We start from the raw sequence: 72089 nt of genomic DNA, 5'->3' as shown, positions 1-72089 counted from the left end.
CAGCATGTCACTCTACTGAATATTGTATGCAATTGTAACATTGTGGTATTTCATGTATCTAAATATAGAAAAGATACAGTCAAAATATGGTATTAGATTGGCCCAAAAGTAACTGTGGTTTCAGACCATGAATTTTAAATCATTATAACTAGGCTCAAACACATCTTTATTAATCAAACTAGGAACCATTATAATCAACACATTTTTGCCAACGATAAATAAGTATGTTAATTTCTGTAGTGTAAAAATCCATGATTCAGGATTCGATTAACTCTTGGAGAGCATTTTCTGCATGCTGCTGGTTGTGGAAGCATTTTCCCTGCTAAAAACTGTCGAGATGCTTGAAGAAGTGGTAGCTGGTTGGTGGGACATCAGGTGAATATGGTGCATGAGGCGAACTTTGTAGCCCAATTCATTCAACTTCTGAAGCATTTGTTGTGCGAGGTAAGGTTGGGCATTGTTGGGAAGAATTGGTCCCTTTCTGTTGACCAATGCTGGCTGCAGGCATTGCAGTTTTCAATGCATCTCATCAATTTGCTGTGCATACTTCTCAGATGTAGTGGTTTCAGCAGGATTCAGAAAGCTGCAGTGGATCAGACCGGCAGCAGACCACCAAACAGTGACCATGACTTTTTTTGGTGCAAGTTTGGCTTTGGGAAGTGCTTTGGAGCTTCTTCTGGTTCCAGCCACTGACTTAGTCTTTGCTGATTGTTGTACAAAATCCACTTTTCGTCGCCCATCACAAACCAATTGAAAAATGGTTCATTGTTGTTGCCTACAATACGAGAAGATGACACTTCAAAACGATGACTTTTTTGATTTTCACTCAGCTCTTGTGGCACCCACTTATCGAGCTTTTTCACCTTTTCAATTTGCTTCAAGTGCCGCATGACTGCAGAATGGTTGACGTTGAGTTCTTCGGCAACTTCTTGTGTACTTCTAAGAGGATCAGCTTCAATGATTACTCTCAATTGGTTGTTGTCAACTTCTGATGGCCTTCCACTACGCTCCTCATCTTCAAGGCTCTCGTCTCCTTTGCAAAACTTCTTGAACCACCACTGCACTGTATGTTCATTAGCAGTTCCTGGGCCAAATGCGTTGTTGATGTTGCAAGTTGTCTCCACTGCTTTACAACCTATTTTGAACTTGAATAAGAAAATCGTTTGAATTTGCTTTCTGTAGAACATCATTTTCATATTCTAAAATAAATATAAAATAAACATCAAGTAATAAGTCATTAGCAAAAATACATAAAGGGAGAAATGTGCGTGAAAACGATGTATAACAAAACCACATTTATTTAAGAATGTATTCCAATATCAAACAGCAAATTTCCACAATGCAAAAACTGCAATTACATTTGCACCAAGCTAATATAAAAGATAAAAAATGGTATAGTTTTTTTTTGTTTTGAGACACTTTCACTCATTGCCCAGGCTGGAGTCCAGTGGCACAATCTCACCTCACTGCAGCCTCCACCTCCCATGCTCAAGTGATCCTTCTGCCTCAGCCTCCCAAGTATCTGGGACTACAGGCACACACTACCACACCTGGCTAATTTTTCTATTTCTTTGTAGAGACAGGTTTTTTCCACATTGCGCAGGCTAGTCTTGAATTCCTGGGCTCAAGTGATCTGCCCGTCATGGCCTCCCAAAGTGAAAAAATGGTATACCTGTGTAGGGCAGTTCCATTATAATCTTATGGGACCACTGTTGTATATGCAGTCCATTGTTAAACAAAATGTCAGTATGCTGTGCATGACTGTAATACCGTGATGTTACAATTGCCTAGAGTATTTAGTACAGTAACATGCTGTATAGGTTTGTAACCTAGGAGCAATAGTCTATACCATATAGCTTAGGTGTATAGCAGGCTATACCATCTAGGTCTGTGTAAGTACATTCTATGATGTTCACACAATGACAAAATTGCCTAATGATGTATTTCTCAAAACGTATCCTAGTTGTTAAGCGATGCATAACTGTATTTAGATCACCTACAAAAGAAACTCTATCTATTAGCAATCACTCCCAATCCCCCCACCCTACCCCTAGGCAACAATTAATCTACTTTCTATCTCTATAGATTTGCCTGTTTTAGACATACATATGTGGTTTTCTTTAACTTAGTACAATGTTCTCAAGGTTCATCCATGTGATAGCATGTATTGATACTTTATTCCTCCTTATTTTCAAGTAATGTTCCATTGTATGGATATACCCTTTTATTTACATTAATAAGTTGATAGATACTTGAGTTGTTTCCATTTTTTCTTGGTCAATGCAGCTAAATCCTTGTCAATATTGTTAACCTTTTCAAATACCAACTTTTGGATTCTTGGTTATTGTTTTTCTAACCTCTATTTTATTTCTTTTCATTATATCTTTACTATTTTCTTCTTTAGGTTCAGTTTGCTGTTCTTTAGTTTTTAAAGTGGAATGTTAATTATTAATTTGAGAGCTTTCTTCTCTTTTAATATAGGCAACTATAGCCATGAATTTCCCTGTAAGTGCTGCTTTTACCTGAATCTGATAAGTTTTAGTTGTGTTTTTGTTTTCATTCATCTCAAAGTATTTTTTGACTTCCTTTGTGATTCGTTATTTAACCCAATGGTATTTAAGATTGTGTTTTTAAAGTTCTATATTTTTGTGAATTTCCTAAATTTCTTTCACAAATTCTAGTGTTTTTAGCAAATGTACTTTACATTATTTCAGTCACTTAAAATCTATCAAGGCTTGTTTAATGGCCTAGCATGTGATCTATTATGGAGAATACTCCATCTGCATTTGAGAATAATATATATTCTGCTGGTTTTGGGTAGAGTATTCAATAGATGTCTATTAGGTCTAACTATTTTATAGTGTTGTCTAAATCTTCTATAACCTAGACATTTTCTGCCTATTTTTTAAAGCTATTATTGAATGTGAGGAACTGAAGTCTCCAACTACTGTTTTTGAATTGTCTATATCTTCTCTTCTATCACTTCTGTCAGTTTTTGCTTTATATACTTTGGTGTTAGGTGCATATATGTTTATAATTGCTATATTTTCCTCATAGGTTGACCCATTTATCATTATACAATGTCCTTCTACATTTTTAGTAACAATTTTTTTTTTTTTTTGAGATAGAGTTTCACTCTGTCGCCCAGGCTGGAGTGCAGTGGCGTGATCTTGGCTCACCACAACTTCTGCCTCCCGGGTTCAAGCGATTCTCCTGCCTCAGACTCCCGAGTAGCTGGGATTACAGGTGCATACCACCAGACCTGGCTAATTTTTTTGTATTTTTTTTTTTGAGACGGAGTCCGCTCTGTTACCCAGGCTGGAGTGCAGTGGTGTGATCTCGGCTCACTGCAACCTCTGTCTCCTGGGTTCAAGTGATTCTCCTGCCTCAGCCTCCCAAGTAGCTGGGATTACAGTCATGTGCCAGCATGCCACCTAATTTTTATATTTTTAGTAGAGATGGGGTTTCACTATGTTGGTCAGGCTGGTCTTGAACTCCTGACCTCATTATCTGCCTGCCTCTGCCTCCCAAAGTGCTGAGATTACAGGCATGAGCCACTGTGCCCGGCCCAAATGTCATTCCTTTTTAAGACTTAATAATATCCCATCATATGTACATACTATACTTCGTTTATCCATCCATTTGTTGATTGACAGTTGGAGTACAAGTATGTGCTTAGATCCCTGCCATTAATTTATCTGGATATATACCTTCAGCTCTCGATATTTGACTTTGATGTGTCTACACGTGGCTCTTCTTTGATTTATCCTTCTTAGAATTCATTGAGCTTCTTGGATGTGTGAATAAATGTTTTTCATCAAATGTGGGAAGTTTTCAGTCACTACATATTCACTATATACAGAATTCTAGGTGGTCATTCTGGTGGTTTTCTTTTTTTTGAGATGGAGTTTTGCTCTGTTACCCAGGCTGGAGTGCAATGGCACGATCTTGGCTAACTGCAACCTCTGCCTCCCAGGTTCAAGTGATTCTCCTGCCTTAGCCTTCTGAGTAGCTGGGATTGCAGGCTCCTGCCACCACACCTGGCTAATTTTGTATTTTTATTAGAGACAGGATTTCTCCATGTTGGTCAGGCTGGTCTTGAACTCTGGACCTCAGGTGATCTGCCCACCTCAGCCTCCCAAAGTGCTGGGATTACAGGTGTAAACCACTGCGCCCAGGCTTTTTTTTTTTTTCCAGTACTTTAAAGATGTTGCTACAGTGTCTTCTGGTTTTCATTCATTTCAAGACGTCTATAACATGTTAGCTTGAGAATAGAAAAAAAGAAACAAAAGCCTGCTGCCATTCTTATCTGTGTTCCTCTGTAAATGTTTTTTTTTTTTTTTATTTTTTGGCTGCTTTAAAATTGTTTCTTTACCACTGATTTTAGGCACTATAATTATGATGTGCTACTGTAGACTAAAGTATTGTGTTCCCCCCCAAATTCATATGTTGAAATCCTAATCCTCAATATGATGTTGTTAGGAGGCGGGGCCTTTGGGAGGTCATAATGTCATGAGGGTGAAGATCTCATGGATACGATTAGTGCCCTTATAAAAAAGACTGCAGGGAGCTTAGTGCCCTTTTGAAAGAGATCACGGGGAGCTCTCCAGCCTTCTTTCTGCCAACAAGAAGTCAGCTGTCTGCAACCTGGAAGAGATCCCTCACCAGAACCCGATTATGGTGGCATCCTGGTCCTGGACTTCCAGCATCCAGAACTGTGGAAAACAGATATTTGTTGCTTATACTACCTAGTCTACGATAATTTGTGTATTGGCCCAAGTTAACAAAGACATGTGCCTTGGAATAGTTTTTAAAATTTCACCTGCTTGGGGTTCATTGATCTGCTTGGAAATGTAGGCTTATAATTGTCATTAAATTTGGAAAAAGCCTTTATTTCTTGTATTTTTTTTTGTTTCATTCTTGCTCCACAATTTTTGGGAATTCGTTGACACCTGTACTAGGCCACTTGATGTTATTCCACTGCTCAGTGATGTTACGTTTTTTTTTTTCCAGTCTTTCCTCTGTTTCATTTTAGATGATTTATGTTGTTGTCCCCAAGTTTATTAATTATTTTTTCTACAGTGTTTAACCTGCTGATGATCTTTTTCAGACTATTTTTCTTCTCAGACATCGTATTTTTCATCTCTACATGTCTACTTGTAGGTTTGTTTTTGTCTTTTAATTAGCAAATGTGTTCTTTTTATTATGGTAAAAACATGTCACATAAAAGTTGTCATCTTAAACTTCTTTTTTTTTGAGATGGAGTATCGCTCTGTCACCAGGTTGGAGTGCAGTGGCATGATCTCAGCTCACTGCAATCTCTGCCTCCTGGGTTCAAGTGATTCTTCTGCCTCAGCCTCCCGAGTAGCTGGGATTACAGGTGTGTGTTGCCACACTCAGCTAATTTTTGTATTTTTACTAGAGACGGGGTTTCACCATGTTGGCCAGGATGGTCTCAATTTCCTGACCTCATGATCTGCCTGCCTTGGCCTCCCAAAGTGCTGGGATCACAGGTGTAAGCCACCGCACCTGACCAAACATTTTTAAGTATACAGTTCCGTAGTGTTAAGTATATTCACATTGTCATGAATCTTAAAACATTTTTTTATATCTCTCCTTAAAGTGCTCATCCTTCTACCTTCTTGAACACATGACCCATATATTAACTGTTTTAACTTTCTTGACAACTATTTCTATCGCTTCTGCCATTTCTGGGTCTGTTTATATTGAGTGATTTTTTTTTTTCATCATAGATTTTATTTTCCTGCCTGATCATAAGTGGCAATTTTTTACTAACTGACAGATACTGTAAATTTTACTTTGTTGATTAATGAAGTTTTTGTATTTTTTTCTGATTTGGGGGCTTTGTTTTTGGATACAATTAAGTCACTTAAAATCAACTTCGTTCTTTTGAGGCTTGCTTTTTTGCTTTGTTAGGTGGGCCCACTACAGCCTTTAGTGTAGGACTAATTTGGTCTCAGTATTGGTAAAACACCCTTGTGATAATACCCCTTCTGTTAGATCTTTTGATTTGGCTGATGGGAACATCAAGTTTTCCCAACCTTGTGTGAGTTCTGAGACTGGCTCTGCCAGAATCTTTCTGGTGGGCTTTTACTAGCCTTGGTAGTTTCCTCACACACGTGCTGATCAATTCTCCTTTGAAACTCTCTCTGTACAGCTGGAGTGCAGTGGCACTATCTCAGCTCACTGCAAGCTCTGCCTCCTGGGTTCCTGCCATTCTCCTACCTCAGCCTCCCAAGTAGCTGGGACTACAGGCGCCCACCACCACGCCTGGCTAATTTTTTTGTATTTTTAGTAGAGATGGGTTTTCACTCTGTTAGCCAGGATGGTCTCAGTCTCCTGACCTCGTGATCCGCCCACCTCAGCCTCCCAAAGTGTTGGGATTACAGGTGTGAGCCACTGCGCCTGGCCAAATCTCATTTTTTCAAAAAAGAAAATCTAGCTGTACTAAAAGCAAAAATCTGGGTGGGTGCAGTGGCTCATGCCTGTAATCCCAGCACTTTGGGAGGCTGAAGCAGGTGGATCACTCGAGGTCAGGAGTTGGAGACAAGCCAGGCCAACATGGTGAAACCCCATCTCTACTAAAAATATAAAAAAAATAGCCAGGTGTGGTGGCACATGCCTATAATCCCAGTTATGGGGAGGCTGAGGCAGGAAAATAGCAATAGCTTGAAACCAGGAGGCAGAGGTTGCAGTGAGCCAAGATTGCGCTACTGCACTCCAGCCTAGGTGAAAAATGAGATTCCGTCTCAAAATACGTAAATAAATAAAAGCAAAAATCTGAAAAATATATTGTTAATGGATATATATATATATATATACACATATAATAAAGGTATGAAGAAATGCATGGGAAAGATAAATTCCAAATTCAGAATGTTGGTTACTTCTGGGGAAGCTGTGAGGAAGAGGAATGTGATAAGATGTGAAAAATGGCCTATAATTGTATATGTAGTATTTTATTTCATAAGCTGGGTGGTGGGCACACAGATATTCAGTTTACTATTAGTTATATTTAATATCAGACATCAGACTGAAAATATCTTACAATAAATAGATTCCCAAAAGAACAAAGGATTAAGTTATTAAAAAGACAAAGACACTCTAACAACACTGGAAGAAAAAAGTGTATGTCTTAGGAGCATCTATGACCTTGACTGAACCTTTTATTTTCTCCTTCAAATGTGTGTGTAGGCTGGGTGTGGTGGCTCACGCCTGTAATCCCAGCACTTTGGGAGGCTGAGGTGGGTGGGTCACATGAGGTCAGGAGTTTGAGACCAGGCTGACCAATGTGGTGAAACCCTGTCTTTCGGAAAAATACAAAAATTAGCAGGGTGTGATGGCACATGCTTATAATCCCAGCTACTCGGGAGGCTGAGGCAGGAGAATTGCTTGAACCCAGGAAGTGGAGGCTGCAGTGAGCCAAGATCCCGCCATTGCACTCCAGCCTGGGTGACAGAATGAGACTCTATCTCAAACAACAACAATAACAACAAAAAACAAATGTGTGTGTAATATATAAGAAATAGTCTTAAAATTACAATGATCAGGCTGGGTGTGGTGGCTCATGCCTGTAATCCGAGCACTTTGGGAGGCCCAGGCAGGCAGATCACTTGAGGTCAGGAGTTCGAGACCCGACTGGCCAAAATGGCGAAACACTATCTCTACCAAAAAATACAAAAATTACCTGGGCGTGGTGGTGCACAACTGTAATCCCAGCTACTCCAGAGGCTGAGGCAAGAGAATCACTTGAACCCAGGAGGTGGAGGTTGCAGTGAGCCAAGATTGTGCCACTGCACTCCAGCCTAGGCAACAGTGTGAGACTCCATCTTAAAAAAAAAATTACAATGATCAACCATTTATGAAATAATTGGGCCAATCTTGTGCCCATTTCTTTGATTTTTGCTCTGTGAAGCTGGTATGGAGAATATACATGTCTCCAGACTATTCTTTACTTTTAGAGAATTTTAAGGCCGTGTGGCTGAAACTCAGGAAACTGAAATCATTAGTAGGGAGAAGGAGGTAACAGTTTAAGGGCTCTTTCTTGCAGCTCTGTAAAATAGTAGGAAACCATTTCCTCAATTTTAGAGGAGTGAAATAGCAGAAAGACTTGGGGAAGCTCACCAGATCACCTTCTGTCTTGTGCCTGCCAGAAGGACCAGACCTAGCAATACTGATGCCCTTGTACAGTTAATAGAACTCTTGCCACTGTCAAGCATGTATCTATGTCTTTCCCTCTCTCCCTTTTTTTTTTTTTTTTTTTTGGCAAGGGAGTTTCACTGTTGTTACCCAGGCTGGAGTGCAATGGTCCAATCTCAGCTCACTGCAAACTCTGCCTCCCATGTTCAAGTGATTCTCCTGTCTCAGCCTCCCAAGTAGCTGGGATTACAGGCATGTGCCACCACTCCTGGCTAATTTTGTATTTTTAGTAGGATGGGGTTTCACCATGTTGGTCAGGCTGGTCTGGAACTCCTGATCTCAGGTGATCCACTCGCCTTGGCCTCCCAAAGTGTTGGGATTACAGGCATGAGGCATGGTGCCCCGCTTTCCCTCTTATTTTTTCTCTTGGTTTGAAGGATTGTGGTAGTCATTAATCATGTTTTCTAAATATTCCTGATTCTCTGTTTTCCAGGACATGGTAGGATTGCATTTCCCAGGCTTGATTTGGGTGAAGCCATGTGAGTAGTTCTGGTCAGTGAGTTTTAAGTGAAAGAGACAAGCATCACTTCCAGACCAGAGCTTTTCTTTCGTTTTTTATTTTCATTTCATTTCATTTCATTTTTTTGAGACCAAGTTTCACTCTTGTTGCCCAGGCTAGAGTGCAACGGTGCGGTCTCGGCTCACTGCAACCTCCGCCTCCTGGGTTATAGTGATTCTCCTCCCTCAGCCTCCCAAGTAGCAGGGATTACAGGCACCTACCACCATGCCCAGCTAACTTTTCTATTTTTAGTAAAGATGGGGTTTCACCACGTTGGCCAGGCTGGTTTCAAACTCCTGATCACAGGTGATCTGCCCGCCTTGGCTTCCTGAAGTGCTGGGATTACAGGCATGAGCCACTGCATCTGGCTGAGAGCTTTTCATTGTTGGTGTGAGATCCTCCAGATTCTCTTTTCATCTGTCACAACAACATGCAAGTTTCAAGCGGGTGCCTGCTCGCTCAGCTTGAGTCTTAATTAGACAGATAAGGAGCAGTGCCCCCAGCTGATCCTTCATGGGATTACTGTGTAATTCCAAAATAAACCTTTGCTTAGAAAGCGCTAAAAGTTCCTTTGTATCATTCAGCTTAAATGACCCTTTGGAAAGGCAATCCTTGACCACTCAAGATAAAAGTCCTCAAGGATATCGGTTACTTTTTTTAACACATTCCCATGTTTAATTGTCTTCATGGTACTCCTTACTCCCTGAAATAGTTTATTTATTAGTACTTGGGGTGTGTGTGTGTGTGTGTGTGTGTGTGCCTCCCCTCTTTAAAACAGAAAATTTGCTGCTTATTTCATTCACAGAAGTCTCCCTAATGCTTTGAGCATAGAGACAAGTAGGGACCAGATCAGCCAGATACTTACAGGCCATGGCAAGAAGTTTGCATTTAATTTTTTTTTCTTTTATTTGTGAGACAGGGTCTCTCTCTGTCGCCCAGATTGTAGTGCAATGGTGCCATCTAGGCTCACTGCAATCTCCGCCTCCCGGGTTCAAGTGATTCTCTTGCCTCAGCCTCCCAGGTAGCTGAGATTACAGGCACGCACCACTACACCTGGCTAACGTTTGTATTTTTAATAGAGATGGGGTTTCACCATGTTGGTTAGGCTGGTCTAGAACTCCTGGCCTCAAGTGATCCACCTGCCTCAGCCTCCCAAAGTGCTGGGATTACAGGTGTGAGCCACTGCGCCTGGCCCCTAAGTTTGCATTTAATTCTAAGTGCAACGTGAAGCCACTGAAGGACAATGAGGCTCTGACTACTTTCAGAGAATGGCCATGGGAATGGGGCAACAGTGACAGTGAAAATAGATCAGTCAGCAGACTGTTGCATTATCCTAGGCAAGATGATGGTGGCTTGAACTAGGGTGGTGTCTGTGGACCAAAGATATAGGTCTTGCTGATGTGGGAAATGGGGAAAATGAGGAAACAAGAATGACTCCCAAATTTCTCTCTTTAATAACTAGGTAAACAGGGGTTCCATTGTTGAGATGGGAATAGTAAGGGAAGAACAGTTTGGGGGAAGGTTGTGGCAAAGGGCTGGAAATCTAGAATTCCCTTTTGAGTATATTAAGAAGACATTCTGATTTATATATATCAATTTGGGGTAGCAGATATAAATCTGAGAATTTTTAAGTCATTTATGATCACTTTTGGAGAATATCTGTATACTGAAATAATTTTTAACATTAGGGCTGGGCACGGTGGCTCAAGCCTGTAATCCCAGCAATCTGGGAGGCCAAGGCAGGCAGATCACCTGAGGTCAGGAGTTCAAGACCAGCCTGGCCCACATGGTAAAACCCTGTTTCTACTAAAAAAAACAAAAACAAAAACAAAAATTAGCTGGGTGTGGTGGCAGGCGCCTGTAATCCCAGTTACTTGGAGGCTGAGGCAGGAGAATCGCTTCAACCTGTGAGGCAGAGGTTGCAGTGAGCCAAGATCATGCCATTGCACTCCAGCCTAGGTGACAAGAGCAAAATTCGATCTCAAAAAAATAAAAACATTTAAAGGTCAGACAGGTGTGGAGGAGCCCCCAAAAGTAACGGAGAAAGATCAATTAGGGATGGAAGAAGAAAACCAGAAATGTGGGCAATCCCAGAAACTAAACAAGGGAAATATTTCAAGGATAGAGTGGTCAAGTGCTTTGAATGCTGCTAAGAACTAAGGTAAGACAACAGAAATGTTTTTTTCTTTTTTTTTGGAGACAGAATCTTGCTCTGTTGCCCAGGCTGGAGTGCAACGGTGAAATCTCGGCTCACTGCAACCTCCGCCTCCTGGGTTCAAGCAATTCTCCTGCTTTAGCCTCCCAAGTAGCTGGGGCTACAGGTGTGCACCACCACACCCAGCTAATTTTTGTATTTTTAGTAGAGACTGGGTTTCGCCATGTTGGTCAGGCTGATCTTGAACTCCTGGCCTCAAATGATCCACCACTTCAGCCTTTCAAACTGCTGGGATTACAGGCATAAGCCACCACGCCCAGCCAGGTATGTAACTTTTTAATCTTAGCAGCCATTTTTTAGGAATAGAATGGAAGGCAGGTTTGCCCTAAGCAGTTCCCAGCTTGACTTTTTTCTTTGGCTTAGTGATTTTGGGGTCCCAAGATTTATATTCCTTTCCCACTGTGAAAGCAAGCAGAGAAATGGGCACAGCTAGAGGGATACAGAGTTGGTGGGGATAAGAAAAGTGTTATTTTGGTTTTACTTTTTGTTTTTTTTTTTGAGACTGAGTCTTGCTCTGTTGCCCAGGCTGGAGTGCAGTGGCATGCTCCTGGCTCACTGCAACCTCTGCCTCCCTGGTTCAAGCAATTCTCCTGCCTCAGCCTCCCAAGTAGCTGGGATTTATGGGCACATGCCACCATGCCCAGCTATTTTGTTTGTATTTTTAGTAGAGATGGGGTTTCACCATGTTGGCCAGGCTTGTCTCGAACTCCTGACCTCGTGGTCCACCTGCCTCGGCCTCCCAAAATGCTGGGATTACAGATGTTTTTACTTTTTAAAGATGAATCATATTAGAACAAGCATGTATTACAGCATTTTTGTACACTGATGAGACCATCCAGCATGAAGAGAGATTGGATAATTCAGGCGAGAGAAGGAATCAGCAAAACAACAAAATCTTGGCAGGTGCAGTGGTTCACACCTGTAATGTCAGCACTTTGGGAGGCTGAGGTGGGCAGATGACTTGAGATCAGGAGTTCAAGACCAGCCTGGCCAACATGGTGAAACCCCATCTCTACTAAAAATACAAAAATTAGCTGGATGTGGTGGCGGGCACCTGTAATCTCAGCTACTTGGGATGCTGAGGCAGAATAATGGATTAACTTGGGAGATGGATGTTATAGGGAACTGAAATCTTGCCACTGAACTCTGGCCTGGTGACAGATCAAGACCCCATCTCAAAAAACAAAGCAAAATAAAACAAAAGAATAAGGAAAAGTCAGGCTGGTTGTAGTCGCTCACTCCTGTAATCCCAGCACTTTGGGAGGCCAAAGCTGGAGGATAGTTTGAGCCCAGGAGTTCAAGACTATCCTGGGCAACTTAGTGAGATCCCATTTTGATTAAACAAATAAATAAATAAAAGAATAAGAAAAAAATTATTAACTGAAGGAGAGAGGATACAAAATAGTCATCTTGGAGAGTGAAAATACAAAGTTTTTTGAACACTGGAATAGGATGACCAATTTGAGACTCCTAATCACGAACTTAAAGCTTATCAGGCCTGGTGCAGTGGCTCACACCTGTAATCCCAGTACTATGGGAGGCTGAGGCAGGAGGATCGCTTGAGCCCAGGAGTTCAAGATCAGACTGGACAACATGGTGAAACCCCATCTCTACAAAAAATAAAAAGTTAGCTGGGCGTGGTGGTGCACGCCTATAATCCCAGCTATTCAGGAGGCTGAGGTGGGAGGATTGCTTGACCCTGGGAGTCAGATGAAGCTGAGATCACACCATTGCACTTCAGCCTGGGCAACAGAGCAAGACCCTTTTTCAAAAAATTATATATATATATATATATATATATATATATATATATATATAAAATAAAGTAAGCCTAACAGACTGAAAGCCAGTTGTTTTAGCTGGTTAAGAGGGAACCACTGAAAATTGCCCTAGAGAGAGCAAATATGGCAATTGTTGTAGCTCATTTACACTAAATAATCATTTAAAGTATATAGTTATAATATAATACATGGCAATGTTAAAGAAAGATACAGCTAACACAAATTGGAAAGTAGGAGTGAAGAAGTATGAGAGGTTGGGGTGTGAATATCTTTATCTGACCCAGAGTGAGGAGTTAATGTATATTTTTGAAGGTTGAAAATCCAAGAATTAAATGTTTAAAGTACTTAGATTACATAATTTAAATTACAAAGTTTACCATGAGAGAAGAAAAATTTTAGGAAGAAATAGCTTAAATTACCTAAATCTTCATTCATCATAAGACAAGTGAATATACAATGCTAAAAATTGATAAACAGCTGGGTGTGGTGGCTCATTCATGTAATCCCAGCACTTTGGGAGGCCGAGGCAGGAGGACTGCTTGAGCCCAGGAATTCAAGACCAGCTTGGGCAATAGGGCAAAAACCCGTCTCTACAAAAATTAGTTGGGCATGGTGGAGGATACCTGTAGCCCCAGCTACTCAGGTGGCTAAGGTGGGAGGATCACTTGAGCCCAGGAGTTCAAGGTCACTGCACTCCAGCCTGGATGACAGGGCGAAACTTGTCGTCTCAAGGAAAAAAAATGAGCCAGGCTCAGTGGCTCACGCCTGTAATCCCAACACTTTGGGAGGTCAAGGCAGGTGGATCACCTGAGCTTAGGAGTTCGAGACCAGCCTGGCTAACAAGGTGAAACCCCATCTCTACTAAAAGTACAAAAATTAGCTAGGCATGGTGGCAGGTGCCTGTAATCCCAGCTACATGGGAGGCTGAGGCAGGAGAATCACTTGAACCCAAGAGGCGCAGGTTGCAGTGAGTCGAGATTGTGCCATTGGACTCCAGCCTGGATGACAAGAGCAAAACTCCATCTCAAAAAAAAAAAAAGGAAAAGAAAAGAAATGACAAAAAAATTAGTGAAGTAGACATTTTATTAATTTGTAAACAAGGAGGCAATCATTAGAAGAAACAAAAACAACATTAAAAGTGATTGTTTATGGGAGTGAAACTACAAATGGAATAGGAAACAACTACTTCTCATTATAAGCCCTTCTGTACTATCTGATTTTTTCAACATATGTAGGCATTACAATACTTTAATAAAATTAAAACCTATTTAGGTGTGAATAAAGACCTTTAGGTTGGAACCAAGTTTTATCAAGGCAAAATTAGTTAAGTTTTATTAAGGGGACATTTATTTCCAGCCCCTTTCCATGCCCTCTTCATAGCCTTCTCTCAATATTAGTTTTCTCCCAATATCAAAGGTATTCATTGTTCTCCTGCCTCTGGCTTTCTCCCACCTTCACTCAGGAATATTGCTTCTCCAGTTGTTTTCTGCTCAACTTATTTTTTTTGAGAGGAGTCTTGCCCTGTTGCCCAGGCTGGAGTACAGTGGCACAATCTCAGCTCACTGCGACCTCCTCCTGAGTTCTAGTGATTCTCTTGCCTCAGCCTCCTGAGTAGCTGGGACTACAGATACCTGTCACCATGCCCAGCTAATGTTTGTATTTTTTGTAGAGACGGGTTTCACCATGTTGGCCAGGCTTGTCTCAAACTCCTGACCTCAAGTGTTCCACCCGCCTGGGCCTCCCAAATTCCTGGGATTACTGGGATTACAGGTATGAGCCCCTGTGTCCAGCCTATTCCCTTTTATTTTCATTTCCCAGTCCCGTTCTCTGCTAATGCTGAATTTTTTTTTTTTTTGAGATGGAGTTTCGCTCCGTTGCCCAGGCTGATCTTGGCTCACTGCAACCTCTGCCTCCTGGTATTTCAAGCGATTCTCCTGTCTCATCCCTGAGTAGCTGGGACTACAGGCTCATGCCACCATGCCCGGTTAATTTTTGTATTTTTAGTAGAGACAGGGTTTCACTATGTTGGTCACACTGTTCTCGAACTCCTGATCTCGTGATCCGCTCACCTTGGCCTCCCAAAGAGCTGGGATTACAGGCATGAGCCACTGCGCCTGGCCAAAAAAATTTTTTTTAGAAAAATAATTAACTCAAAGGAATTAATCTATGTTAACACACTGTCAGTTGCTGATATATATAGATTGGGGAAGATTTCGTGGCAGTGTGTGAAGTCTTCCAAAGCAGTTCAAATTGTATCATCTTTATACAGTTCATTTCATTCTTTTTTTTTTTTTCAGATGGAGTTTTGCTCTTGTGGCCCAGGCTGGAGTGCAATGGCGCAATCTTGGCTCACCACAACCTCTGCCTCCAGGGTTCAAGCGATTCTCCTGCCTCAGCCTCCTGAGTAGCTGGGATTACAGGCATGCACTACCACTCCCAGCTAATTTTTATTTTTATTAGAGATGGGGTTTCTCCATGTTGGTCCGGCTGGTCTCAAACTCCCAACCTCAGGTGATCCGCCTGCCTTAGCTTTCCAAAGTGCTGGGACTAAAGGCGTGAGCCACTGCGCCCGGCTTCATTGTTATTATGTAATGATTCAGCAGTTATTATCAACTGGGGTTGGAATCAGGATGCACCTTAAATAGTTGTTGAGATATTAATGTTTTTATTACAAGTTCTTGTTAACTTGATTTAAACAGGATTTAGCACCTCCCAAGCATGTAGGTGGGTAATAAATATCAATTGTGCAATTATGAGGATGACATAAAACTACTATATACTTAAGGTAAAAATTGTTGACTTATTGACCACACACCCTTAATTTACATTCTTACAACACAAACGAAACTCATCAAATTATTTTGACAGTTTTATATGCTTAATCAACATGTTGGATATCGGATAAACAAACACGTAGCCTACAATTAACTGTCAACAATTGTTATTCCCATTATTACTAACTGATGTCCACCAATAACATTGTATAACCCATACAACTTCTACTTCCAAGAAGTGCAGCATATTTCTTGTATTTTATTTATTCAATAAAAAAATTTTCCATGGTAAAAAACATTACTGGCATTAACACTCAATCAAGAAGTTCATTACTTAATGCAAACAATGATTTTTTGGGGATTGAAAATAATTGTGCATTTTTCTGTAGATTAGGGTACAGTTTGCAATTATATTTTGCAATTTTCTTCCCAAAGGTAGGAAAGTTTAATAAAAACATAATGAAAACTACTGAATTAAAAATCACTAAAGGCAGGCTGGGCTCAGTGGCTCACACCTGTAATCCCAGCACTTTGGGAGGCCAAGGCAGGTGGATCATTTGAGGTTAGGAGTTTCAGACAAGCCTGGCCAACGTGGTGAAACCCAGTCTCTCTACTAAAAACCCAACCAAACAAACAAAGTAAAAAAGCTGTACGTGGTGCTGCACGCCTGTAATCTCAGCTACTGGGGAGGCTGAGGCAGGAGAATCGCTTGAACCTGGGAGGGGAGGCTGCAGTGAGCCGAGATGGCGCCACTGCACTCCAGCCTGGGCGACATAGTGAGATTCCATCTCAAACAAACAAACAAACAAACAAACCAACCAACCAAAAATCACTAAAGGCAGAAAATAGGTTCTATTTCCCCCCACGCCCCATTCTATTTCTTTTGTGCTTCTAAATAGAGTCTAGACTTTACCTTCATATCATTTTATCGAACTCATATATTTTATTGTTTTTGCTAATTCGTCTACAAGAGGCCTACTTTTATCTTTAACTTTTAAAAAACATTCATGGGCCGGGCGCGGTGGCTCACGCCTGTAATCCCAGCACTTCGGGATGCCGAGGCAGGGGGATCACCTGAGGCCAGGAGTTGGAGATCAGCCTAGCCAACATGGCGAAAACCCGTCTCTAATAAAAATACAAAAAAAATTAGCCGGGTGTGCTGATGAATGCCTGTAATCCCAACTACTCGGGAGGCGAAGGCGGAAGAATTGCTTGAACCAGAGAGGCGGAGGTTGCAGTAAGCCGAGATTGCACCATTGCACTCCAGCCTAAGCAACAGAGCGAGACTCTGTCTCAAAATAATAATAATAATAATAATAAATAATAATAATTCACTTTTGGAAACTGTTCCCTACTAGATTTCAACTTGGGAATGAAATCCTATTTGAGTTCATCCATGTGTATTTCCAACAAGTTCAGTGTCTTACTTATAAATAGTACTTGAAGGAATGAATACAACTTTTTCTTTATGTAGTTATTTTACACTTGATTTAAAGGAGCTTAAAAAACACGCAGTTAAACCTAGAGACACATGCCCTCCAAAAATTGTCTTACCTTCATTATTTGTGATTACTAGTTAGAGCTAGCAGAAAAAACGCCCCAGCAAGTGAAATGTCAAACCATTACTAAAAGAAAGAAAAAGAAATAACTCACTTGAGAGAAAAAAGAAGAGCTGGTATTTTTCGAGTAATAATGTTCGTATTTTGTGATGCAGATACTCAATTCTACATTCTAAAAATACTACTTTTATAGTAGGAAGCAGTGTACGTTTGAATCCTGGCTCTGCCGCTTGTTCCAAGAAGTTGGTCAAGCTATCGGACCTTGCTAAGCCTTCCCTGTTGTAACTGTAAAATGTAGTAACACCATTTACCTCTAGAATGGCTGTAAATCGAGTAAGGCTTATTTAATACAGCGTCTGGCATACACCAGGCATTCAGTATGGCGCCAGTCATTAACAGTAGGTGGTTAGTAACTGCGATTCACTCAAAACAATACAGATGCACACGGATGAGAGTTCACACTTTGAGTCTTATTCAAAGATTGGTATTAGCCAGGCATTTTGATAGGTGCACTCTGAGTTTTATTTTCGTACCTCACGGTGTATAATTACGCAAGCTCAAAAGCTAATAATTGACAGCTCACTTTGCTTTACTCTGGGGTCTGCATTGACCGCAGAGAAGACACAGCGTAGACAAACAGGCAAGGCCAAACGCTAACTCAAAAAAGATCCTTTATTTAACGCAGTGTTTTTAGTGCATGCTCTTGTTTGGCGAAAGAGAAGGTTTTAAGTTCAGAATATTAAAAGGGACCCCGAGGACAAAGCAGGATCTCGGAAAATAAGATCACATCCCCAAAGAACTAAAAGGACAACCGAGACAAACTTGCATACTCCCACGACTCTGCCCGAATCCCGGGCTTGCGCGCGCGGCTGTAGCGCGACAGGGGCGGGGCCACGGCCACAAAGCAGCCCCCGAGACCACGTGGCCTCCGAGCAGCTCAGAGCGCCCTTGAAAGTTCTTGGATCTGCCGAGTTATGGCCGGTCCCTTGCAGGCCGGTGGGGCCCGGGCCATGGACCTACTCCGGGGCCTGCCGCGTGTGAGCCTGGCCAACTTAAAGCCGAATCCCGGCTCCAAGAAACCGGTAAATGGGTGGTGGCGGTGCGGGGAAGCGCTGGGGACCCAGGCGATGAAAGCGGCCCTTCTCTCCCTGTCATTAGGAGAACTGCCCTTTCTGGGAGGGTGTTGGGATGAAAGTAGGATTGCCTCGTGCCTGTTCTCCCTTACCGCCCAGAGGGAAATCTTTCCACGTGTACCCAGTTCTTTTTTTTTTTTTTTTTTTTTTTCCCTTGACGGAGTCTTGCTCTGTCGCCCAGAAGCAATTCTCCTGCCTCAGCCTCCCGAGTAGCTGGGATTACAGGCTCCCGCCACCACGCCCGGCTAATTTTTGTATTTTTAGTAGAGACGTGGTTTCATCGTGTTGGCCAGGCTGGTTTTGAACTCCTGACCTCGTGATCCGCCTGCCTCGGCCTCCCAAAGTGCTGGGATTACAGGCGTGAGCTGCCGCTCCCGGCCGCACCCAGTTCTTAATAAGGTTATGTTTAAAAGTGTAAAGGTACCAGGCGGAGAAGCCGATTCGCTGAAACTACAAAGTCATTGTGTCATTCAAAATTGGATTTAAAATGAAATGTTTTCCCCGTGTATCTTTATGTTCATTGGAAAGCTCTGAATTGCAGCTGTCCCTTCTGCAGTTCACTAAATACAGCTAGAAAAGCTGTTAGTTGACAATGTACTGTCATTTTAACAGTCAGTTCATTGCTTTCATGAAATGACAGGAAATTAAGGAAAATATTTTCTTCAACAAATCAGTTTTCAAATAAAATTACAGGTTTATGAATAACATTTGCATATTTACAATTAATTGCAAAATACATTCTTGGCTATCATTTAAAATGTTGTGAATATTTAATTCTAGGATTTTTTTCAATTTCAACCTATTATAAAAACCTTATCCCCATCCCAACCTTTACTTTTTGCTTTTGAAACACGCTTGGACTTTGGTTACAAGAATTAGCTATGTCTTTAGAGGCAAAGATGCTAACAGAGTGTGTGGACCTTTGAGCAACTAGGACATGCTTGACACAGTAGTGTTAGCTAGCACTGGTGGGTTGGATGAATGAACAGCATAACAAAAAGTGAAGAGCTGAAATGCAGTTTTTAGAAATGCATCTGAAATTCATAAAATTCTCTTCTTTCCTTGTAGGAGAGAAGACCAAGAGGTCGGAGAAGAGGTAGAAAATGTGGCAGAGGCCATAAAGGAGAAAGGCAAAGAGGAACCCGGCCCCGCCTGGGCTTTGAGGGAGGCCAGACTCCATTTTACATCCGAATCCCAAAATACGGGTTTAATGAAGGACATAGGTAAGATTGCTTTGCTTTTTAAAGTACAGGTCCCCAATTTCCATTAAAAAGTACCTAAAAATAGTTTGGTAGAAATTTTGGTGGAAATTTTAAATTTACTTTGAAGCAAACTTTTGCCACTGTTCCCCTGAACCATTTTTTGGTAATGAAATTTTGCCTGGATTATTAAAAGGAAAAAAAGCCCAGACATTGCCCTCAGACCTGCAAAATGGAGATTCTAATGCCCGCTCTAATGGTTATTAAAAGAATGAGCAATAATAGACAGTATACATAAAAATCTGGCCCACTGTAGTCACCTAATGATAACTACCATTATTAATTTGAGCTCCATAGTAAGTTAAATTTTCCACAGATTTATTTGTGTAAATAAGTGAAGTAAATGCTTAGAGAGGGAAATAATTTTTAATGGAACAAAGGTGGTTTCTTTTTTTTTTTTTTTTTGAGACAGAGTCTTGCTCTGTCCCCCAGGGTGGAGTGCAGTGGCGCGATCTCAGCTCACTGCAAGCTCCACCTCCCGGGTTCACGCCATTCTCCTGCCTCAGCCTCCCGAGTAGCTGGGACTACAGGCGCCCACCAACACGCCCGGCTAATTTTTTGTATTTTTAGTAGAGACGGGGTTTCACCGTGTTAGCCTGGATGGTCTCGATCTCCTGACCTCGTGATCCGCCCGCCTCGGCCTCCCAAAGTGCTGGGATTACAGGCTTGAGCCACCGCGCCCGGCCGGTGGTTTCTTTTCATTACCCAAAACCAAGCAATATTACATGTTTGTATTACACTCAAGAGGGTTTTGTTTAGTTAATAATTAAAATTGGTGGAGGAAAACACAAGACAAAGCTTTGAGTTGATTTCGAGAAGTTACAGGAAGATGAGAGTTTTCCAACTCTTACGTTCTTGTTTTACAGTTTCAGACGCCAGTATAAGCCTTTGAGTCTCAATAGACTGCAGTATCTTATTGATTTGGGTCGTGTTGATCCTAGTCAACCTATTGACTTAACCCAGCTTGTCAATGGGAGAGGTGTGACTATCCAGCCACTTAAAAGGGATTATGGTGTCCAGCTGGTCGAGGAGGTAAGTCTTGATTAGATCTTTTGGTGTTATATACGAGAATTTTTTTTTTTTTTAGACGGAGTCTTGCTCTCTGTTGCCTGAGCTGGAGTACAGAGGCGCAGTCTCGGCTCCTGCAACGTCCACCTCACAAGTTCAAGTGATTCTCCTGCCTCAGCCTCCTGAATAGCTGGGATTACAGGCACCCACCACCATGCCCAGCTAATTTTATTTATTTTTAGTAGAGACAGGGTTTCACTATGTTGGCCAGGCTGATCTTGAACTCCTGACCTCAAGTGATCTGCTCACCTCGGCCTCCCAAAGTGCTGGAATTACAGGCTTGAGCCACCATGCCTGGCCCGTAGGAGGATATTTTTGATTTCTAGATAATCAGTACCCCCTTTATTTTTATCCCATTTGTGTTTATAACTGTTATGTAGTGGTGATCGCTGTGGTTTTGGAAAGCTGTCATGCTATCATCGCAGGGCTCTGTCCCTTGGTCCTAGAATGCTCTTCTGCCTATCTGTAAAGCTTGCCCCCTTCCTTTTTTTTTTTTTTTTGAGATGGATCTCGCTCTGTTGCCCAGGCTAGAGTGCAGTGGCACGATCTCGGCTCACTGCAACCTCTGCCTCCTGGGTTCAAGAGATTCTCCTGCCTCAGCCTCCTGAGTAGCTGGGACTACAGGCGTGTGCCACCACACCCGGCTAATTTTTTATATTTTTAGTAGAGATGGGGTTTCACCATATTGGCCAGGCTGGTCTTGAACTCCTGACCTCGTGATCCACCCACCTCGGCCTCCCAAAGTGCTGGGATTACAGGCGTGAGCCACCGCACATGGCACCCCCTTAATTCTTTTGGTTCTCTGCTTGAATGTCAACATATCAGGAAGATCTTTTTTAAATTTTTTTAATAGAGATGGAGTCTCACTCTGTCTCCCAGGCTGGAGTACAATGGCACGATCTTAGCTCACTGCCAACCTCTGCTGCCTGAGTTCAAGCTATTCTCGTGCCTCAGCCTCCCGAGTAGGTGGGACTACAGGTTCGTGCCACCATGTCTGGCTAATTTTTTTTTATTTTTAGTAGAGATGGGGTTTTGCTATGTTGGCCAGGCTGTTCTTGAACTCCTGACCTCAGGCGATCTGCCTGCCTCAGCTTCCCAAAGTGCTGGGATTACAAATGTGAGCCACCCCGCCTGGCCAGGAAGGTCTTTTTTGAGAGTCTTTTTAAAAGAGCACTTGCCCTGCTTCAGGAGTCACACTGTTTCCTTTACTCTGCCCAAAGTATTTTTCTTTGAATATATATGAGCACTTGACATTTATTACCAAGTTATGCATTTGTTTTCATTGTCTTCCTTACTAGAATATAAGCTCCCTTGAGGGCAGGTGCTTTGATTCATTGCTTTACTTTCTTCTTTATTTTTTTTGAGACAGTATCTCACTCTGTGGCCCAGGCTGGAGTACAGTGGTGTCAGCTCACTGCAACCTTTGTCTCCTGAATTCAAGCGATTCTCCTGCCTTAGCTTCCCAAGTAGCTGGGATTACAGGCACCTGCCACCAGGCCCAGCTAATTTTCTGCCTTTTTTTTTTTGGAGATGGAGTCTCACTGTGATCTCCACCTCCCAGGTTCAAGCGATTCTCTTGCCTCAGCCTTCCAAGTAGCTGGGATTACAGGCATGTGCCACCATGCCAGGCTAATTTTGTATTTTTAGTAGAGGCAGGGTTTCACCATGTTGGTCAGGCTGGTCTTGAACTCCTGACCTCAGGTGATCTGCCTGCCTTGGCCTCCCAAAGTGCTGGGATTACAGACATGAGCCACCCGTCGGCCAAATTTTTTGTACATTGTTAATCAACTACTGTTTGCCAATAATATAGTCGTATAGGTAAGTTAGTGTCCACTAGAGGGAAGCATATATTTATGAAAAAACCTTTCAGATTCCTTTGAAAAAGTGAACTGTATGGATAAAAACTTTCCAAATAAAGTAATTTGAAAAGAGAATACCAAATACAAGATTAAGCCTCAGTATTCTACCCTGAGTGTGTATAAAGAAATACACATGTAACTTAACATATGGAAATCCATGACCTCATCAGCCCTTAAACTGCACATCCCAACATCCTTAGGTGTTGTCTATTAGATTAGCAAAAATAACCCTGAAAACTTTACCCCAGGGCACTGGTCAAGTAATTGCAATGACACATTATTTATAGCTCTGTTAACTGATTTACTTCTGTGATTTCAGATTTGCAGTAAATAGTGAATAATAAGACAGTTTTGATCCTTTAGCACAAAATTATCAATTTGGAAACATACGTTCTCAAGGAAAAGCAAAATGAAAGAAACCTGATATAAAGATAGTCCTACAAATGCTATTTATACTACTGAAAATACTGGAGCTGACACCAATGCCCCCAAATAGGGAGATAGTTAAGCAAACTATGGATTGCTTAAAAATCACAAATGATACAGCAAGACCCTGTTTTACTGAATCAAAGGTACTGTTGATTTTAAACGTATACCAGTATTAGATGTAAAAAAAGTGTGAAAATGCATCTTAGAATTGATGGAATATTTTTGAAATACATGAAAAATTAATAATAGAAGGAGCTAAACTGGGAGCCACTTTGTTTCAGCTTCATGAAAACTTTCTATTGCCATAGAGTGGTATAATGTTGCCATCTTTTTGCTTTTATCAGAATCTCCTTTGAAATTAGAGAAAAATATAGCACATCCTGACTGTGACCAAAAATTTAACTTTTTAGAGTTCAGAGCTAGTTTTCTTTTTTTTTTTCTGTCTTTTTAATTTTTTTGAGATGGAGTCTTGCCCTGTTGCCCAGGCTGCAGTGCAATGGCGCAATCTCCACTCACTGCAACCTTCACCTCCACCTGGGGTTTAAGCCATTCTCCTGCCTCAGCCTCCGGAGTAGCTGGGATTACAGGCACATGCCACCATGCCCGGCTACTTTTTGTATTTTTTAGTACAGATGGGGTTTTACCATGTTGGCCAGGCTGGTTTCAAACTCCAGACATCAAGTACTCCACCCTCCTTGGCCTCCCAAAGTGCTAGGATTACAGGCGTGAGTCACTGCGCCCGGTCTAGAACTACATTTTCTTTCTTTTTTTTTTTTTTTTTGTGAGATGGAGTCTCGCTCTGTCGCCCAGGCTGGAGTGCAGTGGCGCGATCTCGGCTCACTGCAAGCTCCGCCCCCCGGGTTCACGCCATTCTCCTGCCTCAGCATCCTGAGTAGCTGGGACTGCAGGCACCCGCCACCATGCCCGGCTAATTTATTTTTTTTTTGTATTTTTAGTAGAGACAGGGTTTCACCATGTTAGCCAGGATGGTCTCGATCTCCTGACCTCGTGATCCGCCCACCTCGTCCTCCCAAAATGCTGGGATTACAGGCGTGAGCCACTGTGCCTGGCCTAGAACTACATTTTCTAGTGTTGATTATTCTAGGAAAAATTGGAGGTTTTTTTTTTTTCAGCTTAGAGGCGATAATAAAGTCAATAGTGAATGCAAAGTGAAATTTCTTTTCTTTTTTTCCCTAGTGAGGCCAACTTCTCCAAAGCTCAGATTTTGTCAGATTTTCTGTTCTTCCCCCTGCTCCAGCCTGCATATTCCCTTGTTTAACCTCCTGCTGGCCTCTTGCTTACTTAGGGATAAGGAAGATTAGTTTTTAATCTGTTTGACAGCATAATGTTGTGGTTAAGAATACAGATGCTGTGATTAAACTCCCTGGATTAGAATACTTGCTTTGTGACCTTGGGCAACACAACCTCTGTGCGTTGGTATTTCCATCTATGAAGTCGGTATTTCCATCTATGAAGTCGGGATAGCAATAATCCTATCATAAGGTTGTTATGAGGATTAAGCAGCCTACTATTAATGAAGTCAGGAATGAATGCTTAGTAGGTGTACATAAAATGGAAATGTAGTCAGTCTTACTTACACGGATTGAAAATTGGTAAAACAAGTAGCCTAAATAAAATGTTAAAAAAAAAGTGATAGGACCTCAAAACAGAGATATTTAAAATAGGAATTATAGTCGTCTCTTAGGATTGGTTCCACGACCGCCTCCTCTCACTATAATCCAGATGATCAAGTCTCTAAGATGGCCTAGTATTTGCATATAACCTGCCACATCCTCCCATATACTTTAAATCATCTCTAGGTTACTTATAATACCTAGTATTAGGTTGGTGCACAAGTAATTGTGGCTTTTGCCATTGAAAGTAATGTAAATACTATATAAATAGTTGTTATACTGTATTTAAAGAAGAATTGTTTTCTTATTGTTGTATTGATTGATTTTTTTTTTTTTTTTTTTGAGATGGAGTCTTGCTCTGTCGCCCAGACTGGAGTGCAGTGGTGCGATCTCAGCTCACTGCAGCCTCTGCCTCCCGGGTTCAAGTGATTCTCCTGCCTCATTCTCGAAATAGCTGGGATTACTGGTGTCCGGCAACATGCCCGGCTAATTTTTGTATTTTAAGAGATGGGGTTTCACCATGTTGGCCAGGCTGGTCTCAAACTCCTGACCTCAGGTGATCTTCCTGCCTTGGCCTCCCAAAGTGCTGGGATTACAGGCATGAGCCACCGTGCCTGGCCTTATTTTATTTTTATTTTTATTTGAGACGGAGTTTCACTCTTGTAGCCCAGGCTGGAGTGCAATGGCACAATCTCGGCTCACTGCAACCTCCCCCTCCTGGGTTCAGGCGATTCTCCCGCCTCAGCCTCCTGAGTAGCTGGGACTACAGGTGAGTGCCACCACACCCAGCTAATTTTTTGTATTTTTAGTAGAGACGGGGTTTCTCCATGTTGGGCAGGCTGGTCTCGAACTCCTGACCTCAGGTGATCCACCTACCTTGGCCTCCCAAAGGGCTGGGATTACAGGCATCAACCACTGTGCCCAGCCTTATTTTTTATTATTACTTTTTTTCCGAAAATTATCCATTCAAGTTGGTTGACTTGCAGATGTGGAACCCACAGATATGGAGGACTAACTGTATTGTTACGTTATAGGCACTTTGGAGGGAAAAACACTGTTTAAAAAGGAAGCTTGACATAATTAATTTACTTTTAGCCAAGCTGTTTACCAACAGACTGTTTTGACAAATTTCAGGGTGCTGACACCTTTACGGCAAAAGTTAATATTGAAGTACAGTTGGCTTCAGAACTAGCTATTGCTGCCATTGAAAAAAATGGTGGTGTTGTTACTACAGCCTTCTATGATCCAAGAAGTCTGGGTAAGTTTGTTCCACGGTCATTTTCATCTTTCTCTCTTTGTCTCATGTTGACTACTACTTTTAAATTACTTAGTGAATGGCAAATGTTGGTACTAGTCTGGATGTAGTATTTGATCTACATCTACCATATGGATTATTATGATTTAAAGAATACAGCATGTTGCTGACACATACACCAAGGGCAAAAAAGGCTCTCAGCCCCTCCCCTGAACTGTAGACCTGCATCTGCCTGCCTGGCCAATTCTCTTGAATATCTAGCAGGGACCTCAAATATAGCATGTCTGAAATGTCTCTTTTTTCTCTTTTTTTTTAAGACAGAGTCTTGCTCTGTTGCCCAGGCTGGAGTGCAGCGGCTCAATCTCTGCTCACTGCAACTTCTGCCTCCCAGGTTCAAGCGATTCTCCTGTCTCAGTCACCGGAGTAGCTGGGGTTACAGGTGCCCGCCACCACACCCAGCCAATTTTTGTATTTTGGCTAGAGGCGGGTTTCAGCATGTTGTCAAGGCTGGTCTTGAACTCTTGACCTCAAATGATCCGCCCTTCTCAGCTTCTCAAAGTGCTGGGATTACAGGTGTGAGCCACCACGCCCAGCCCCTCTTTTCTGTTTTACTTCAGCCTGGCTCTTCTTGTAGTCTTCCCTATGTAAGTAAATGACAAGTCCATCCAAAATTTGGAGTCCTAAACTTTTTCTTTTATGCCCTAATAAGTCTTTTGAGTTGTTTCTTCAAACTGTGTCCACATTTGACCACTTCTCCAGCTACTACTGCCAGTCTGTCCTAGCCACTGTCCTCTTGCCTGGATGACTGGGCCTTCAGGTTGCCTCTGTTTTGATTCCATCTGCAGGGGAGTGACGTGGCACGAGGTTCCTTTTAAAGCATGGACTATCACTCCTTTGCACAAAACCTGCAGTGGTATCCACGCTGCTCCTGCAAGGCTGGCTGTGATCTGCACTAGCTCTTGTCCCTCCTGGTGTTCCCCTGCTCCCTCCATTCCCTTCCTGGCCACCTGGTTTGGCATTCCTCCATACACCGAACCCTGTGTACGGTGTACTTCAGCCTCGGCCTCTGCTGTTCCCCCTGCCTGGAGCTTCCCCCACTTGGAATATTCGTGGCTTTGGGCCCCACTGTTCCAGGTCTCTGCTTATTAGGAGATCTTTCTCACCTGTACTAAATAAAAGAGCATATGTACACACATGCACATGCATGGTGTGCACACGCACACACAGCACGTGCACACACACACACGCACAGTCACATCCCGTCCCCTTGCCCTGCATTGTGTTTGCCCTTGGCAGCTATCACCAGCTGACAAAGTATAAGTTCACTTCTCTTTCTCTGTTCATTCTTTTTTCCCATCTCTCAGGATGATGGAGACCCTTTGCTACCTGCTGTATCTCCTGCACATAGAGTGATGCCTAGTATCTAGAAGAGGCTCACTTAAATTTTGTTGAATAAATTAATTGGATTTTTCAAGTTGCAGAGATGACAACCAAATGTAACTTGTTGACTAAATGCTTTACAAAGGATTCTTTGGTGCTTTTACATTCAAATGGGAGTTAAACATTTCCTGGCCAAATTGCATGATTAGAAGAAAATTCTTTGAAAATTAATATATAAAAGGGAAAAAGGGAAGGATTTGTGTCGTCTGTATGTAGAGTTTGAAACAAATAACTACCATTTCCTTTTTCCCATAATTGAAAGCTTTTTAAAAATATTCATCAAAGGCCGGGTGCAGTGGCTCATGCCTGTAATCCCAGCACTTTGGGAAGCCGAGGTGGACGGATCACATGAGGTCAGGAATTCTAGACCAGCCTGGCCAACATGATGAAACCTCATCTGTACTAAACATACAAAAATTAGCGGGGTGTGGTGGTGGGCGCATGCAATCCCAACTACTTGGGAGGCTAAGGCAGGAGAATCCCTTGAACCTGGGAGCAGAGGTTGTAGTGAGCTGAGATCGCGCCACTGCACTCCAGGCTGGGTGACAGAGTGAGACTGTCTCAAAAACAAAAAAAATTTGCCGACATGATGATTCCGTTTTCCCTCTAGTTTATTATAGATGAGCATCTTTTCTTATTTTGGTCTATCACTCAGTTTTTAGGGTGAGCTGCCTCAAATATGAAAACCAGCATTTTTAAAAGAGTCACAGACATTTTGGAAGGACTTTTGCGTTAGTGTGTTTTTCAGTGATTGTTACCATAGAATATGGCGGTAGAGTTTGTTCTCTAGCCAGATGCCCTCTGCCACCCTGAGCTGGCATCTTCGGAGGCACCCTCAGCCTTGATGCTCTTGTGCGTGGCTCTCTGCAGCAGCTCTGCAAGTTGTTCCAGGAGCTTTTTGTTAAAAAAGTAATAAAACAAATCCAATCACAGGTTTATCACTTAGTAGTAATTTTGCCTCTGAATAATTTACTTTGTTGTACTTTAGTTTTCCAAGTTATAGAAAATTTTTTGCACCTTGGTCTCACTCTGTCACCCAGGCTGGAATGTAGCGGTGTAATCAAGGCTGACTGCAACCTCCAACTCCTGGGCTCAAGTGATCCTCCCACCTCAGCCTCATGAGTAGCTGGGACTACAGGTGTGTACCACCATGCCTGGCTAATTTGATTTTTATAAAGATAGGGGTCTCACTGTGTTGCCCATGCTGGTCTCAAACTCCTGGTTTCAAGTGATCCTTGGTGTGAGCCACCATGCTGGGCCAGAAATTTTTTTCTTTTCGTTTGAGGTGGTCTTGCTCTCTCAGGCTAGAGTGCAGTTCTACTCACTGCAATCTGAAACTCCTGGGCTCAAGAAATCCTCCCACCTAGGCCCCCTGAGTAACTGGGACTACAGGTGCGTGTCACCATGCTAACTTTTTTTTGTTTTATGTTTTGTAGAGATGAGGTCTCACTATGTTGCTCAGGCTGGTCTTGAACTCCTGGGCTCAAGCAATTCTCCTGCCTCCCAAGGTGCTGGCATTAAAAGCATGAGCCATTGTGCCTGGTCTACAAACTTCTTTCTTAAATATATTTTGAAGATACTTTCTTGATGATTCAAGAACATCCACTATTTACTTACCCTCTGTTGTAGGTGAAGTAGGTACGATGGTTTGTCCAGAGCATGACCTGGCTTTAGGTGGCTCTGCTTTCTAATTCTTGGTCTTGACCCTTAGCAGATAGCTTCCAGTTCTCATTTCTGTGAGTGGCCTGCCTGGAGTACCTCCTAATCACCATTTCTCATTTGCCCTGTGTGGAGATACTGCTAGGTAATGCAGTATATTAGAGCTGTATAAAACAGCTGTCAGATTCTTGCATTCAGCAAACAGCCAGAGGCTAGTGTTTGCTAGATACTGTTCCAGCTGATGGAGAGACGATAGTGCAAGAGTCAAAAGTCCCTTCCTGGCCGGGCGCAATGGCCTCACGCCTGTAATCCCAGCACTTTGGGAGGCCAAGTCAGGTGGATCACCTGAGTTCAGGAGTTCGAGACCAGCCTGGCCAACATGGCAAAACCCCATCTCTACTAAAAATACAAAAATTAGCTGAGCATGGTGGTGCATGCCTGTAATCCCAGCTACTTGGGAGGTTGAGGCATGAGAATCACTCGAGTCTGGGAGGCAGAGGGTGCAGTGAGCCAAGATCATGCCACTGTACTCTAGCCTGGGCAACAGAGTGAGACTTTGTCTCAAAAAAAAAAAAAGTCCCTTCCTTCACAGAGCTTATGCCCTGGTGGGTGATAGTTAACATCTGTCTCATTGTATACCAAATACTATACATGTGTGAATGGATTCCATGGATTACATCAGGTAAACTTTGTAACTGCTCTGTGACATATGTACTATTATTTTGAGGTTCTCAATAATTTCCTTAGTACTGTTTTGATTTCTGTAACCAGCTTCGGTTAAGGTTGCATTGCTAACACATGATGAGTACAGTGTCAGTTGTATTCATACAGTTATCTATTTGTGTAATTGCTTTCTAAGCTATCTAAAGGCCCTGTGGCATCTGTGATATCTTGTGCGTAGGCCTTTTTTTCACTATCTCACTTTCAGAACACATGTCTCGGGTCCTTTAAAATGTTTGAAAACAAAACTGGGGTCATGCAGCATTCCATGTTTCGTTTCACATAAGATTTCTTTGCCTGCTCTTTAGTTAAGATAACTCATTTTAGTAAAATTGGTTTTCCAGATACAGGTATGGTTGCTCATGCCTGTAATCCCAGCACTTTGAGAGGCCCAGGTGGGTGGATCACCTGAGGTCAAGAGTTCTAGACTAGCCTGACCAATGTGGTCAAACCCCGTCTCTACTAAAAATACAAAATGATCCGGGCGTGGTGGCACTTGCCTGTAATCCCAGCTACTTGGGAGGCTGAGGCAGGAGAATTGCTTGAACCCATGAGGCAGAGGTTGCAGTGAGCTGAGATGATGGTCTGGGCCACAAGAGTGAAACTGCGTCTCAAAAAAAAAAAAAATTATAGGAATTAATAATCAAGAGAAACTCTGTAACATCTCTATGGTACAGAGTTACATCTCTATGTTAGAGTTACATCTCTAGATATGTCTACGAGCTAATATTTGCATCTCACTTTTTAAATTTAAATTTTCTTTTAGACATTGTATGCAAACCTGTTCCATTCTTTCTTCGTGGACAACCCATTCCAAAAAGAATGCTTCCACCAGAAGAACTGGTACCATATTACACGGATGCAAAGAACCGTGGGTACCTGGCAGATCCTGCCAAATTTCCTGAAGCACGACTTGAACTCGCCAGGAAGTACGGTTATATCTTACCTGATATCACTAAAGATGAACTCTTCAAAATGCTCTGTACTAGGAAGGATCCAAGGCAGATTTTCTTTGGTCTTGCTCCAGGATGGGTGGTGAATATGGCCGATAAGAAAATCCTAAAACCTACAGATGAAAATCTCCTTAAGTATTATACCTCATAAATTCCCGTCCAAGAAAGCAGAGTTGTTAAAGAGTACTAGAATAGGGGCTGAAGGATCTATATTCCCTCATTGCATTTTCCTTATGTATAATTTTCCAGATGGTGATGTTACTTTTCAGTGTACTCATATGTCTCATTTTCATCTAAAATTAAATGGCAGGAAACAAGGACTGCATAGAGAAACTGAGTCTGTGTGGGTTCTGTCTCAAAGATACAAACTCCCTGATAGTCTATGGAAGGAAAATGACAACTATTTTCGAATATTTCTAGTTTGGTTTTTTCAATGATCTTTTCATCCAGGCCTTGTTACTGTTACAGATCAGAATGCACAAGTGGAATGGGATTGACCTGTAGGCCTGCTCTGCCAAGATGAGAGCAGATGGAATGAGTTGGTGACCCCTCTTAATCTGTAGCCTCAGGGAAACACGGCTACCCAATGTCAAGATGGTAAACCCTCAACTCGAAGAGTAAGATCAGGACGTATGCTTAAGGTGTAAGGCTGAGGAGTAGCTGGTAGGCAGTATGTTTGCCAGTGACACTGAAGGTGAGAGAAACAAAAATTACAAGTGAATTTATTTTCTCAATTCTGTGGTAAAAGTGTTATGGGCAGGCCTTTGTTCTTAGAGCTCCCAAGGGAGCAGTTAGTATGATTATTTAGCTTCTGAAAGATACTTTATATCCAAATCATATGAAGGTTTAATTTACATTGAGCAATTAAAGATTGACCTTGAATAATTCATAATTCTTCCACAGTATAAATAAAATGATTCCTGGCTAGTTATTTTCTTAAAAATAAAAAAATTTGAAAACCTCAACAATGCAATATTTATTTTGTTTGCTTATTGATCTCATATATTGCTCTTCTGAGATTCTATTTACAAAATAACTTATGTACCAAGATTATCTTTCAATTTTTTTTTTGTTTTTTTGAGACGGAGTTTCACTCCCAAGATGATGGCGGCCACTCCCAAGATGGCAGCAAGCCTTTTGTTCTCCGACCTGGGGTTCTTGGCCTCACGGATTCCAAAGAATGGAACCTTGGGCCATGCGGTCAGTGTTAATAGCTCTATTAGAAGTCAGGGGTCACGGAAGAGAACTGTGGAACCCAGTGACTAGTGTTCAGCTCGATTAGGATGAACCCTGGTCCCTTAGCCATGCAGGAACAATGGGGTGAGCCTCTAGCCTGATTGGGAGCGGCATTGGACACCTCGCTGGATCAGAAGCACAGTGGACACCCTGCTGGATCCAGAGGGGTGGAAGTCAACGGTGGGTCTGGGATGGCGGTGAACAGCAGTGGTGGACAGTGAGCGAAAGCTCAGCTCGAGCTGTAACAAACACAGACCAGAAGAGTATGCAGTTGCAAGACTTAATAGAATGAAAACAGCTCCCATACAATGGGAGGGGACCCAAAGGGGGTTGCCAACTTCCTGCTCAAATGCCTGGGTTTATATCCCGATCATTGTCCCTCTCCCTGTACTCTCAGGCGATATATGATTTGACTATTTCTTTACCTTCTGCTTTTAGCCTAGTTTGTATTTTAGTGAGCCCTCTTTGCTACCTGACTGGTTGGGTGTGAGCTGAGTTACAAGCCTTGTGTTTAAGGGTAGGTGTGGTCACCTTCCCCAGCTAGGCTTAGGAATTCCTAGTCTGCCTAGGAAATCCAGCGAGTCCTGTCTCTCAAAAGTAGACAATCATGATTAAGCCATTAACATTTTTCTTGAAGAAGGTAAGTGTTCTAGTATTAATTGATACACTTTTACCTATCTCAGACATAGGAGACCTTCATCTTTCAGTCATTACAAATGATTTTGAAAAAATGGTTCAAATATTATATGAGCAATGCAAACAATTGATAATGTGAGAATTAAGCTTAGTTAATGTAAAAGATTCAGCAGTTAGTAAGGATTTTTTTTTTTTTTTTTTTTTTTTTTTTTTTTTTTTTTTTGAGGCAGTCTCCCTCTGTTGCCCAGGGTGGAGTGCAGTGGTGCAATCTCAGCTCACTGCAACCTCTGCATCTGGGCCTCAAGAGAGCAGTTAGTATGATTATTTAGCTTCTGAAAGATACTTTGTATCCAAATCATATGAAGGTTTAATTTACATTGGGCAATTAAAGATTGATCTTGAATAATTCATAATTCTTCCACAGTATAAATAAAATGATTCCTGGCTAGTTATTTTCTTAAAAATAAAAAAATTTGAAAACCTCAACAATGCAATATTTATTTTGTTTGCTTATTGATCTCATATATTGCTCTTCTGAGATTCTATTTACAAAATAACTTATGTACCAAGATTATCTTTCAATTTTTTTTTTGTTTTTTTGAGACGGAGTTTCTCTGTTGTTGCCCAGGCTGGAGAGTAATGGCACGATCTCAGCTCACTGCAGCCTCTGCCTCCTGGGTTCAAGTGATTCTCCTGCCTCAGCCTCCTGAGTAGCTGGGATTATGGGCATGTGCCACCATGCCCAGCTAATTTTTGTATTTTTAGTAGAGACGGTGTTTTGCCGTGTTGGCCAGGCTGGTCTCGAACTCCTGACCTCAGCCTCGGCCTCTCAAAGTGCTGGAATTACAGGTGTGAGCCACAGTGTCTGGCCTCTTTCAAATTTTTATCCAGGATTATATAATTGACTTGTTATTAAATGATTCCTTAGAACCTAGGATTTGTAAAGAATCATGACTGGGACCATCTTTTTTTTTTGGGGGGGGTGGTGGTGCGGGACAGAGTTTTATTCTTTTTGCCCAGGCTAGAGTGCACTGGTGTGATCTCAGCTACTGCAACCTCTGCCTCCCGGGTTCAAATGATTCTCCTGCCTCAGCCTCCTGAGTAGCTGGGATTACAGGTGCCCGTCACCACACCTGGCTAATGTTTTGTATTTTTAGTAGAGACGGGGTTTCACTCTGTTGGCCAGGCTGGTCTTGAACTCTTCACCTCAGGTGATCCGCCTCGGCCTCCCAAAGTGCTAGGATTGCAGGCGTGAGCCACTGCGCCCAGCCAACCATCTTCTATAATAACACGAAATCCTGTGAATTTCAAAGGACAGGCAAAAATTTTAAACATGCTTTTATTTTTCGGAGACCCAAGTGACGGAGCTGGTGCGTTAGCATTCATTTTGGCTCCATTGATAGGATCCCCAAATCACAGTGCTTGAATGAGATAGTTTTTCTCTTGTGCATGAAGAGCTGTGATCAGTTGAGGGCTGGTTGCTGGATCTGCTCCACAAAGTCTCATCCCGAGGCACCCTCATTCCTAGAGTGAGATGCCCATTTTCATGATCCAAGTAGGCAAAGAGCAAGCCTGCTTTTCCTAAGGACGTTTCCACACAAAACTCTTGTTTATATACCATTGGCCAGAACTTGGATGCAGTCCCATTATTTCGAAGGGGGTTGAAGCCTTTACTTTGGCCGCTTCTGAGCTGAACTGAAAAATTCTATTACAATGGGTGCATAAGAGAGTAGACGTATTAGACAACCAGCAAGGTAACTGTCACCTGTGTTGGTATTGAAACCTCAACTCTGAAGTTAATTGACTTAACATAGACAAACACAGGAAAAGTACAGAATTATTTAATTCTATACCATCTGGAATGCTAGGTTCAGTAAGTTATATAATAGCCAATAGGTTGATTATTAATCTTGATTTACAAAGTACTTTTGAAGAGTGATGATGTCAGAGGCATTTGAACCACAGGACTCCATCTTGAACAGGGGCTGGGTAAAAGACCTACTAGGCTGCATTCCCAGGTGGTTAGGCATTCTGAGTCACAGGATGAGATAGGAGGTTGGCACGAGGTTCAGGTCACAAAGATCTTGCTGATAAAACACGTTGTGGTAAAGACGCTGGCGAAATCCCACCAAAACCAAGATGATGAAAGTGACCTCTGGTCATCTCCACTGCTCATTATACACTAATTATAATGCATTAGCATGCTAAAAGATACTTCCACCACGCCATGACAGTTTACAAATGCCATGGAAAGGTCAGGAAGTTACCCTATATGGTCTAAAAAGGGGAGGAGCCTTCAGTTCTGGGAATTGGTCACCCCTTTCCCAGAAAACTCATGAATAATCCACCCCTTGTTTAGCATATAATCAACAACCATAAAAATAGCTAACCAGCAGCCCATGCTGCTGCTTTGCTTATGGAGTAGCCATTCTCTTATTCCTTTATTATTATTACTATTATTTTTGTTTTTTGAGATGGAGTCTTGCTCTGTTGCCCAGGCTGGAGTGCAGTGGCATGAACTCAGCTCACTGCAATCTTCGCCTCCCAGGTTCAAGCAATTCTCCTGCCTCAGCCCCTTGAGTAGCTGGGACTACAGGCACCCGCCACCACACCTGGCTAAGTTTTTGTATTTTTAGTAGAGACGGGGTTTCACAGTGTTAGCCAGGATGGTCTTGATCTCCTGACCTCGTGATCCACCTGCCTCGGCCTCCCAAAGTGCTGGGATTACAGGAGTGAGCCACTGCGCCCAGCCTCCTTTACTTTCTTAATAAACTTGCTTTCACTTTATGGACTGACTCACCCCAAATTCTTTCTTGCCCAAGATTCAAGAACCTCTTGGGGTCTGGATCAGGACCCCTTTCCCGTAACAATGATAAAGCACAGGAAACCATCTGAGAAGAAACATTCACTTTTTTCTATGCCTGCTTTTAATAAACATTTTAAATAATAAAGCCATCTTCCTATGTTAAATATTTTACAAGTGTCTTTTTTTTTTTTTTTTTTTTTGAGATGGAGTCTCGCTCTGTTGCCTAGGCTGGAGTGCAGTGGCACGATCTCGGCTCACTGCAAGCTCCACCTCCCCAGGTTCATGCCATTCTCCTGCTTCAGCCTCCTGAGTAGCTGGGACTACAGGCGCCCGCCACCACACCTGGCTAATTTTTTTTTTTTTTTTTGTATTTTTAGTAGAGACGGGGTTTCATCATGTTAGCCAGGATGGTCTCGATTTCCTGACCTCGTGATCCGCCCGCCTCAGCCTCCCAAAGTGCTGGGATTACAGGCGTGAGCCACCGTGCCGGGCCTTAAATATTTCCAAAGTCATATTCGCATATAACATACAGAGGAAAAGAGAGGATAAGATACAAAGAAGGTTGCTAAGAAAAGCGCCAAGGTACAAAGAATGTGTTTTTGGCCAGGCGTGGTGGCTCACGCCTGTAATACCAGCACTTTGGAAGGCAGAGATGGGCGGATCACCTGAGGTCAGGGGTTCGAGACCAGCCTGGCCAACATGGGGAAACCCCATCTCTACTAAAAATACAAAAATTAGCTGAGTGTGGTGGTGTGTGCCTATAATCCCAGCTACTTTGGGAGGTTGAGGTGGGAGAATCACTTGAACTTGGGAGAATCACTTGCAGTGAGCTGAGATTAAAAAAAAAAAAAAAAGAAATCTTAGAATACAGTGAGATGAAGTTAAAAACATAGTGAGATGCCAGGAACTCTGTGTTATCAGGCCCGAGGGCCTCTTCTATCTTTGTTAAGGGGAGGGCTAACCTTCTCTCCTTTCGTACAACACATTTTCTGAGTATTTATTATTGGGGTATTTAAACTGCGCTCTCTAATTCTTAAGCCATTTAAAATGGAATCCATTAGACAAACCACTTCATCTTTTAGACCGTAAAATACAGTGACAAGCTTTGTAAAATATGAGGACTGTGTAAAATGACCTCTAAAGTCTGTTGTAATACACTGATGATAAAGATGTTGCCTTGGGCTGAGGAAAACTTCTTTGACCTCAGCCTATTTGCATAGAAATGAACTTCCTTAAATTTAAACACATCCTGTGTTCTGTATTCATGTAAGAGGTTCCATTTTTTTCATATCAGAGTGTACTGGCTTTGCTTTAGGTAAGTTACTGCCTTGCCTTATTTGTGCCGCAGGAGGTTTTCCTTTTGTGATTCAGTTCACAATTGTACGTTTGGAGGGGCTGGTACTGCCTCAACAGGAAAAGTTCTTAATGGGGAACAAGGGAGGAAGTTAGTCACCTAAAGATAGACCGCACAGGCAATAGCCTTCCAGGCTCAGAGTGACCCTTGGGTTCCCTCCCCCATCCTCCAAGTAGAATGACTACACTATCCTAACAACAGTTATGGAAGGGAAAAGAGACAGTCAAACATTAGACTTTTCACTGTGGTTGTCTTAGGTGGCCTACAGGTGAAAGGAAATTGGGATAGAATGATAAAGGGAAGAACGAAAACAGGAAACAGATGTCTGGTGATGAATAATGCTCAGATAGTACTCACTCAGTGAGCATGGGCTTAGTCACAAACAGCTGTATCCTGGTCTCAATATTAGAATCGTGCAGATAAGTTCTCAGCCAAAACAGGCACGTTCCACAAAATCTGTCCATTCTGTTTAATAAAGTTAATCCTCAAATTGCTGTACAGCCGGAAGACTCAAGTTCATTGTAACTACGCAGCAATACTGGGCTCTATGATGCTGATATACCATGGCCCTTCTGCAGTGTACGAGGATAATGGGGCAGAGAGTGTGCTAGCAGATGGTATTGTTATCTTGTTAAGGGTTCATAGTACTTGGAAATCTAAGAATAAAAGTAAGAATGCTTCAGTCTAGATTTTAGTCCTCTCATGGTATGTGGCTTCCAGTATACGTGGCTAGTTTCATCCAATCCATTGAGTTAATATGGATTTTAAAATATTTTTTAACTCCTTAGAGAAATAATTGCTAGGGATTTCTTGTCTATTGAGTTCCTGGGTTTTCTTTTTTAAAAATGCTACTCTCTATTCTTTGACAATGACTGTGGCTCTACCACAGCCGGGGAAGATGTCAGATAACAGCAGTGTAACCCAATTTAGTTGGTGTCAGAGAAAAAAGTGCGCTCTCTGATGTTCATACAGATTCCAGAATGGCTGCATTTTGATGCTTTACTGAAGAGACATAGCATGGTTGAAGTAGCACAGCTTCCATGTCACCAAACCTGGATTTGAATCCAGACTCTGACAGCAGCTGTGTGACCTTGGGCACATCACATAACTGCTGTGCTCTCATCTGTCTCACATGTGAAATGGAGATAATCATACCCACCTCTGTGCTTCTGTGTTTGGGAGACTCAGTGAGGTTATTTGCGGGGAGACACAAAGCTCAGCCAGTTTGCAGAGCCACCTGGAGCAGTTTACTTGGGCTCAGACGCCAAGACTAGTTGTGTGACCTTGATAGGTTACTTAACATCTCTGCCTCAGTCTCACCATCTGAAAAATGGGGGATGATTAATCCTAATGCATATGGTTAAGGAGATTGAAAGAAGTCAATGTTTGTAAAGCACTTACCATAATGCCTGACACATAAATGCCTCTGTAAGTGTTCATAAATCAAGTTTTTTTTTTTTTTTTTTTTTGAGACAGAGTCTCGCTCTGTCTCCAGGCTGGAGTGCAGTGGTGTGATCTTGGCTCACTGCGAGCTCTGCCTCCTGGATTCAAGTGATTATCCTGCTTCAGCCTTCTGAGTAGCTGGGATTACAGGCACATGCCACCACACCCGTCTAATTTTATATTTTTAGTAGAGACAGGGTTTCACCATGTTGGTCAGGCTGGTCTTGAACTCCTGACCTCAGATGATCCACCTGCATCAGCCTCCCAAAGTGTTGGGATTACAGGCGTGAGCCACCATGCTCGACCTCACTTGGCATAATGTTTTGAAAGTTATCCATGTGGTGGCATGTTCCAGTACCTCATTCTTTTTTATGGCCAACTAGCTTTCCATCGTGTGGAGTGTGTATGCATTCATCAGTTGGTGGACATGTGGGTTGTTGCCATGGTGGGGCTATTATAAATAATGCTACTGTAAACATATGTTTGCAAGTCTTTATGTGAACATGTTTTTATTTTTCTTGGGAAGATACTTAGCAGTGGAATTGCTGAGTAGACTAGAAAATTTATGTTTAACTTTTTTTTTTTGTTTTTGAGACAGTGTCTCACTGTGTCACCCAGGCTGGAGTGCAGTGGCACCATCTTGGCTCGCTGCAACCTCTGCCTCTAGGGTTCAAGTGATTCTCGTGTCTCAGTCTCCTGAGTACCTGGGATTACAGGTGCGCGCCACCATAGCCCAGGTAATTTTTTTGTATTTTTAGTAGAAACAGGGTTTCACTATGTTGCCCAGGCTGGTCTCGAACACCTGGCCTCAAGTGATCCACCTGCCTCAGCCTCCCAAAGTGCTGGGATTACAGGTGTGAGCCACCATGCCCGACCCATGTTTGACTTTTAAAGAAACTGCCAAATTGTTTTCCTAAGTGGCTGCACCATGTTACTCCCCCACAAGCAATGAATGTTCCTGTTTCTTACATCCTTGCCAACATTTGTTATTATCTGCATTTTTGATGATAACCATTCTAGTGGGTGTGAAATGGTTTCTCATTGTGGGTTTGATTTGCATTTCACTAATAATGATGTGGAACATGTGGAACAAGAATAGCTTCTTGGCCATTTGTATGTAAGAGACTTCATATTCTTCTATATACTTGAAATTTTATAAAGATAATTCTGATGATTATTGAGCATCCATATATACAGGAAGTTTTAAAAGCTTTATCTGTTCTTATTCAATCCTCACCAGACCCTTTTATTTATGCCATTTTATAGTTGAAAAAAATTGAGGCACAGAAAGGTCAAGTATTTAATACGAGGACATCTAGCTCGAAAGAAGTATTAGAGCTAAGATTTAAACCCAAGTCAACTGGCTCCAGAGACAATGTTCTTTTTTTTTTTTTTTTTTTTGAGATGAAGTTTCGCTCTTGTTACCCAGGCTGGAGTGCAGTGGTATGATCTCCGCTCACTGCAACCTCTGCCTCCTGGGTTCAAGCGATTCTCCTGCCTCAGCCTCACAAGTACCTGGGATTACAGGCATGCACCACGCCTGGCTAATTTTGTATTTTTAGTGGAGACGGGGTTTCACCTTGTTGGTCAGGCTGGTCTCGAACTCCTGGCCTCAGGTTATCTGCCCGCCTCAGCCTCCCAAAGTGCTGGGATTACAGGTGTGAGTCACTGCACCTGGCCTATGTTCTTGGATACTAGACAAACAGTTGTTATATACACATAGTACATTAAAATGATTTAAATGTTTTTATTATGGTAACATTTACGTGACACAAAATGTACAATTTCAACCATTCGTAAGTGTACATTAAGTCGCTTTAAGTGCATGATATACATTAAGTGCATTCACAAGGTTATGCATCAATCACCGCTATCCATTTCCAGAACTTTTTCATCATTCCAAACCTAAACTCCATTCAATTAAACTGTAACTCTCCATTTTCTCCTGCCCCAGCCCTTTGTAACTATTATTTTACTTTCTGTCTATTAATTTGTCTATTCTGTGTATCTCATATAAGTGGCACCATATGATATTTGTCCTTTTGTGTCTGGCCTATTTTACCTAGTTCATGTGGTTCATCCATATGACAGCATGTATCAAAATTTCATTCTTAAATTTAAAACAATTTTAATTATGGTACAATACATATCACACAAGACCAGATGTGGTGGCTCATGCCTGTAATCCCAGCACTTTGGGAGGCTGAGGCAGGCGGATTACCTGAGGTCAGGAGTTCAAAACCAGCCTGGCCAACATGGCAAAACCCCGTCTCTACTATAAATACAAAAATTAGCTGGGCATGGTGGCGGGCGCCTGTAATCCCAGCCACTTGGGAAGCTGAGGTGGGAAAATCCCTTGAACCTGGGAGGTGGAGTTTGCAGTGAGCCAAGATTGCATCACTGCACTCCAGCCTGAGAGACAGAGGGAGACTCTTCTCAAAACAAACAAACAAAATCACACAAAAAATACCATCTTAACCATTTTTAAGTGTGCAGTTCAATAGTGTTAAGTACGTTCACACTGTTGTGCAGCAGATATCCAGAACTTTTTCATCTTGCAAGATGGAAACTCTGCAAGATGGAAGCTCTATACTCCTTTAAACAAACAACTCCCTATTTCTTTTTTTTCTTTTTATTTTTCTTTTTCTTTTTCTTTTTTCTGTTTTGAGACGGATTCTCGCCCTGTCACCCAGGCTGGAGTGCAATGCCACGATTTCGGCTCACTGCAACCTTCGCCTCCCGGTTCAAGTGATTCTCCGGTCTCAGCCTCCTGGTAGCTGAGATTACAGGCGCCTGCCACCATGCCTGGCTAATTTTTTGTATTTTTAGTAGAGACGGGGTTTCAACATGTTGGCCAGGCTGGTCTCAAACTCTTGACCTCAGACGATCCACCTGCCTCAGCCTCCCAAAGTGCTGGGATTACAGGCGTGAGTCACTGCACCCGGCCAACAACTCCCTATTTCTTCCTCCCCTCCGCAAGTCCCTGGCAACCACCATTCATCTTTCCTTTTCAATGAGTTTGACTACTCTAGATAACCTTATTTAAATTGAATCATAAGTATTTGTCCTTTTGTGACCGGCTTATTTCATTTAGCATAATGTCATGCTTCACTCATCTTGAGCACGTATCAGAATTTCCTTCCGTTTTAAGACTGAATAATATTCCATCATATGTATATACCAGATTCTGTTTATTCACTCCTCTGTTGAGGGACATTTAGGTTGTTTCCATCTTTTGGCTGCTGTGGTTGATGTTGCTCTGAACATTGGTTTTCAAGTTCGAGTTCCTGCCTTTTTTTTTTTTTTTGACAGAGTCTCACTCTGTCACCCAGGCTGGAGTGCAGTGGTGCAATCTCGGCTTGCTGCAACCTCCGGCTCCCAGGTTCAAGCGATTCTCCTACCTCAGCCTCCCGAGTAGCTGGGATTACAGGTATGTGCCGCCATGACCGGCTAATATTTTCTGTGTTTTTCCAGTAGAGATAGGGTTTTACCATGTTGGCCAGGCTGGTCTCGAACTCCTGACCTCAGGTGATCCCCCTGACTCGGCCTCCCAAAATGTTGGGATTACAGGCATGAGCCACCGCACCTGGCCAAGAGTTCTTGCTTTCAATTCTTTTGGGTAGTAGGAGTGGAATTGCTGGGTCATATGGTTATTCTATGTTTGAACTTTTTTTCTTTTTTGAGATGGAGTCTCACTCTGTTGCCTAGGCTGGAGTGCAAGTGGCTCGATCTCAGCTCACTGCAACCTCTGCCTTCCAAGTTCAAGCAGTTCTCTTGGCTCAGCCTTCAGAGCAGCTGGGATTACAGGTGTGTGCCACCACACCCCGCTAATTTTTGTATATTTATTACAGACAGGGCCTCACCATGTTGGCCAGGCTGATCTCCAACTCCTGACCTCAGATTATCCGCCCTGCTTGGCCTACAAGGCGCTGTGCAGATAATTTTCAAATATTTATTTGATTAATCATTCCAAGGCTTGTTTATCGAGTACCTCCTAAGTCCCAAATTCTGGGTCTTCCATGGTGAATACAATACATGGTCTTTGCCCTCATGCAGTTGATAGTCTAAAAGCAGAGTTGTTCATGCAAATGAATATAAAATTGCAATGAAGATAAGTGCTAGAAATGGTGTTTATGTGGGACATGACTGCATACAAGAAGGTAATCTGATTTAGTAAGTGAAATCGGGGAAGGCTTCCTTGAGAAGTGACAAAACGAGGGTTAAGAGTGAGCCCAGTGAGATGATGAGAGCAGTCCTTCTGTGCAAAGGGAGCAGCGTGCCGCAGGATGCTGTGCCTGAAGGAAGCATTGCATTACAGAGATCTCAAAGACCTTTTTGGAACAAAAAAGCAAAGAAAGGCTGTAGGAAACAAGGTAAAAGACATTTCATCTTCACAGAAGTTTTTTAAACATTGAGGTGAAATTCGTATACCATAAAGTTGACAACTGAAAACAATTCAGCAGGATATCACACATTCTCAGTGTTGTGCAACCACCTCCTCCATCTAGTTCGAAAGCATTTCATCACTCCAAAAGGAAACTAATACCCATTAAGCAGTCTGTATTCACCTCTCCCTGTCTCCAGCCCCTGGGAACTGCTAATCTGCTTTCTTTTTTTTTTTTTTTTTTTTTTGGAGACGGAGTTTCGCTCGTCACCCAAGCTGGAGTGCAATGGCGTGATCTCAGCTCGCCGCAACCTCTGCCTCCTGGGTTCAAGCAATTCTCCTGCCTCCTGCCTCAGCCTCCTCCTGAGTAGCTGGGATTACAGGTGCCTGCCACCACACCCAGCTAATTTTTGTATTTAGTAGAGATGGGGTTTCACCATGTTGGCCAATTTGGTCTCGAACTCCTGACCTCAGATGATCCACCCGCCCCAGCCTCCCAAAGTGCTAGGATTACAGGCATGAGCCACCACTCCCGGCCTATTAATCTGCTTTCTATCTCTATAGAATTATCTATTTTGGATATGTTATGTAAATGAAATCATACAATATGTGCTCTTTGGTGTCTGGCTTCCTTCATTTAATATATTTTCAAGGTTCATCCAATGTTGTAACATGAACCAGTACTTCATTCCTTTTGATGGCTAAATAATATTCCATTGCATGTATATATCACATCTGTTTATCCACTCATTTGTTGATGAACATTTGGCCTATTTCTACCTTTGAGTTATTGTGAATAAAGCTGCTGTGCACATTAGAGTGCAAGAATTTGAGTCCCTGGTTTCAGTTATCTAGGGTATATGCTTGGGAATGGAATTACATGGTGATATGGTTTGGCTGTGTCCCCACCAAAATCTCAACTTGAATTGTGTCTCCCAGAATTCCCATGCATTGTGGGAGGAACCTAGGGGGAGGTAATTGAATCATGGAGGCCAGTCTTTCCTGCAATAGTCTCATTATAGTGAATAAGTCTCACACGATCTGATGGGTTTATCAGGGATTTCCGCTTTTGCTTCTTCCTAATTTTTCTCTTGTGGCCACCATGTAAAAAGTGCCTTTCACCTCCTGCCATGATTCTGAGGCCTCCCCAGCCATGTGGAACTATTAAGTCCAATTAAACCTGTTTTTCTTCTCAGTCTTGGGTATGGCTTTATTAGCAGCGTGAAAATGGACTAATATAGTAAATTGGTACCAGTAGAGTGGGGCGTTGCTGAAAACATAACCGAAAATGTGGAAGCGACCTTGGAACTGGGTAACAGGGAGAGATTGGAACAGTTTGGAGGGTTCAAAAGAAGATAGGGAAATGTGGGAAAGTTTGGAACCTCCTAGAGACTTGTTGAATGGCTTTGACAAAAATGCTGATAGTGATATGGACAATAAAGTCTGGGCTGAGGTGGTCTCATGGAGATGAGGAACTTGTTGGGAACTGGAGCAAAGGTGACTCTTGTTATGTTTTAGCAAAGAGACTGGAGGCATTTTGCCCCTGCCTGAGAGAATTGTGGAACTTTGAACTTGAAAGAGATAATTTAGGGTATCTGGCAGAAGAAATTTCTAAGCAGCAAAGCATTCAAAAGGTACCTTGGGTACTGTTAAAAGCATTCCATTTTAAAAGGGAAACAGAACATAAAAGTTCAGAAAATTTGCAGCCTGATGACGAAGTAGAAAAGAAAAACCCATTTTTTGAGGATAAATTCAAGCTGGCTGCAGAAATTTGCATATGTAGCAAGGAGTCTAATGTTAATCCCCAAGACCATGGGGAAAATGTCTCCAGGCCATGTCAGAGGCCTTCATGGCAGCCCCTCCCATCACAGGCTGGAGGCCCAGGAGGAAAAAGTGGTTTCATGGGCCAGGCCCAGTGTCCCCGTGCTGTGTGCAGCCTAGGGACTTGGTAACCTGTGTCCCAGTCGCTCCAGCTGTGGCTGAAAGGGGCCAACGTAGAGCTCGGGCTGTGGCTTCAGAGGATGGAAGCTCCAAGCCTTGGCAGCTTCCATGTGGTGTTGAACCTACAGGTGCACGGAAGTCAAGAACTGAGGTTTGGGAACCTCTGCCTAGATTTCAGAAGATATATGGAAATGCCTGGATGCCCAGGCAAAAGTTTGCTGCAGGAGTGGGACCCTCATGGAGAACCTCTACTAGGGCAGCGCAGAAGGGAAATGTGGGATCAGAGCCCTCACAGAGAGTCCCTACTGGGGCACTACCTAGTGGAGCTGCGAGAAGACAGCCGCCGTCCTCCAGACCCCAGAATGGTAGATCCAGCAACAGCTTGCACCGTGTGTCTGGAAAAGACGCAGGTACTTAACACCAGCCCAGGAAGGCAGCCAGGAGGGAGGCGGTACCCTGCAAAGCCACAGGGATGGAGCTGCCCAAGACCATGGGAACCCACCTCTTGCATCAGCGTGACCTGGATGTGAGACCTGGAGTCAAAGGAGATCATCATTTTGGAGCTTTAAAATGTGACTGCCCTGCGGGATTTCAGACTTGCATGGGTCCAGTAACCCCTTTGTTTTGGCCAATTTCTCCCATTTGGAATGGCTGTATTTACCCAATACCTGTACCCCATTGTATCTAGGAAGTAACTAGCTTGCTTCTGATTTTACAGGCTCATAGGCGGAAGGGACTTGCCTTGTCTCAGATGAGACTTTGGGCTGTGGACTTTTGGGTTAATGCTGAAATGAGACTTTGGGGGACTGTTGGGAAGGTATGATTGGTTTTGAAATGTGAGGACATGAGATTTGGAGGGGCCAAGGGTGGAATGATATGGTTTGGCTGTGTCCCCACCAAAATCTCAATTTGAATTGTATCTCCCAGAATTCCCACGTATTGTAGGAGGGACTCAGAGGGAGGTAATTGAATCATGGGGGCCAGTCTTTCCCATGCTATTCTCGTGATGGTGAATAAGTCTCACAAGATCTGATGGGTTTATCAGGGGTTTCCGCTTTTGCTTCTTCCTCATTTTTCTCTTGCCCCTTGCCATGTAAGAAGTGCCTTTTGCCTCCCACCGTAATTCTGAGGCCTCCCCAGCCATGTGGAAATGTAAGTCCAATTAAACCTCTTTTTCTTCCCAGTCTCGGGTATGTCGTCATCAGTAGTGTGAAAACGGACTAATACACATGGTAATTCCATGTTTAACTTTTTGAGGAACAGCCAAACTGTTCTCCACAGTGGCTGCACCATTTTACATTCCTGCCAGCCACTCATGAAGGTTCCAATTTTTCCATATCTTTGCCAAGATTTGTTATTGTCTGTCTTTTTGATTGTAGTCTTTCTAGTGGGTGTGGAGTGGTATTTCATTGTGGTTTTGATTTGCATTTCCCTAGTAACTAACGGTATTGATAATCACTTTCATGAACTTATTTGCCACTTGTATGTTTTCTTTGGAGAAATGTCTTTTCAGGTCCTTTGCCTATTTTAAAATTGTACCATTTGTCTTTTTATTGAATTATAATAGTATTTATGTATTCTGGATACTAGATCCTTATTATATATATTATTTGCAAATATTTTCTCTCATTCTGTGTATTGTCTTTTCACTTTCTTGACAGTGTCTTTTAATAAACAAAAGTTTTTAATTTCAATGAAGTCTAAATTATCTATTTTTTTCTTTTCTTTTGCCTATGGTTTTGTTGTCATATCTAAGTAATGATTACCTAATGCTAAGTAATGCAGATTTACTCCTAGGTCTTAAAATTCTCTGTTTTCTAGCTTTAGTTTTTCATTTGAGCATTTATTACTTTTGAGTTAATGTTTGTATGTGATGTGAGGCAAAAGTCCAACTTTATTCTTTTGCATGTGGTATCAAGTTGTTCCAGCAACATTTACTGAAAAGAAATATTCTGTTCCCATTGAATTGTCTTGTATCTTTGTAGAAAATCAGTTGGCCATAAGTGCCATTGAGCTATATATGTCTAACTTTATATACTTGATACATAAAGTCTTATAGAGTCTTGATTACTGTAGTTTTGTAGTAAGTTCTGAAAATAAGGAATTCTAGCCTTATTCTTCTTTTTCAAGATGGTTTTGACTCCTCTGGGCCCCTTGAATCTCCATACAAATTTGAGAATCACCTTGCCAATTTCTGCAAAAATGGCAGCTTGCATTTTGATAAAAATTGCTTTAAATTTGTAGATCAATTCAGAGAATATGGCTATTTTAACAATACTGTCTTCTAGCCAGACATGGTAGCTCACTTCTGTAATTCCAGCACTTTGGGAGGCCAAAGTGGGAGGATCACTTGAGCCCAGGGGTTTGGGACCAGCCTAGGCAACCTAGTGAAACCCTATCTTTACAAAAAAGTAAAAAATAAAAAATTAGCTGGTGGAACATGCCTATGGTCCCAGGTACCTGAGAGACAGGTGGAGGCTAAGGTGAATCCCTTGAGTCCTGGAGGTTGAGGCTGCAGTGAGCCATGATTGTGCCACTGCACTCCAGCTTGAGGGACAAAGTGAGACCATGTCTCAAAAAAAAAGTTTTCTAATCCATGAACATGGGCTATCTCTTATCAGCATGTGGTTTTGTCTTTTATTCTATTAATTTGGTGTATTACATTGATAGATTTTCAGATATTAAACCAACCTTGCATACCTGGGATAAATTCCACTTGGTATATAATCCTCTTTTATATGTTGCTGAATTTGGATTGCTTGTATTTTGTTGAGTTTTGCATGTATCATTTAAAATATATTTGTAGTTTTCTGTGACGTCTTTGGTATCAGTGTTATACTAGGCAAATAGAATGATTTCGAAGTGTTTCCTCTTTTTTTTTTTTGAAGAATTTTTGAAGAATTGGCATTAATTCTTTAAATATTTGGTAGAATTCACCAGTGAAGTCATCTGATCCTGGGCTATTCTTTGTGGGAAGTTTTTGATTAATAATTCTCTTTACTTGTTATACATCTTTTCAGATTTTCTATTCTTCTTTTTTATTTCTCTTTTTTTCTGTGATTTTCTACTCTTCTTGAGTCTGTTTTTGTAGTTTGTGTCTGTCAAGTAATTTATCCATTTCAACTAGGTTATCTAATTGGTTGGCACACAATTTTTCACAGTGTTCTCTTTATTTTTATTATTTTATTTTATTTTTGAGACAGAAACGTGCTCTGTCACCCAGGCTGGAGTTCAGTGGCATGATCTGGGATCACTGCAACCTCTGCCTCCCAGGTTCCAGCCATCTTTCTGCCTCAGCCTCCCAAGTAGCTGGGACTGCATGCATGCACCACCATGTCCAGCTAATTTTTGTATTTTTAGTAGAGATGAAGTTTCACCATGTTGGTTAGGCTGGTCACAGTGTTCTTTTATAATCCTTTTATTTATTTTTTATATTTCTTGAGACAGGGTCTCACTCTGGTTGCCCAGGCTGGAGTGCAGTGGTGCCATCTCAGCTCACTGCAGCCTCAACCTCCTGGGCTCAGGTGATCCTCCCACCTCAGCTTCTTGAGTAGCTAAGACTACGGGCAAGCATCACCATGACTTGCTATATTTTTGTATTTTTAATAGAGGTGAGGTTTCACAATGTGTCCCAGGCTGTTCTCAAACTCCTGGACTCAAGCAATCCACCAGCCTCGGCCTCTCATGGTGCTGGGATTACAGGTGTGAGCCACCATGCCAGGCCTCTTATAAGCCTTTTTTTTAATTTTGGGTTGGGACTGTTGTCTCATTCATTTCTGATTTAGTCGTTTGCTCTGCATGTAGTAAAAGATACCTTTTATATTACCATAAGAATATTTATAAACCAAAACTTTAAAATGTTTAAATTTTTTAAAATTTGAGACAGAGTCTCGCTGTCGCCCAAGCTGGAGTGCAGTGGTGTGATCTTGGCTTACTGCAACCTCTGCCTCCTGGGTTCACGCAATTCTCCCGCCTTAGCCTCTCGAGTAGCTGGGATTGCAGGCACATGCCACCACCCCTGGCTAACTTTTGTATTTTTAGTAGAGACGGGGTTTCTCCATGTTGGCCAGGCTGGTCTCGAACTCCTGGCCTCAAGCAATCCACCTGCCTCGGCCTTCCAAAGTGCCGGAATTATAGGCATGAGTCACCATGCCCTCCCCAAAACATTTTTTTAATGTAAAGAAACTTACATTTAAAATAAAACTAGAATAGTAGACATACTATGTGCAAATGCCATAAATTGACATCTAGTCTGCCAACATAAGGATTCTATACATTTTTCTTGTGTACTTTCTATAAGTCCTAAACCTTTTCCTTCACAGTGCCTTCTCATATCAAGCAGAGGTTTGTGGTTATTTCTCTTCCCTGACTTCAATATTACATTGACATCAAATCGTCACTCAACTGACTTTAAGATGAAAGACCACTGGTTTGGAGGACTAAGATTTATAATGCAGCAGGTGTTATAAACTGCTGACTGTCTTAAATATAAGGAGTGACTCTGGCCCAGAGAAATTCCTGGGGAGGCTGGGTCTCTTTTTATTGCTTCTCCCGTGTGTAGGTGGGACAATTCTTAGGAGGGATTGGGTCATTGTTCTGTGTACAGAAGTTGCTGGAGGGAGAGGTAGAAATTTGCTGTCTTGCACAGGGAGATGTGACAGAGAATTTTAGGCCATAGCCCAGTCCATCCAGCTGTAGCTCAGTGTTGCTGATAGCGAGCCTAGTTCCTCTCTGGAGTCACATTGGTCAGAATAACCTGACACTGGGAAGGGAGTTATTCTAATGCATACTTATTGCTTCCTATTAATGCCATATGTAGCATCTCTGCAATTTTATTGCATTAACTGGAGAATGAGAAAATGTTAGCTGCTGCTGGATATTGTCTGGAGTTAGAGAAGCTGCCGTTATATTCCCCTCATGACTCCCCGCTGGCCCCTGCTGTCGAAGCTTCGCTGTGGCTTCACTCTCAGGGCGTGTATCTGCCATCACTGCCTGCAAGCTGATAGCCTGGGACACACTATTGAACACCAAGCGCCTTTGAGCAGGCACTTGTCTCACTTTTCTCAAATGCTGAGTTGAAGGGGTGTCCACGCCTTTTTCCTCATTGAGCCAGTAGTCTCTTGGTTACTTGTATGCAGTAGTTATCGAGAGTGAAATGCTGACTTCTGCTTTGACAGACTAGAGTGAGGGACCCACGGAAGTCATGAGCACTGACCTCTGAGAAGCCTTCCAGCTCTGGAGCGCTCCAAATCATCCTCCTTTTCCCTCGAGTGGAAAAGTAGGTTTTGTTATCACAAAGTGAATGTAGCCGGCTCAAAATAGGCAAGAGTGCCACCTACGGACCAAATGGGAACATTCCTCAGGGAATTTCTAGGTTTGATCTTTGTCCTACAATTAATTGGGATACTTAGTTATTCACAAATTTATAATTCAACAAACAGGACACACAGGATACAATGCTGGACACTGGAGATAATAAAAAAAAATTTTTTTTCAGACGGAGTCTCGCTCTGTCGCCCAGGCTGGAGTGCAATGGCACCATCTCACCTCACTGTAACCTCCTCCACCACCGGGTTGAAGCGATTCTCTGGCCTCAGCCTCTTGAGTAGCTGGGATTACAGATGCGCGCTACCACGCCTGGCTAATTTTTGTATGTTTGTAGAGACGGGGTTTCACCATGTTGGCCAGGCTCCTCTCGAACTTCTGACCTCGTGATCAGCCCACCTCGGCCTCTCAAAGTGCTGGGGTTACAGGAGTGAGCCACCGCTCCTGGCCAGGAGATATTAAAATTAGAAAGGTAGAGTTATTGCCCCATGGGCATACAGAGACCAGGAGAAGCGAACAGGTAATTAAGGGAACAAATCATTAAAATACAGTGTGGTGTTATGCTGTAAATAATCTGCCTCCCAACACTCTGGTTCACCTTCAATTTTAAAGGTATTGGAACCTAAATCTGGGTACCACAAACCCAAGTTCTTTATTGGGAGAAGTTGGTGACCAAAAAAGAAAAAAAAACAAAAAGAAAAAGCAACCAAACCAAAAGTAGTAACACTGCCTTTTACCGTGATGTTCACTTGACCCTCTCAGAAACACTTTAAAGTTGGATACCATTATCTCTCTGTTTTTAGATGTCGACTTTCTTAAGTCTCCTAAACTTGCATTTATAGTACCTCCTAGCATCTTAAGAATACAGAATAGGCAAACTCTTAAAAAAGTCCCTTGCGACTATATATTATACATATGTAACTGAAAGCTGCAAATTATTTAATAAAGAGAAGCCTAAAGAGGTGTGCACTCACAAGCTAGCATGGTAGCAAAGGTTTAAAGTAAGAGTTTTGGAATGACTTGGTCCTGGGTTTATGTTCCAAGTTGGCCACTTACCCAAGAGGGCTATTAACACTCTAAGCCACAATGAGATACCATCTCACACCAGTCAGAATGGCTATGATTAAAATAAAAAAATAGGCTGGGCGCAGTGACTCACACCTGTAATCCCAGCACTTTGGGAGGCCAAGGCAGCAGGATCACTTGAGGTCAGGAGTTTGACAGCAGCCTGGCCAACATAGTGAAACCCCATCTCTACTCAAAATACAAAAAAATTATCCTGGTGTGGTACCCTGTGCCTGTAATCCCAGCTACTCGAGAGGCTGAGGCAGGAGAATCACTTGAACCCGGGAGGCAAAGGGTGCAGTGAGTCAAGATCATGCCACTGCACTCTAGTCTGGGCGACAGAGCGAGACTCTGTCTGGGGAAAAAAAAAAAAAGAAAGAAAAACAGATGCTGGCAAGGTTGTGAAGAAAAGGGAATGCTTCTACACTGCTGGTGGGAATGTAAATTAGTTCAGCCACTGTGGAAAGCAGTTTGGAGATTTCTCAAATAAAATAGAACTACCATTCAACCTAGCAATCCCATTACTGGGTATATACCCAAAGGAATATAAATCGTTCTATCATAAAGAAACACACACACATATGTTCATAGCTGTGCTATTCACAATAGCAAAGACATGAAATCAACCTAAGTGCCCATCAAAGGTAGATTGCTTAAATGTGGTTCATATACACCATGGAATACTATGCAGTCATAAAAAAAGAATAGGCTACGCACAGTGGGCAGATCACTTGGGTCCAGGGGTTGGAGACCAGCCTGGGCAACATGGTGAAACCCTGTCTCTACAAAAAAATACAGAAGTTGACTGGGCATGGTGAAGCATGCCCGTAGTCCTAGCTACTTGGGAGGCTGAGGCAGGAGGATTGCCTGAACCCAGGAGGCAGAGGTTGCAGTGAGCCATGATTGTACCACTGCACTCAAGCCTGGGTAACAGAGACACTGTCTCAAATAAATTTAAAAAAGAAGAAAGAAAATCTATTTTTTTTTTCAGCCATATGGATGGAGCTAGAGGCCATTAAATTAACGCAGGAACAGGAAACCAAATACTGCATGTTCTCACTTATATGTGGGAGCTAAACATTGAGCACATGTGGACACAAAGAAGGGAACAACAGACACTGGCGTCTACTTGAGGCTGGAGGGTGAGAGGAGGGAGAGGATAGAAAAACTACCTATAGCAGATTATGCTGATGATCTGGGTGACAAAATAATCTGTATATTGAACTGTCACAACACAGCAACATGTAATTTACTCACATAACAAACCTGCATATGCACCCCTTGAACCTAAAATGAATGTCATAGGCCGGGTATGGTGGCTCACGCCTGTAACCCCAACACTTTGGGAGGCCGAGATGGGTGGATTACCTGAGGTCAGGAGTTCGAGACCAGCCCGGTCAACATGATGAAACCGTGTCTACTAAAAATACAAAAATTAGCCGGGTGTGGTGGCAGGTGCCTGTAATGCCAGCTACTTGGGAAGCTAAGGCGGGAGAATTGCTTGAACCTAGGAGATGGAAGTTGCAGTGAGCCGAGGTCGCGCCACTGTACTCCAGCCTGGATGACAGAGAGAGACTCTGTCTCAAAAAAAAAAAAAAAAATAGAGTAATGGTTGAATATTCAAGTAGATTGATTTTGGGCAATTGTTTTTTTAATAATAGTTAATTCAACATCACCAATTCATCTCAAGTAATCCCTTGTAGAAAAGGAGAAAATGAGTTTGATTTATGGATTGTTAGCATCTAAAATGATCTTTACACATAATAAAAACTTTCTAATTCTTTTTAGGCAATCAGGCTTAATAGTCAAACTCACTAAAATGTGCTACATATATATAAACCAAGTCCATGCTACTCAGAGTGGTTTACGAACCAGCAGCATTGGCACCTCCTGGGAGCTTGTTAGCAGTTAGATTTTCAGTTCTCATCCTTCAATTTCTGAACAAGGTTCTGCTTTTTAACAAGATCCCCAGATGATTTCTGTGCACATAAAAGGTTGAAAAACTGAAACAAGTTAAGGAGCCTATATTATTATTGCAGTACCATATCCAGAACACTAGGCAGAGCTATTTCTTCACATTTTGGCTACTTCTTAAGGGTGTTTAGAACAGCCGCTGTAAGTTGTTTTGTAATTCTTTTTTTCCCATTGACATGACATTTTGCTATTTAAAGGAAGAGAAAACAGGCTTATGCCTGTAATCCCAGCACTTTGGGAGGCCGAGGCAGGTGGATCAGCGGAGGTCAGGAGTTCGAGACCAGCCTGGCCAAGATGGTGAAACCCCATCTCTACTAAAAATACAACAATTAGCTGGGCGTGGTGGCACGCGACTGTAGTCCTAGCTACTCGAGAGGCTGAGGCAGGAGAATCGCTTGAACCCAGGAGGTGGAGGTTGCAGTGAGCCGAGATTGTGACACTGCCCTCCAGCCTGGGAGATAAGAGGGAGACTCCGTCAAAAAAAAAAAAAAAAGCTATTCTGATATACAGATTATATCTGACGAATGATTGTGGAAAAGAAAATTTAAAAATTTCTCTATTAAAGTCTAAAAATTTTAGAAGGACTCAAACAATTATTTTAAAAGTCCAGGTAAATATTGAAGAATGAGATCACATTACTTGTATCGTAGATTGCAATGGAGCTGCAATAAAACTAAGTAAATTAAGTCGAAAAACTTTTGCTTTAAACTGTGGACATGATGTGTGTGTGTATACTTTATTTCAGGAAGTACACTCATTAAAGAAATGTGAAAAATATAACAACAAGGATGGCGTCATGTTATAACGACATAAATAAATGATGTTGAATCTTTAACCCATTAAACATGATCATCAAAGACATCTAGTCAAGGTCATGGTAAAAATGAACTTCCTGCTTCTTTACTTTAGAATAAACAAAGAAATCTATAAATTGAGACTTCAAGCTTACAGCTACGGGAACTCCAAGGCTCGGGAGAGGCTAAGTGACAGGAGGGAGAACTGGCCACAGCTGCTCGCCCTGCACTTCTGGGCTGCACCAAATCGCCACAGGCCTCACCCTCCTGGCTTTGTCTCCACACAGTGACAGCCCACTGACTCTTTTCATGAAGGGCGAAACACAGTAAGCGTTCCTTGAAGAACTTTTATCCTCTCTGCCTGCAGGTTTTGGGACCAGACTTCTGGGAGAGGGTCCCAGCTTGTGTTGGGCCTAATGACCTTGGGAATTGGAGTTCCCTTTTTTCCACTGCACCAGCTTATGAGCTCATGGTCCTCTTCAGTCTGCGTGGATGTGCACCTGTTAGGTTACTGCTGTAACGTGCAAAGACTGTGGATGGATGAAACACCCCAATAGGGAAATGAGAAATCCGAAAAAGTAGTCCATAAGCATACAGAGTCTGCACAACCTTACCAAGAATGAAATCATAATTGCAGAATCCAGTGTCAGTGAAAATGTGTGGAACTGGGTACCCTCTTACACCATCGTTGGGAGTATACTTGGCATATCCTTTTTGAGGGCAACTTTACAATGTTTGTCAAAGTAAAAAATCCTCATATTTTGGCCCAAAACCATGTTCTAAGCTAACAATTGTTTTCTAAGGTTGGAAGCCTGACAAAATGGCCTGCAAATGGGGAGAGTTGGCAAGTGCCCCAAACTGCTGCTGTTCCCTGTGCACCTGCCACCTGGGTCTATGCTATTTATTCTCATTTTAGTTAATTTTTTTTTTTTTGAAATGGAGCCTCACTCTGTTGCCCAGGCTGGAGAGCAATGGCACGATCTCGCTCACTGTAACCTCTGCCTCCTGGATTCAAGCGATTCTCCTGCTTCAGCCTCTCGAGTAGCTGGGATTACAGGCATGTGCCACCACACCAGGCTAATTTTTGTATTTTTATTAGAGACGGGGTTTCACCATGTTGGCCAGGCTGGTCTTGAACTCCTGAACTCAAGTGATCTGCCCTGCTCGGCCTCTCAAAGTGCTGGGATTACTGGTGTGAGCCACTGTGCCTGGCCATTTTAGTTGATTCTAACTGGAAATCAGTCACAGACATTGGCAGCTCAAGAGATAACTGGTTTTTTTGTCTTTTTTTCCCTCATGATGCAACAGTATTTCCTTTTAAAATTGAGACAGGGTCTTGCTATGTTGCCCAGGCTGGTCTTGAACTCCTGTGCTCAAGCAATCCTCCTGCCTCAGCTTTCTGAGTAGCTGGGATTACAGGCATGTGCCACTGCACCCAGTTATTTATTCTCATTTCATAGGTAAACCCAAAAAGAGCAGAACTTTGATCCCTGTAGCCAGTGAGTTGCCAAATCCAGATTTCAAATAGTCTTAGAAATACCAAATTGCACTGAAAATAAATGCATGGACAAAGGACTCATGGTGTTTAAGGGTTAAAATATTTTCTATTATTCAAAAAGGATTGTGAAATAAAGGCTTTTCCAGTTGAGCAGAGCACAAGCCTGGGCCAGCTGAACCACACTGCCTTCTGCGGCTTCTGATTACTCATGCAGCAGGAACTGGGAGAGGGTGTCCTGGTCTTTGTTCCCACTCCCTATTCTGACAGCTCCTCCATGGGGAGAATCTTTTCCATCTCTAAATGAGCTCTTGCAGGGCGAGGACTGTGTATTGGGTGTCAAGGTCAGAAGCAGAATCCAGTGTTCCAAATCATAACACAAAGAAAACCAACAAGGCTGTTTTTAGTTCCTAAGTACACTACATGATAACTGAGATACATTTAAATCATTGGAAGTGAAGAAAATTGGGGAAAAAGTTATTTATTTATTTATTTGTTTTCGATATGGAGTTTCGCTCTTGTTGCCCAGGCTGGAGTGCAGTGGCGTGATCTCAGGTCACTGCAACCTCCGCCTCCCAGGTTCAAGCGATTCTCCCGCCTCAGCCACCCAAGTAGCTGGGATTCCAGGTGCCCACCACCATGCTTGGCTAATTTTTGTATTTTTAGTAGAGATGGGGTTACACCATGTTAACCAGGCTGGTCTCAAACTCCTGACCTCAGGTGATCCACCCGCCTCGACCTCCCAAAGTGCTGGGATTACAGGCCTGAGCCACCGCGCATGGCCGCAAAGTTTATTTAGACACTTGCACTGAACCATAAGGAATATCCCTGTGTGCTGTGACTTCTTTGAGCTGGTCTGAATCCTAGCTATGTAGTTATGTACACTTCATTTTCATCAGGAGGACAGCCTGGCTGTCTGGCAAAACTAAAGAAAGATTATTTTGCTTATCTATTCCTCTCCCTCATAGCCCTCCCCAAATTATAAAATACTTTTGAAAGCATGTAAATGGTGTAGTAGTTGAGCTCATTTTCCTTATCTTGCAGGTATGCATAAGACCTGCTCAATCTACAAAACAAAACGAAAATCTCAACTTTATAAAACACTAATAATTTACTACAGTATTTCTTCAAACAAACACACAAAACTGGCGTTTATTGAGTGCTTTCTTGTGCCAGGCCTAGGTCTAAGTTCTTTATATAAATTAACTCACCCCTGGCAGCCCTCTTCCTGGGGCTGGTAGGAATGCCTGCCTGTGGTCTGTGCTGAGATGGGGCTCAGCCCCAGGGAGCATCTTGTGATCCTTCTGAGTGATCAGATGGCCATCAGCCCCATGGTCATCCTTGTCCATGATGCACACACTTAGTTGTCTTCTTGTTGTCATAAAAGGATACCAGTCTCCGCTGTTTCAGATAACAACCCCAGAAGGATCATTTGGAAGGGACTGTGGCTGTGTTCTGAAAGCTTCTTGACACCCCAGGTAAGGTCAAGAAAACAGCACACCAAAACTTGCAGAAGAGGTATCTGAGGCTTGATGAAGGTCCAGGAGAAAATGCTGCCGGTGTCCTGATGGCACAGAGAGCAAAGACCTTTGAGTGGAAACTCATGAACCACAATGACCAGGCCACAGGTGGTAGAGTTTGGAATGCTGGATTCTGCTTCTGACCTTGACACCTAATACACGGTTCTCGCCCTGTGATACTTGGACTCTGAATTGAAAAAGATCTAGAACTACCCTAACTGGTTTTAAAAATTATATGCTCTTTTGTGTGTGTGTATAAGAATGACATGAAAACCTGTATCTAAATAAAGTCTAATTAAGGCTTTTTTGTTTTTCTTTCTTTTCTTTTTTTTCTTTTTAAGATAGAGTCTTGCCCTGTTGCCCAGGCTGGAGTGCAGTGGTGTGATCTCGGCTCACTGCAGCCTCAACCTCCTGGGCTCAGGTGATCTTCCCACCTCAGCCTCTTGAGTAGCTGGGATTACAGGTGTGCACTGCCACGCCCAGCTACTTTTTGTATTTTTAGTAGAGACGGGGGTTTCACCAAGTTGGCCAGGCTGGTCTTGAACTCCTGACCTAAAGTGATCTGCCTGCCTCAGCCTCCCAAAGTGCTAGGATTACAGGTGTGAGCCACCGTGCCCCTCCTAATTAAGGATTTTTAATGATATATAAGATAAAAATTTGAAGTGATGTGAAAGCCTGTGTCATAGTTTAACTGGCAGTGTTTTTCTTCTTAGCGGCTTATAAAGTATTAGTACATCATAAAATTGACAGCACTTTAGATTTGTTGAAATATGGCATTTTAAAAGGTTAATTTTCCCGGAGCCTGTGGGCTGTGTGATGCCAGGGCCTCCCGCAGCCCCGCTGCGCCCGCACCCACGCTTCAGGGCGATTCCCCGCAGGCATAACCGTGCCACTTCCTTAACCAGGCTAAACCCCCGGGCTGTTGGGAAAGTTCATGCCATCACAATACCCAGGCTGTGTTATTTGCTTGTAGAGTCCTTTGAATTTTCCTCTGGAGCACTTCAGACACTTTAAAGTTTATTTTTATAATTATTTGATTTCTGTCTGCCGTCCTCGTTATGCCGAGTCCACCAGGGCCGGGATCTGGGCTATTTTATGCCTGGCACTAAGTAAGTGCTCAGAAGCCATCTTGTTGACCTGAAATTTTCGAAGGTGAGGGCCTCAGAGACCCTTGATGAGAATAATTTTAGAAAGGTTTACAGGCTGTGGCCTGGCGCTGCACCCGGGTTACTCCACTCCAGTTCCCAGTTGCGTCCTCCAGGCCTGGGGACTGCCTGGGTCCCCTTGTCTAGATCCTTCCTGAACATTCTGTAGGGAATAGGGCGGTGCCGGTTTATTCTACCTAAAGCATGCGTTTGTAAATGTCAATGTACAGCGGTTCGGCGGCGTTAGAAGGCTGGCTAGGAGTAAGCGAGACAATGGGTGAAAACAAGGTTGAACCCAGGAATCCGGGGAAAGGAGACACCGTGAGTGATGGAAAACGGGGAGCCGCTCGGGAGTGGAGCCCCCGGCAGAGCTGGGGTAGTAAGCCCAGTGTAGCAGGGAGCCGCCGCCAGTCGCTGTTGGGAAGCCTGGTAGCTCTTGGCCCAACCCCAAACCCTACAATCTGCGCTGTGCGCCTTCGCCACAGACGGCGCTGCCTGGGCGGGGAGAGCCCTGGGGCTGCGGTGTGGGATGCAGGGATTGGAACCACGTCATTGCTGAGGGCTCAAGCCACAATATGGATGAAGAGCTGTCTGGAATCGTGTGTCTATGGTGCCCACTACTTCCCTTTTCATCACCCTCGGTCGGACGCGTTCCACGGCCTGTACTTTAATGCCCGCTTGAGGTGAGGCTGGGTCACCCACACTTGTGGCCTTGAAAGGAGCCCCTGCCAAATCCTCAGCAGGGGCAGTGAAAGCGACCGTCATTCAACCAAATCTATATTTCACCCAGAAAAGGTGAAATCGGTGCCAGCGTTGTGCTGCAAAGTCCTGCCCGTGATCCCAGTTCCCGTAGAAACAGGTCAAAATCAAGATGGAGATGGTGAAGTTCACGCCTCATACGCGGAAGCTGTTAGGAGAACTGTGATGAATCCAGCCCGGGCTCTGTCAGGGGTGGTGCCAAAGATGCGTGTAACTCTGTGTTTCCTGCGTATAGCACTGGTCTCCTACTCGACCCCTAGGGGAGAGAGGGCCTGTGGGGCTGCAGGGAACAGGAATGGCCCTGCGAGGGCAGCTGCCTGCTCCAACTGCAGCTGGCCTAGCTGCCGTGACCTTTTTTTTTTTTTTTTAAACTGAAACTGAGTCTCGCTCTGTTGCCCAGGCTGGAGCACAGTGGCGCCATCTCCGCTCATTGCAACCTCCACCTCCCAGGTTAAAGCAATTCCCGTGCCTCAGCATCCCGACTAGCTGAGATTATAGGCGTGTGCCACCACGCCCAGCTAATTTTTGTATTTTTAGTAGAGATGGGGTTTCACCATGTTAGCCAGGCTGGTCTGGAACTCCTGACCTCGGGTGATCAGCCCACCTCAGCCTCCCAAATTGCTGGGATTACAGGCACGAGCCACCGCACCCGGTCAGCCATTAGCCTTTTACAGAAAGCCTGGTAAGGGCTCTAGACCCCCCACGGTGGTGTGTGTGTGAGAGAACACATACATAGACACACACACACACACACACACACACACACACACGAGCCTGGGAAAACTCAAGTCTAACCAAAGCATTAGGTCCTGTTTTTCAAAAGGGAGAGGAGCTTATTAGTTCCTTGGGGAGACTGATCATATGAATGGGAAACATTGACCAAAGGGGACAAGTGAAAGTCATGAGGTCAAAGCCATAAGCTAGGTAGAAGGGGCAGCCAGGTGTATGGGCAAGAGTCCTTGCTTAGAATACGGATGAGCATATTCACACCTGTAATCCCAGCACTTTGGGAGGTCGAGGCAAGCGGATCACCTGAGGTCAGGAGTTCAAGACCAGCCTGACCAGCATGGAGAAACCCAATCTTTATTAAAAATACAAAATTAGCCGGGCATGGTGGCACATGCCTGCAATCCCAGCTACTTGGGAGGCTGAGGCAGGAGAATCGCTTGAACCGGAGAGGCAGAGTTTGCAGTGAGCTGAGGTCGCACCAGTGCACTCCAGCCTGGACAACAAGAGGGAAACTCCATCTCAAAAAAAACAAAAACAGAAACAAAAATAAACAAAAAAAAAAGGATAAATTAAGGAGTAGAATGCGCTATTTGAAAGACCGAGGGGGAAGGTCAAAGTTTTGCCAGCTGTGCTGTCTTTCCTTTGGTAATGGTGTCTGCGTGTGTTGGTGCTGGCTCCTCTTCCCCCGGACCATGCCCTTACCTGATGCAAGAGGACTGTAGGTGTCTTAAGTGTGCACCAGCTCTGATGGCTGATCACCACGTGCTCTGGCTTCTCTCTTCTTTTCTTTCTTTCTTTCTTTTTTTTTTGAGACAGAGTCTTCCTCTGTTGCCCAGACTGGAGTGCAGTGGTGCAATCTTGGCTTACTGCAACCTCTGCCTCCTGCGTTTAAGCAATTCTCCTGCCTCAGCCTCCTGAGTAGCTGGGACCACAGGCATGTGTCACCATGCCTGGCTAATTTTTTGTGTTTTTAATAGAGACAGGGTTTCACCATGTTGGCCAGGCTGGTTTCGATCTCCTGACCTCGTGATCTGCCTGCCTCGGCCTTCCAAAGTGCTGGGATTACAGGCATGAGCCACCGTGCCCAGCCTGGCTTCTCTCTTCAATGACTTTCTTCCAAATGGTGCCTTTTGTAATGGCTGTTGGAGAAGTAAAGGGCTGAGTGCATCCGGCTTCCCGCGGGGTCCTGTGGCTGAGAAGTCCGTGTGCTGGGGAGGGAGCAAAGTCTCGCTTTCTCTCAAACATCTTGCAAGGTGCCTCAAGAGGCTTAGGGGCCTTATAATCATTTGGCAGCCTCATCCCTCACTTAGAACTGTGAATTGGCTTGCTTATTTGCCTTATAAAGCCCATATGTTTATGATTTTTTATTTTATTTTATTTTATTTTATTTTATTTTATTTTATTTTATTTTATTTTATTTTATTATTTTATGGTGCAGTCTCGCTCTGTCGCCCAGGCTGGAATGCAGTGGCACAGTCTTGGCTCACTGCAAGCTCTGCCTCCCGGGTTCACGCCATTCTCCTGCCTCAGCCTCCCGAGTAGCTGTGACTACAGGCACCCGCCACCACGCCCGGCTAATTTTTTGTATTTTTAGTAGAGATGGGGTTTCACCATGTTAGCCAGGATGGTCTTGATCTCCTGACCTCGTGATCTGCCCGCCTTGGCCTTCCAAAGTGCTGGCATTACAGGTGTGAACCACCACGCCCGGCCCCTAAAAAGCCCATATGTTTTCTTAAAATCATTTTCAGGTAAGCCTTTTCCATGGGTTTTTGTGATGATATAACATACTCAGAACCCATAGGCAAGTTCATTTTAAAAAAAGATGACCTCTTACAAATGGTTCTATTTCTTTCTCTGGCTATTTGGTGTCAAGATGACAAGTGGCTGGGAGGTGTGGGGTCTGTGTAGGAAGTCTCCCACATGGCCACACTGAGAATGTTTATTGTAGAAAGGGAACTTTTGCCCTGTGAAGTCACCTCCTCCGAGTCACCAGTAGCTTTCTGATATTCTATCACAGGAAATTCCTGGTGGTCCACAAAAGCAGTCTTCTGAGTGCAGCTGCAGAGAGAGACAGAAAATAATTGCTGAATTTGACAGTAAGGTCTGGGGACCTGTGTTCAGGGGTGGCCAGCACCTGGGCTCTGTGAGCTGCAAACTGGGAGGCTCTTTGAACAATGTCAGAATAATCCAAGGAACAAAGGTCAACTGACCTCTCATTGTAATGCACGTAATGCAGATAAAAAGGTACTGGAGGATGTCTTTTGTGTTTCAACAAGGTAGCTAGAAATTATATTTAGATTTGGTTGGTTTGAAGCTGTAGTAACTAAACACCACCCTGCCCCATCTTACCTAGCACTTAATATTCATTATCAAAACGTCAGCTGAAAAGTTTGGATATGGCAGTGGCATACTTGAAGTATCAGATTTTGAATGAAAAACCATCTTACATGTGTGATTTAAATGAAAAACATTAGTACACTGCAGATATTTCTGCATCAACTTCAAATCCCTGTGTGGCATAGGTCAAACCTGTTAATACTGTGGGCCTTAGTTGTCTTATCTGTAAATAAGGGAATTTCCTGAATCTTTACTCTTATAGATTTAAGATCCTGGCATTCTATGTTTTTCCATGTCTCTACCTAGGGAGGAGCAGGCACCATCTGGCACCCTGACTGGGTGGGGGAGCTGGACTTTGTGTCTCCAGGCCATGCCCAGGACTTGTGGATTTCACGGTGCAAGCATTCTTTCCCTAGAGTATCTGCTGCTCTGACTTTGTATTATAAGAATTAGAATGAACAGTGCAGTCTGAAAGATCAGTAGAGGCTGAAATAGAGATTGACTTCTCTAAAATAATGATAACTCTTCATCTGAGATTGTTTGTAGGCTTTTAAAAATCCACTTCAATAGATTTTTTTTTTCTGGAGTCCCATGCAACAAATCTAGGCTTTGAGTTAAATCTTCAATGTTTTCTATCGATAGTTTTTTTTTTCTTGAGTGCCTTTAATGCACCAAGTCGCTTGTGTGAGTTGGTCCACTGACAGAGGGTCTCTCCCTGACCATCTCAGCCTCCTCTGGTTCCTATTCCTGACGAGGCCTTGACTTTTGGACTTTTTGTCCATTTTTGCATTGCCCAGCTTTAGAGAGAATACCTTAAAATTGGTTTAGTCAGAATCCCCCAGCACCGATATCTGGTCACCGTTGATATCTAATCATTCTCAGTATCTCATCAGCTTCCTCACGCCCTACTATCCCATTGATATCTGATCACCCTGGCCCGCCTTCAGCCAGAATCCTCTCATGTTGGTTCAGCCAGATTCCCTCTTACCTCTGATATTTCCTCTTAATAATTTTCCATCCACTGACCCTCACCCTGATCCTTGGCTATAAAATCCTCACTTTCTCTTGCTGTGTTCGGAGTTGAGCACAGTTCTATTTAACTATTGTCCAGCTCTGGTCTTCAGGGAACCACTGTGAGGGCAACAATCTCATCTGATGTTTTAGAACTGCTGCAGTGGGATTAGCCTGAAGAATCCTTCTATGTCCGAGTTATTCTCTCTGCAGTAAGGTGGGAGGCCCAGGAGGGGCATGAATTCACAGGGGCCAAGGCAGGGATGAAATTGGGAAGAGAGATTCAATAGTCTTTGTGGCCTTCTGTTGGCAGCCTGCATGTTGTAGCCATACAACTGGCGGCTGCTGCATACCTCCCACCAGCCACAACAATTCATGGAAATTAATAAATGCATTTATTGGGAGAGGTCATGGGTAAAACAGGAAAATCAGTCCCCCAGCTTCCCAGACAAATACTCTAGAATTGAGTTTCAATAGAAACCAACAGCCTCTTTCACAGCACTGCGTATTTATAGCAAACAGAAGTGGTTCAAATTCTTATGTAGTTCAGCAAGGTTAAGTACAGTTCTTGTGTTTGTTTAGGTAACAAATATGTTTGGAGGAGGTTTATGTCACAAAATAGCAAGTGCTAGAAATTCTGGGATGTGAGAAGACTGAGTCAATGAGCCTGATTATCCTTCTCTTGGACTGCAGTCATAGAAAACAATCATTTTTTTGCTTAAAATGGACATGCAGTTCAATGAGGGAAAAATTAGCCTTTTGAATATATGGTCCTGGAAGAAGTGGATACATGCAAAAGAATAAAATTAAACTTCTTTCTTATATACAAAATCAACTCAAAATAGATCATAGACCTAAACGAAAGAGCAAAAATTATTACATTCTTAGAAGAAAACTTAAGAGTAAATGTGACCTTGGATTACTCGGTGCTTAGTTATCACATCAGAAGCGCAAGAAACCAAGTAAAAAATAGAAAAATAAGACTATATAAAAATTTAAACCTTTTGTGCTGCAAATGGTACATGAAGAAAATGAAAAGATAACCCAAAGAATGGGAGAAAGTACTTGGAAATCACATACCCGATAAGAAACTGATATCCAGAATATATAAACAGCTCTTACAAGTGAACAACAAAAAGATAAGTAATCCAGTTAAACAGTGGGAAAGGATTTGAGTAGCCATTTATCCAAAGAAGATATACAAATGGCCAATAAGCACATGGAAAGATGCTGACCATCATTAGCTATTAGAGAGATGCAAATCAAAACCACAATGAGATGCCACTGCAAGCCCACTGGGATGGCTATATTAAAGAAAGACAATAACAAGTGTTGAGCAGGTTATGGGGAGATTGGAACCCTTGCACACTTTTGATAGGGCAGCTGCTGTGGAAAGCAGTTTGGCAGTTCCTCAAAATGTTAACCATAGATTTACCACATGAGCCTGTGATTTCATGACTACATATACGCCAAGAAAATTAAAAACACATGTCCATGCAAAGACTTATACAAGAATGTTCTTAGTGACATTATTCATAATAGCCAACAAGTGGAAATAGCTCAAATGTCCATCAAATGATGGACGAATAGACAAAATGTGGTATATCCACCAGTACAGTGGAGTACAGTTCAGCAATGAAAAGGAATGAAGTACTGATACATGCTGTGACATGGATAAACCTTGAAAACAAGCTAAGTAAGTGAAGCCAGCCACAGAAGACCACATATTGTATGGTTCTCTGCATACGAATGTCCAGAATAGGCAAATCTATAGAGATAGAAAGTAGATGAATGGCGGGATGTAGTGGCTCATGCCTGTAATCCCAGCACTTTGGGAGGCTGAGGCGGGCAGATCGCTTGAGGCCAGGGGTTCGAGACCAGCCTGGCCAATGGGGCAAAACCCCTTCTCTACTAAAAATACAAAAATTAGCTGAGCCTGTTGGCACATGCTGATACTCCCAGCTACTCGGGAGACTGAGGCAGGAGAATTGCTTAAACCCGGGAGGCAGAGGTTGCAGTGAGCTGAGATCAAACAACTGCATTCCAGTCTGGGTGAGAGGGAGACCCTATCTCAAAAAAAAAAAAAAAAAGAAAGAAAAAAAAAGTAGTGAATGGTTTTCTAGGGCTGGTGTGTGTGTGTTTGTGTGTGTGTGTATGTAGTTGTTGAGGGAGTCATTACCAGTGGGATTCTATTTGGGATGATGTGAATATCCTAAACTCAGATAGTGGTGATGGTGTTATACAACCCTGTGAATATACTTTGGGAATAAATTGTATACTGTAAGGGGGTGTTTTTATATCTCAATACATCTTTTAGAAGAATTGACACTCGGGTAGGTGGGTAATAAGACATTATGATGCCCTTCCTAGGCCTGCTGCAACTCCCACTCGCCGTTTCTCCCTCTCACCAGATCCCTGTTCCAGACAGTCAAAGGGAGGCCTCGTCCATCTGGGCTGTGAGATAGGAAGGGAGCTGTTTCTCTACTCCTTCCTCTTACTTGTCTGATTTCCACAGACAGAAAAGAGGCCAACAACAAAAAATCCTTCAGGCTGTTTTTAGTTACAGAGAAAAGAAAAAGATAATCTACACATTGAAAAAATTATGTACCTTTTATTGTACCTTTCTCTCCAGAGCTTTAGAGATGTTTTTAGTACCTCAAATAATCTTTTTATAAATTATAAATATTTCTGTATTAGAAATTGACACTACCTATGATACTCTGCTTAGTTCCTTTCCTTTTACATATTTAAAATACTCGTATATATATATATAGAATGTCTGTTAGCACACTATTCTGAATAAGACTCCAAAGAATCTTACTTCCTTTGTTCTTTTATTTTTACTTATTTATTTTTGAGACAGGGTCTCACTCTGTCACCCAGGCTGGAGTGCAGTGGTGCGATCTTGGCTCACTGCAACCTCTCCCTCCCGGGCTCAAGTGATTCTCCTACCTCAGCCTCCAGAGTAGGTGGGACTTCAGGCATGTGCCAACACACCAGGCTAATTTTTGTATAAAATTTTGTATTTTTGGTAGAGACAGGGTTTTGCCATGTTGGCCAGGCTGGACTCGAACTCCTAGACTCAAGTGATTGCCTGCCACAGCCTCCCAGAGTGCTGGGATTACAGGTGTGAGCCACCACGCCTGCTTTGTTCCTGTAATAGAATTTCTTTTTTTCTTTTTCTTTTTTTTCTTTTTTCTTTTTTTTTTGAGATGGGAGTCTTACTCTGTCATCCAGGCTGCAGTGGCGTGATCTTGGGGCTCACTGCAACATCTGCCTCCTGGGTTCAAGTGGTTCTTCTGCCTCAGCCTCCCGAGTAGTTGGGATTACAGGTGCCCACCACCATGCCCAGTTAATTTTTTATTTATAGTAGAGATGGGGTTTTGGCATGTTGGCTAGGCTGGTCTAGAACTCCTGACCTTAGGTGATCCACCTGCCTCAGCCTCCCAAAGTGCTGGGATTACAGGTGTGAGTCACCATGCCCGGCCTTTAATAGAATTTCTTATGGTACCTTTTCTTTACATTAAAAAAAAGTTTGTGGGTATGTAGTAAGTGTGTATATTTATGGGGCAGATGAGATGTTTTGATCTAGGCATACAATGTGCATTTATCCTTTGAGCTGCACATAAACAATTGCATTCTTTAAGTTATTTTAAAATATACAATTAAGCTATTATTGACAATAGTCACCCTATTGTGCTATCAAATAGTAGGTCTTATTATTCTATTTCTTTTGGTACCCATTTTATGGAATCCTTTTGTTAACCATAGCTGGTTGTGGTGGCTATGAGAAGGAATCTTTTAGGTTTTCTACTTGCAGAGAGTGTGGTTGAACATGGTTCTAGATGGCAAGTTCTGATATCTATCACTACATGGATGCAGAGGACACACTGCTCATAGCTGCTTCCAGAGAATGGTTGAATACAGCAGGTATCCTAAGATCTGTTCTTGGATGTCTCTAACAGGTCACTTTGGCTCTAGGACCCTCCATTACCCTTGCTGAAACTTTTTCAGAACTATTCCGTAGTCTCCACACTCCAGCCATCCAACCTTCCTCCCCTCACAGAATGGGAGACCGTGTTGCATGGGACACTGACCTTGACTCTCCTGGTGGATTGACTACACTGGATCCCTGACCCCTCTGAGGGCTATCAGTGGTACTTCACCATTGTTGACACTCCTTCAGGCTACAGCGTTATTGTTCTAGTCTGATCAGCCAACTCCTGTCAGACCACTGTAGCCTGTGAAACTGATCCATGTCATGTGTCTGGTTTTCTGGACCATTTGCATTCTGACAATGAGGAGCATTTTTTCAAAGGGGAGTCAACCGTGGCCTAATAATCAAGTATTTGATGGAGTTTTTATGTGTTCCTGATATGGTTTGGATGTTTGTCCCCTCCAAATCTCATGTTGACACGTAATCCCCGAAATTGGAGGTAGGGTCTGGTGAGAAGTGCTTGGATCATGGGGGCAGATCCTTCATGAATGGCTTGGTGCAATCCTTGCAGTAATGAGTGACTTCTTGCTCCATGAATTCATGCAAGATTTGAGTTTTTAAAAGGGCCTGGAGCTTCCTGTTGTCTCTCTTGCTGTCTCTCACCATGTGATACACGGGCTCCCTCTGCCTTCCGCCATGTTTGTAAGTTTCCTGAGTCCTCACCAGAAGCAGATGCTGGTGCCATGCTTCTTATACAGCCTGCAGAACCATTAGCCAAATAAATCTCTTTTCTTTATAAATTACTCAGTTTCAGGTATTCTTTTGTAGCAACACAAATGGACCAGCACAGTTCCCTACCTTTCACAAGCTTTCTGTGTTGAGTATTGAAACTGCCTCCACAAAAACTGACTGAAAAATATTTCTCACTCTACTCTCTCCCCTTGTCCTGGTCCACGCACCACAGCAAGGCAGTTTGGTCACTGAATTTGGTTGTCTTCAGAAAGGAATTATCTTCTCTTGGCTGCTTCCTTGGTAACGATCAGGACAAAAGATGTGAGAGTGATATCATCAAGAAGTGTGAAGTGGCTGGGTGTGGTGGCTCACGCCTGTAATCCCGGCACTTTGAGAGGCCAAGGAGGGTGGAACAGCTGAGGTCAGGAGTTTGAACCCAGCCTGGCTAACAAGGCAAAACCCCATCTTTACCAAAAATTGGCTGGGCGTGGTTGTGCATACCTGTATTCCCACCTACTCAGGAGGCTGAGGCAGGCTTCAACCTGGGAGGTGGAGCTTGCAGTCAGCCAAGATCGCACCACTGCACTCCATCCTGGGTGACAGAGGGAGACTCTGTTGAAAAAAAAAAAAAAAAAAAACGAAGTGTGAAGTCCAGCCTGCACAACATGGTAAGACTCTATCTCTACAAAAAAATTAAAAAATTAGCTAGGCATGGTGACATGCCAGGACACACTCCCAGCTACTTAGGAGGCTGAGGTGGGAGGATCAGTTGAGCCTGGGAGGTTGGGGCTATGATTGCACCTCTGCTCTGCAGCCTAGGTGACAGAGCAAGACTCTGGCTCAAAAAAAAAAAAAAAAAAAAAAAAAAAAAAAAAAAAAAAAGAAGAAGTATGAAAAGTCTGAGGTTTTATCCTACTTGCAAGCTAACAAGTGAGCTTGCCATAGTATCAGGGGTGTTGGCAGAAAACATGAGACCTTTGGCTCAGAGACAAAGGACTTTATGTCTCATGGAATAACGGTAGTAGCCAGAGTTTAGCGTATTTACACCAGTTCCCCAAGCCCAGTTCCCATGGGGTAATGTGATGGTGGGCAGATGAAATCTGAGCATTCATTAGGTTGTGTACAAGAAAGGAATCCCAAGTTTAAGAATCCCAGTTCTCCATTAGCGGGAAATGAGTGTGTCTGATCTTTGCTCTAGGATAAAACATTATTACACTGAAAATTTAACAACACTGCCTTTGCTCTAGAGGGAGACATGATTATCCTCCAAGGCTGTTTGCCAGACAAACATTCTGGAAAAAAGAGTCTAGAACATAAGGAGTCTGTATCTTTGACCTTAAAATGTGCAGGGAGAAGCCCTGGGGGATGGTCTTGCAACAAACCTATTTTGAAAATTTGGGTTTCTGCTGTTATGAAAACTGGGGACAATGCTCTCTTCTTTCCTCAAGTGGCAGTTCCAGGTTTGCTTTGTGGGGCACCCTCTGGGTAACACCCCAGCCAAAAGGGAACCCTAGAGAATTCAAACTTCATTCTGGTTTAGCCACCTAGATTTTCTTGTTGGATTAACATGGCCTTAGGTCCTAAAAATAATGAACACGTGTTTGAATAGACTGCTTACCAAGTCTTCCTATGGGGGTCTGCACAGGCCAAAGTGGGGAAATAAGTGTTGTTGTGAGTTGTATTGTGTTCCCCTAAAATTCACATGTTGAAGCCCTAATCTCCAATGTGACTGTGTTTGGAAATAGAACCTTTAGAGAGGTAATTAGGAGTCCTAATCCAATAAAACTGGTGTCCTTAAAAGAAGGGGAGCAGACACCAGATATCTCTCTCTCTCCACTCAAGCACAGAGGAAAGGCCATGTGAAGCACAGCAAGAAGCCACCATTTACAAGCCAGGAAGAGTGGTCTCATCAGAAAGCACCCATGGCACCTTGATCTTGGACCTCCAGCCGCCAGAACTGTGAGAAATGAAATTTCTTTTGTGTAAGCCACTCACTCAATCTGTGGCACTTTGTTATGGCAGCACAAGCAAACTAATAGAAGTGTTCTCTGTCCATTTAATAAAAGTTCCTTGTTCCTCTTGTACTTGACCCTTCCAAAGAAAGGTCTTGGTATGGGTAAGGGAATAATTGGACAAAGGGTGACGTTATAGCTACTGAAATGGACGACAATGATTTTGTGGTAGTAGAGGAAGAGGAACAACCCTGGCACTTGGAAAGGGAACCCCTTAGACCTCAGGAGGTATGGGGGAGTGAGTGATATTAGTGATCTTTCTCTGCAGCCTTTCTCAAAAAGGAAAATCACCCACAGTAGCTCTCTTAAGCTGTTGCAAGTACCTGAAATTTAAGACTTCTAGGTCTGCCATCCTCCTCCAGATGACTTTCACTGTGATTTGATTGCCATTCCCTTACCCTTGCTGATAAATCTGCTGGAAGTAGCAAAGGCAGACTCTCCTTTGTCCCTTGCCTTCTCCACACCCATTCTCACAGCTGTGGCTCCGTCGTTCTGTGGGGTGAATGAACGCGCCTCTCCTGCTGTACTAGTCCTCGTACAGACAGGACAAGTGGACTCTCCGTCCTTTAGGCCGTCATTCCAAATCAAGGTCTATACTCAATTACTTAAACTGAACTAGGAACCCTAGGTGTATCAGCTGGCCAGGAGGCCACAATGGCATTGTCAGTTTTTTTTCACACAGATCCCTCTGTGCTCCCTGCTGAATGATGTAGACCTTATTTGATGGCTGCAACAGTTGTAAGCTCTCTTTCCAGGGGCACCATGTGCACCCTTGATATTTGCTTTTAGTCTGGAAGCCAGGTGTTAATTAGCCTTTCTCATAGGGACTTGTACCATGGGGATGGCCATAACAGACCTTTGAGGGTTTAAGGAAACAGCACCAGGAGACCATGCAGCCTCAGATGATTGTGCAGAGCTCTCCAGAAGCAGCTGCTCTTGGTTCTGTGGCTTGTGGCTTGTGTCTTGGAGGGATAGGATAACTGACTTGTTATTTATGTAAGTCCTATGGCAGTTTTTTTCTGTGAGGGGAAGCGTCCAATGAGAAAAGGTGGTATGGAATTCGCCACTGCTTTTAGCTGAAGTGATCACAGCTATGACATTCTCCCCATAAAGCCATTTAAGTCAGTCTAAACCCACTGGCTAGGGTTGTTATGGTTGATGGGATTGCCCTAGACTTCCTCCTTCTGTACCTGGATTAATGTCTAGAGCGAAGTTAAAAAATCAATACAGAGGCTGGGCGCCGTGGCTCAGGCCTGTAATCCCAGCGCTTTGGGAGGCCGAGGCAGGCAGATCACCTGATATCAGAAGTTGGAGACAAGCCTGACCAACATGGTAAAACCCTGACTTTACCAAAAATACAAAAAAATTAGCTGGGCATGGTGGCAGGAGCCTGTAATCCCAGCTGCTGAGGCAGGAAAATCGCTTAAACTTGGGAGGCAGTGGCAGTGAGCCGAGATCGCACCACTGCCAGCCTGGGTGATAGAGCGAGACTCCGTGTCCAAAAAAAAAAAAAAAATCAATACAGAAAGTGAAGGAGAAAGCCACCTGGATTTCTGAGGTAGACCTTGATGGGTTGTGGGGTGTTCTGCTGATTGGATACAGGACCCTGAGAGGCGTGACTGAGGTCTGTACTGTAGGTTGGCCTATCCTGCTGCTTGGAGTCCTGTAGGCAGTAGCCTTAATTAAATGCCATATAAGACAAATTGGATGAGCTTAGCCAGAAAGTAGAAGTGAGGAGTGGATATTATGGGGAAACAATTCTCCATGGGTCTCTCAAGTTCCAGCAAATATTAATAACAGAGGCACTGACAGCCCTTTGTTCTAGACTATCTTTTCTTTTCTTTCTTTCTTTCTTTCTTTTTCTTTCTTTCTTTCTTTCTTTCTTTCTTTCTTTCTTTCTTTCTTTCTTCCTTCCTTCCTTCCTTCCTTCCTTCCTTCCTTCCTTCCTTCCTTCCTTCCTTCCTTCCTTTCTTTCTTTCTTTCTTTCTTTCTTTCTTTCTTTCTTTCTTTCTTTCTTTTCTTTTTTTTTTTTTGAGACAGAGTCTTATTCTGTTGCCCAAGCTGGAGTGCAGGGGCATGATCTCGGCTCACTGCAACCTCCACCTCCCAGGTTCAAGCTATTCTCCTGCCTCAGCCTCCCGAGTAACTGTGACTACATGTGCACACCACCATGCCCAGCTAATTTTTGTATTTTTAGTAGAGACAGGGTTTCACCATGTTGGCCAGGATGGTCTTAATCTCTTGATCTCGTGATCTGCCCACCTCAGCCTCCCGAAGTGTTGGGATTAGACGTGTGAGCCACCATGCCCAGCCTAGACTGTCTTTTCAAGGATGTTTATACAGCAAACTTTCTTGAAAGATATATTTCCCTCTGGAGCAAAGAACAGGTGTGCCTACTGCATGTTATGAATGATTTGGGCTTTTGAAGCCCAGAGTTCCTCCTCTGTACTGTAATGCAATTCATGGTGTGTTCAGGTGCCCCCCTGGGCCCACTGCATTCATCCCATGGGATTTGGGGGCAAGAAAGATGCAACATTCTGGTACCCATGTTGCTTGCTATATAGGAAGTAATAAAATTCTTTGTCTCTGATCCATGAGTCTCGTGTCTTTTGCCAACATCCGTGAAGCAAACGGTAACAGGCCAATTTATCAGCTTCTGAGTAGGGTAAAATATCAGATCTGCCAGTTTCCTGTGAGTAGGTGAGTAGTAAATGACCGTTAAGTATTCCATAAATCATGGATTGGAGAGAGGGAAGGAAACAATTAGTGCATATCTACAAGGACTTTCTTCTGTCACATAAAAAATTTAAAAACCCCTAGTCCTTATTGAGCACTTAACATATTTTTCTTAAATTTCCCAAAGTACTTGAAACAAGTACAGTAGGTATTTGTTTGGTTAACACAGCCTGTTTGCCTGTGTTGTTTATATTTTCCCTCTACATCTTTCTATGTTCCCTATTATTTTTTTGTCTCCTTTATTTCTCAGCACATGACCAG

The 72089-nt window shown here is 42.9% G+C and overlaps 1 protein-coding gene and 1 pseudogene across 1 annotated transcript; one reads left to right on the top strand and one right to left on the bottom strand.

Annotated features, from left to right (window-relative positions):
• The first annotated feature begins 17634 nt into the window (after positions 1–17634).
• Positions 17635–31422, top strand: MRPL15 (mitochondrial ribosomal protein L15). Its single transcript, XM_055286404.2, has 5 exons — positions 17635–18130; positions 19250–19404; positions 20307–20472; positions 25565–25688; positions 30271–31422. Exons 1-5 carry the CDS (start codon positions 18023–18025, stop codon positions 30606–30608), a joined length of 891 nt encoding a protein of 296 aa, XP_055142379.1. The 5' UTR covers positions 17635–18022; the 3' UTR covers positions 30609–31422.
• Positions 31423–35984: 4562 nt separating this feature from the next.
• LOC129487097 (uncharacterized) lies at positions 35985–36119 on the bottom strand (annotated as a pseudogene).
• Between the last annotated feature and the right edge of the window lie 35970 nt (positions 36120–72089).

The sequence above is a fragment of the Symphalangus syndactylus genome, chromosome 7, assembly GCF_028878055.3.
Source record: "Symphalangus syndactylus isolate Jambi chromosome 7, NHGRI_mSymSyn1-v2.1_pri, whole genome shotgun sequence".
Taxonomy (NCBI): Eukaryota; Metazoa; Chordata; class Mammalia; order Primates; family Hylobatidae; genus Symphalangus; species Symphalangus syndactylus.
Note: the sequence above shows the minus strand (reverse complement) of the source record. Positions and strands in the feature narration are given on the sequence as shown.

Excerpts from the sequence above, each read along its gene's own strand:
- MRPL15 (XM_055286404.2), top strand. The coding sequence starts at position 18,023 with ATGGCCGGTCCCTTGCAGGCCGGTGGGGCCCGGGCCATGGACCTACTC. Across the intron at positions 19,405-20,306 it reads GGGTTTAATGAAGGACATAG|TTTCAGACGCCAGTATAAGC; the intron begins GTAAGATTGCTT and ends CTTGTTTTACAG. Across the intron at positions 25,689-30,270 it reads CTATGATCCAAGAAGTCTGG|ACATTGTATGCAAACCTGTT; the intron begins GTAAGTTTGTTC and ends ATTTTCTTTTAG.